Below are 72089 nucleotides of genomic sequence, written 5' to 3'. Positions count from 1 at the left end.
GAGCTGAGAAGAATCTCAAAGAGGAGGAGACACTTGAGCCCCACCAAGGAAGAAGAGGATTTCACCAGGAAGAAAAAGCTGTAGGATAAAGATATGAAGACACAAACATAAATGGAGTTTAAGGATTAGCAGGAAATCTAGTGAAAATGGAGCACAGAATTCATGATGAACAGAGATTGGAACAACTTTATAAGTTGCGGCATAAAGTTTATGATTTATACTAAAGTTATTGGGAAATTGTTGAAGCTTCCAGCTGAGGGAATGACATGATCACAGATAGGTTTCAGAAAGATTCTATTAATGACAAAAGAAGTTGAAAGACAATAATGGAAGCAGGAAAATCATTTAGAAGAGATGGATGAACTCTTGAACCAAGACAGCAAAGCAAGATGAGGGAGCAAATTGGGAAAAAAGACTCAAAAATGATTTCTTGAATTAAAACAGACATACATCGAATGATTTATAAGAAAATAAATTATTTTATTCAACAAACACATATTGAAAATCTACTATGTGTTTGGCTTTCCGACACAAATATTGGACTATAACAATAAATAAGAGAATATCAACAAACAATTCTAATGTGTGATAAATAAAATAATAGAAAAAAGCAAGACATGAACATGACAAAGAAGAGTCATGAGAACCAGACAGAAGATGCGATGCCCGCTGCACTGTGATAAATAACTAACAGTGTGAGAAAGACAATACTGGCAAGGGAATTCCAAGCAGAGAGGTAGGATTCAGAAAGGCACTTAGGTGTAGACAAAACCTTTGTTCAAGGATCAGAGGTAGTCAAGATTATAAAGTGTGCAGGAAGAGAATAAGAAAAGGATGTCAGGCTAGGTTGGGAAGAGCCTTGTTTGCATTTTATTGAAAGACAGTGATCAGAGACAGAGTATGATCTGAGTATTGCCAGAAGCACAGAGGATGGATTGATGGAGAAAACTGGTAGGGAGGTATATTGGTTTCCAAAACTGTCAAAACAAATTGCCACAAACCTTGTGACTTAAAGTAACAGAAATGTAATCCAGGTGTGAACAGGGCCATGCTCCTTTTGAAGGCTTTAGAAGAGACTCTTACTTGCTTCCTCCAGCTTCTGGTGGCCCCTGGTATCCCTTAGCTTGTGACAACATCACTCTGATCCCTGCCTCCATCTTCACACGGCCTCTTCCCTGTATGTGTCCATGTGCATCTTTTTCTGTCTCTTTTTCTATTTCTTATAGGACACCCTAATCCAGTATGACCTAACCTGGATCCTACTCTAAGTGCATCTACAAAGATTCTATTTCCAAATAAAGGCATATTCTGAGGTTCCAGGTAGGCACACATTTTTGTGAAACACTATTCAACCTACCAGAAGAGGCCATAGCAATAGCACAGGCAGGGGAATGTGGGGACATGAGGTAAAGCAGGGGAGAAAAAAAGAGATAGATAGGAAGGAGGTCACAGTGACAGGAAGTCATGGCTGAAATGGAGGAAGAGGTGAAGTCACGAACTGAGGACAACTCCAATATTTCTGGCTGGGGAAACCAGGTGGATTTGGGTACCACTGGTTGTGATATGCCTAAGAACAGATTTGAGAGGTGGGTTCTGAGGTGAGGAGGATGTAGAAAAGTTCAGTTTTACACAATGTAAAGTGCTTTGAGTGAGGATATCCTCAAGGGAAAAGAAAATGATTTAGAATGACTTAGATGGTCGGGTAGGTGGTAATGCCATTAACTGTGACTGAATGTGCAATGGAATAAAGATTTTTTTTTTTTAAGAAAATAGGGTTGGTTTTGAAAATCTTAAGTTTGAAGGGTGTATACTATATGCAAGAGAAGAGGAAGAGAACAGGGTAGGAAATATACCTTTGGTGCTCTGGAAAAGAACTGACAATGTTTAGCAGCTTAATGGCAGAAGGAATACATCTCATAGGAAACTCAGGTATGTGGAAAAGAACAATAAGAATAGTGTCAGTGAAGTTAAGAAAGGTGTATCAATAAGGGAAGGTCAGTAGTTAAAAGCTTCAACAAGGAGGAGAACTGGGGATGATCTCATTGCATACTATTAGAGATCATCAGTGTGCCTGGGACAAAGTGGCTGGTTTGTAGCATTGGTGCTCCGATGTGGCACTGGTGCTGTGCGCTGCAGTAAGACAAAGGGGAACAGACATTTAGGAAGTGGATAAAAACAATACAGTTAGATGGGAAATCAAGTTGTTAGACAATCTGTGCAGATCCCAAATAAAAATCTGCTAAAGTATATGTGCATTGAAAAGACCAGAAATACACACATCAACTACAAAAATAAATAGTAACATATTTATCACTTTTTTTTCTTTACTAGTGCCAATTATTATAAATGTTTCACATGCACTTACATTAACCTGTTTAATTTCACAGCAATTCCCTGAGAGGCTATTACATATTTTGTACAAGGGGAAACAAAGGCACAGAGCTGTGATGTTACTTGACCCTAGTCACACACCTGGTGTGCGACAGATTCAGGATTCAAACCATGAGTCGAACTCTAGAGGCTGCTCACTTAAGCCAATGGTAAACTGCTGTCCATTATCTCAGTATTTTCTTCTAAGTGGTGGGATTATGAGTGGTGTTTATTTCTCTTCTTATAACTCTTACACGTTTCCCCCCAATTTTCTATACTCATTTTATAATTTTACAAGATCTAAGTAATATATTTTTAAAGAAAGTATGGTTGGTGAGTGTACATCTTTCATAGATAAGGAGAGAGGATTGTAGTAATTTGATGAGTAACATTAAAAAAAACCTAAGTTTTGCCACTTTTTTTAGGAGAATCTACACATATTTGAAGGCTAAGGATACTGACTCAGCGGAGAAAGAGAAGTCAATGATACAAGAAAAAAAGAGGCAACGGTGTAAAAGGGAGCAGAAGATGGGTTATAATAGTTGAGTAATAGCGCCCCTGCAGGACAAATGTGGAAGAATGTTCTAGGCTGAGTGGCGGAGTTCAGACACCCTGTGGTGTGAAAGAGGCAGCTTTGTCCATGTATCACAAGGAGTCTGGAGCCTAAGTGTGAGGGAGGAAGTTTTAAAAATGAGTAATAGCCTTGCAAAGGGATAACAATGGTATCAAAAGAAAGGAACTGAGTGCAGTTAGTCTAAGACAAATTTTGAAGAAATCTCTGATTCTGCATGGCTATTTTTTTCCGTGGATAAAATAAGTTGTAAGATCTGATAAAACTGAGTGGGGGGGAGTTGGTTTGGTTGAAGGCAAACGAGTGTAAGACTTAGAAAACCTCCAGGTGGAAGGAGGAAGTGAAGTGCCTGGGGATGAATGAATGTGAATGAGTGGAAAGAGGGTCCATTCTTCCCACTGTGACAGTGATTTGTTCACTCCCATTAAAGCTCCCTCAAAGTAGGCATTCTGTCTTTTTCGTTTCCATAGTCCAACGCTTAAAACACAATCTAGAGCAAGGTAGTTACTATTGGTTACAAAAGCTTGGGGTGGAATTTCTCTCACCATTACCAGCTTATAGATAAAATGGAATACAAAAGTGGCAGTGACTCTGAATTCACTGGTTCTTGCTCCCACCTGCTAAAGAGAACTTCTCAGTCACTAAATTCTTATGTTATGGGAGTCATCAAGCACCCCCAAGAAATGGCACGATGCTTACAAAAGATGCAAACCAAACTTGTGAGATAGAATGAGCCCTGTCACTGTTCTCAGTGGAAGGCTGAGCTAGCATTTCTCGGTACTCTGACAACCAAACATGTCTGTGAAGTGTACTAAACAGGATGACTGGCCTAATTTGATTTTCCACTTCTTTTCCACTGAATGTAACATAACAAGTTTCAAAGAAACTTGCCCACCTCTATCTGATTCCACTACCACCAGCATATCTAGAAATTGTTGAGAGGGCCAAAATAATGTTTTGATGGCAAGGCTGATTTGACATGAAGTCAAAACAGATGACTTAAAATATTTCTATTGTTTTATCCACACAATGTCAAACAACCAATTCAACTGACTACGTCAGGAATTGAGTCAGGGCTGGGGGTGGGGGTAGAAGAGGAATCCATCAAATGCTTTCATTGTCCTTTTCTTTAAGTAGATGAAATTAATGATCAAATCACTACTGCATGTCCTGGAAGGTGAAGTTAAGTGAGGAAATGGAATTCTACGACCCCTGGACCAGGTACCTTAGTTTCTTTAAAAGACAATTGTGAGGTTAAAAACTATTTAAACTTTGTAGGACAGTTTTCTCAGGAATGTGCAATGCTAACTGTAGACTAAGGTTCTTCTTTTATTAGTAGTTGGCCATAACAGCCTTCTGCTAATGAAGATTTATTAATTTTGACTTATTTGAATTTGTAGCCGGGGCCCTGATCCTAAATTATAAGCCTTCAAGGAAAACACTGGAAAAGGTATTCTAACTAAATATACCACTACAAAAACTCATCACATCACACCTCCAGGAATGCACCCTTCTGGTGCTCACGAGGTCTCAGAGATAACAGGAGCTACTTGAACACGCCCCATCTCTAGACCCCTTATACATGATTCAGTCTCCAAAAACCAATTTAACTTTGAAAAAGTTACAATTTCCCTTAGAAAGAAAGATAAATGTTTTCCATAACAACGTACAGAGACCTTGGACACTGATTTATGCCTTTTTCCTCAAAAAATTTATGGGGGTGAGTGGGACTGAGGATGGAGGGTTTTATTTTGGAAATGTACCCAATTCCCATGCGTCACATCTGTTTCCTTCCCAGTCTGAATTTCTGTGACCAGTCATAAAGGGTACAGACAACCTTTCCTAAATAACTAATGCTAGGAACATTCATTATACCTAGTTCCTTATATTATGAAAATGACAAGTACATAAAATTTTCTATGCAAGAGCTTCTGTGATTTACCTAGCAAGCATCCTGAGCTAAGTAGGAGCTGAATGAGTTCTACTGCTGGGTTATACACATCAAAATTTAATTAAGCTTCTGACCTAATATCCCCCTTGTTTCATCGATTAGGGAAGTCATGGGTGGACCACGTCATTCTCAGGACTGTGAGATTGTGAAATCTGAGCAGTCTATATATATATTTTTTGCCTGAGTGTTCTTTTCAAATCTCATTAGATTATTATGAGTGTTACAGCTGTGCTAATCTTTTTCTAAGAAATGAACTTTTAAAATTGCACATTTTTAAAGTGACTTCTAGAGTTACCATGGCAGCTTCATTATAATGCACAGAGATGAACATTATCACAGCTATGCCTGATCTATCCAGGGTTGTCAGGAAATGAGAATTCCACATAAAGTGCATTCTCCAGTAGGGCTCATAAAACTTGCCAGATCAAGTGCCTAGACTTTCAGTTTAACAATTTTAAATGAAAAGCTTTCATCATATGCTGCGCACATCTCTGTTTCCTTCAATGTATTCTTGATGACTCAGGGTCTCTGTTATCAATAGCTTATTGTACTTAGAGCTACACACAGTGCTGTTTGATTTTTTTTTTTTCTTTTGGTCTTCTTTTTCATCTCAGTTTGCTAGCTGCTTATGATGACCAGAGACACTCAGGGTCATTTCAGACCCTGAGAAAGTTTTGTGTCCCTCACCTTCCAGCAAGAAGAGATTTACATAGATATGTTACCTAGACAAGCCAGGTCCTTTGCTGGGACTTGGCAGCCAGAAATGGCAGCATTGTACTGACATGCAATGTAGTTGGTTCTCGAGCCCTCTTTCTAGAAGTGGGATTGGTATTTTGTACTGGTTTCCTGGCTCTCAGAGTTCAAGATAAGTCACTCCTTACTCAGCCCTTAGACTTAACCACATTCTGATGGGCTATGATTTAACTTCCCTGCACCAAGCACCTTAAACTAGGCCACTTACACAGACGTTTTTAGAGCTCTGACAAGAGGCTAGGACACTACCATTCACCATGGAACCTAAGGACACAGGTCCTGCTTAAGCTCTCTAGAACTCTGTTTCTCAGCTCTAAAATAATGTTATTCTAATGAAATGCAATTATATATTAGAAATACATAGAGCAATACTTAACTCATATGAAAAACTCTGTGAATGGAAACAACTCTATGTGTGGAACACAACAGCAGTTATAGATAGAAAAGACTGGTAAAAAGTATTATTGTAAAGACTACTTTAGGACCTTCAAGTTTATTGGGTTTAAGTATTGAGCTGCCATGAAGTGATTATTTAGCTGTGTGTGTGCCAACTTTTTGTGTTTGTTGGTACTGTAGGAAGTCTGTAATAAGAAATTAGTGTAGTCCATCCTATAAGTAAACTTGTAATGAAATTAGAGATACAGGTATCTAACACAATGCACTGAGAACAAATTGTGGTGGTGGCTTAGTAAAAAATCATGACTTCAGCTCTGAGAGAACTAAGTTTAATTTTTGCCTGAATCACTAACACAGCTCTCTAACCTTGGGGCATGACTCATCAGACTCAGACGGTGCGTTATCTTGTCTGTAACATAAGGAAAATAATACCTTCTTCCAAGATCAGAAAAAAAAAAAATTGTACACAGTAAGCACATAATAAACTTAATGCATTGTATTTAATTTCTAGATGTAACTATATTTAAAATAAGAATGCCATTTTTGTGCATTCAGATGCAACTGAAAAATGAATTCTGGGTTCACTCCTGGCTGAATTTCTGGCTCACCAGAAAGAATTATATATAAAATTATAGAGTGGAGTTTTCCTCTATTGCAAAAGCAGTGGATCATTGATCATCATATAAGTTAGGGGAAGAAAGTGACCTACCCCTAACTTCTTTCTTCCCCTGTTCTTTCTTAAATGCCGAACAGTAAATATATAAAAGAGATTGACACTTACCACTGGCCAAAATAACTGGGCCTTCCTCTACTTTCTCCTGCTTTTCTCATTTCCTTCAAGTTTTGCTCAAATGGTACTTTTACAACTGATATTCCTATTTAAAATTGCAACCCTCTACCTACTCCTCTTGGTACTTATCACTTCCAATACACTACATAGTCTACTTTTTTTTTTTTTGTATTTATTGCCTATGTTTCCCCACAAGAATGTAAGCTCCACAAAGGTAGACATGTTTTTGTTTTTTGAGTTTTGCTTTTTGTTTTTCCCAGTGATGTATGTCAAATACCTAAAGCAGTATCTGGTATTGAATAGTATTTATTGAAAGTATGAATTAAAGTTTTAGTATTTCTTTTCAGAGACTGTATTTAGAAAGAAAAAAGAGAACAAAAAATAGTGTAATTATTTTGGGACAAAATTTATAAAAGTTATTAAAGACTAATTTTAATTGATAATAAGTTAAATTAGCAATATAAATATGCTAAACTAAAACAAAGTGAGCCTGTTTTTATTATTTTGAGTCCTTAACTTTTTTTGCAACTAAAACTTCTGGTTTTAGTTTATTCATACTCTTGTCTTCACTTGGTCATTCTGTAGTAACGTTTTCTGCATGTGGATCTTAACACGGCTACGAAGAACTTGGGTGTGTATTTGAATTTCCTTCTCTGATTAGATTTCCTCAAGGACATGCTCTTCCATACCTGACCTGCTCAGATATTTAATGTGGAGTGCTATATATACATGGTCACCCCCTTATCCTTGAGGGGACACTAAGACCCCCAGTGAATGCCTAAAACCTCAGATAGTATTATCTCTCTCAAAATACCTCTTTGTACTGTACTCACCCTTCTTCTCGTGATGATGAGATGATAAAGTGCCAAGGGGACAGATGAAATATGATGCATGACACAGGCCTTATGACGTAACCTTATACTGACGTATGACGCTGCATCAGAAGGATCATCTGCTTCCAGATCACAGTTACCAGTGGTAACTGATTCCACGGAAAGCAAAACTGCAGATAAGGTCAAAATGCTCCACCTGTGGTACTGGCGTTAGTCACACAATGGTGTATTTTAAGGGTAAATGTTTTTTCATTTCATCTAGTAGCTTTACAACAGTGGCCCAGATCAGTGTTTCTTAAACTTTAATGTGTATGCAAATTACCTCGGGATTTGTAAAAATGCCTATCAAGAATAGGCAGACCTAGGGTAGGACTCTAGGATCTGCATTTCTTAAGATTTAATTTATTTGAGACAGAGCATGCCTGCGTGCAGGGGAGGAACAGTGGGAGGGGGACAAGCAGACTCTGTGCTGAGCTCAGAGCCAAAGGAAGGGCTCCGTGAGGGGTTCCATCCCATGACCCATTAAATCATGACCTGAGCTTCCGAAATCAAGAGTCAGATGCTCAACGGACTGAGCCACCCAGGCATCCTTCTAGATTCTGCATTTCTTATCAGCTTGAAGGTGATGCTTATGCTATTGATGCAGAATGCACCCTTTATATAACAGGGTCTAGATTAAAATTTTGCATTGGCATTAACTTGTTCCTCCTAAATTGAACTTCGATTAGATTTCGTAAAGGGCAGTGAAGAGAGAATTTACACCTTTTTCTTTCATAGTTTAAAACTCAAGTCTGGTAACATTTTTATTCAGTGATATTAATTATGGATCTCAAGTTTGCATACAGTAGCATGTGCTATAAAATGGGAGAGTGCTAGTTTTTAGGAATGGTCTAAAGACAGGTGTAATTTTACTCTCTAATGAGGTTCAAATTTAGGACTATAATGAGCCTCACTAAAAAAGTGAAGCAGGAAATGGCAGATTTGTTTTGATGGAGACCAAGAATTTTAAGTGTGTGTTGGCTTTACACTGTCTTTGAAACTCTGTGCTATGAAAACACAGGAGCCAGGAAATGAGCCCAGCCAAGTGATTCCACTTTCTAAAGATGTCAAAGTCAGTTCTCTGCAATATCCAAATGTTCCTCTTTCAGAAGTAAAACGAGAAAAGGCTTCTCTATCATTTGTAGCTGAGTAAACCAAGAGTACTTTTTTCTCATGTAAATCAGTCACAGTCCCTTAAATAAAAAAACATCCTTCTTCTTGAGGGCAACTGAAACTTAACATTTCTTCCTCTAGCTCACACTTATTTTCCTCTGAAAATGGACAGGAGGATTAATTGATTTTGTTGCTGTTGTTGTTCCTTTAAAAAAAATGAACGAGCTTACAAAACTGAAGAATTGGGGTGTGTATTCGTGAAGGAGAGTTGGTGTCTCAGGTACCTAGAGTTTCTTCTTTTGATTTCGGCTCAGAATTATAAAACTAATTGCTTTCACCCAGCTGGCCTGTGTTGAGTAGGTATGAGCTGCTCTCTGGGAAGTCAGGTTCTGCGTGTCTGCTGACCAAGCATTCCCCCCACTATTAGTAACTGTCTTCTTTTATGACTCAGTGTGACTCTCATGTTTGGGCTGGGCAAAATTAAAGTTCTTACTTAATTCAACCTGATGTAATCTACCTGGAAACAGACTGTGTTCCCCTTTTTCTTAAACATTCCGGTAGCTTCACTGTGACTGGAACAGTTAAGGAACTTACAGCAGGAAATGAAATCACGGCTTAACCTAGAATTGTAATGTGACAGAGATCTTATAGTCACACTACTGCATTGACACTGAAGCATTTCCTTTGAAATGGGGTAAACTGAGCTTAAAATCTGTATGAGACAAATGAGATGTAATATCTCAAGATCTAATAAGTCTCTTCAGAGAACATCTGTTTTCTGAAGGAAAACTGGCAGACCACGTTGCAACGAAAAGCTGAGATCATTTATGACAAAATCAACCTCGGTAGTTAATGTAACACTCTGAAAGAAAGGTTCTTAACATAGGAGTTATGCCTAGACACTTCTGAAATTACATGAGACATTTGTATCATTTACTCAGAAAGGGTACATTGATTTTCATCAGACTGTCAACCAGTTCTGTGATTCTCCCAAAAAAGTAAAGAACCATTACACTTACGTCTATTAAAATTGATAACGTTCATGACTTTGAGCTAAACATTTCATTTCCAGGGTTGTGTTCTACATAAATATCCATCCTAGTGAACAAATATGATGCACAATTTTTTTTCTGATTTGTTTGTAACAGTGAAAGAATAGGAAGAACCTAAATACCCATCAATAGAAAATACTTTAAATTATTATAGCACATTTGCACTATGGAATACTATACCACCATTAAAAATAATAAGGCTTATGTGGAAAACTCTCTAAGATGCATTGTTAATTTGAGTCTTTCAAAAAAAAAGAAAGAAAAAGAAGAAGAAAAAATCTTTCATTCATTAGATGATCAACTAAGGATCTACGGTGTACAAAAATACTGTGTTTGGTACTAGGGATAAAACTGAGGAACTACCGACCCTCCTTTATTTTCATTTTACTTGAGGTCTAGATGAGATCAATATGTATTCATAATATGTGGATAAAAATAAGCGCTAGTTCTTGCTTATAGGGGTATATTTGCATATATATATATATATATATGTAACAAAACTTTAATATCCGGGATTTGGAAAGGAACAAGTGAGAAGAGATTTTCAATTTTTCCTTTTATTTTGTTTGAATTTTATTTAAAAGCATATATTACTTTTGTAATACTTATATATTTTTAACCATTTACTTAAAACTCTGAAGTGAAAACATACTGCTTTTAAGCTAAATGTGTAACTAGTTGTTATAGTCTGCATATAGTAACAAAACAACTGTAGGCTTCAGTTTCTTAAAAATCAATTTCTTGACTAATCTTAAACAGCCAGTTTACCTATTGGTTTGTATTTAAGACAATTTTTAAAACTGTTCACTGGCTTTCTATTCTATTCCCATGTAGCAATGATTCCACATGACCTTTCTTCCTCTCCCTCTTCTTTGGATATATCACAGATATATCAAATAGTTTCCCAATCCACAGTGTTATCAGACATACAAATTACAGATATCAATTCTGGAAGAATTAATAGTCATTTGAGTTAAATATACAAGTCTTTTTGTTCAGTATGTAAGCATCAACCATATGCTCTTTGGAGATTTTCTAATGTGTGTTCAGTTCACTAAGTATACCTTGTAACTCTAAAACTGTGGCCTTAGCACTCAAGTACTAGTTGAGTACAGTATTGAGTACTGTATCATGCTTTACTAATGTAAGTCTTTGTGGGGATGTCTGCAGAGATATTGTGCCTATTATGTGATCTTGTCACTCACTGACTCTTCCATAAAAGCAATGCATATGTATTGGTCGAGCTGTACTGGAGGCCATGATAGGGGGCTGGAGTAGAACAGTCCGTGAATGGTATTTGAGCATTACCTAAAAGTCATTTAAAAACCCATGAAAAAATGGCTCTTGTATGTTACTCCCTGAGATAGTGATCCCTAGTTTTCATCACTATCACTTCTCTTCTCCCAGGGCATGCAGGAGTGTCACCAATCCAGCCACCTTGCAGTTTTGTAGGGTCACATGCTAGTTCTGGCAAATGCACTGAGCATAAACTAGTGTGTGTTAATTCTAAGGCAAAAACCATCTGAGATGTATTAGGCCCTGTGCTGAGTACCAGGGATACAAAGGTGAACAGCTCGAAGCTGAAGAACACTTGCACTAGAACCACCTGAAATGCTGCTAAAAATAAAAAATTCCTGGAACCAAATTCAGACTTATTAGAACAGAACAGGCTTGTCAAATAAGTCTTGGACACTTTCATATTTGGGACTAATGTAATGGTAAATAGAGCACATAGATTATTTTTATTTATGCCTCTGGATTTAAAGACAGGGTGCTGTACCTGCCCTATGAGAATTATGAGACACTCACTGGAGTTCTGCTTAGCAGACTGGATTATAATGGCACCATGCAGCCATGTGTCCTGGGCAGGACTATGGCAATGACTGTACAAAGACAGCTTTTCTTAAAACAGAAGTCAGACTGCCATTTCTAAAATAAATGGAAGAACCAAACAGCTTTTCATTGTCATGGACCTTTGCTAATTTATATTTAAAGAAACACTGATTTTTAAATTACTATAAATTTCTAATCTTAATTTATAATTAATTTATACATTTTACACAACACCAATAATAGGGTTGTGATACAGTGGCTGAAGAGGTAATACATATTTTCAAAGAATTTCCTGAATCTGGATTTGGATATGAAAACAGACCACAGTTTTTAAACATTGGTGGGTTAAAAGGAATTGAAACAAAAGGAAATCTTACTTTTCCAGCAAGAGCTTTTGAGCTCTGACACATGCTAGGGAGATGCTCTTGTCCATGCTCTTTTCAATATTATTATTACGAGCTCTCAACATATTCATGCCTTTGTTCTAGTATCAGTCCAAATAGAATGCACTATGCAGATCAATAAATAATTATCATATACAGAATTTATTTGTACCATTCCCATCACTTAGCTGTCTGCGGTCTGTCAACTGCATTTGGGCAGAATTTAGATTTGAGTCAACATAATTGTCAATGGCTTGTCATGACCTATAAAGGGTTTTATGAGATGGGAAAGTGGGGAAGCTCTCTTTTTACCATCCTGATGACAGCAGAAACTGGAGTCATCTGGAAGGTAAACAAGAATTTAGCTCAACGGTCTCGATTTCCTGGCTCACTGTATATTGATTTTCTGTCAAGAAGATGTACAGCTCTTGGAACATGCTGCCTATATTCTTATTTATTTATATATTTATTTACTCATTCATTCATTCTGTGGCGGGGCTGCTGTGGCTGCCAAATAAAATAAGCTTCTGGAGAAGTAGAATATATCAAAGCCTTTAAAATGTGCACCCAATATAGGAAAACATTCCTTTAGGAATGAGGTAAAACTCATTATGGGGGGTAGATGGTTTCTATCTACTGTGAACTTTGTGTGGAGATTAATATGAATACCAATAACTCACTTTTTAAAAAATGAAGGTTTTGGAATGAATCAGGATTGCACAGTGGGTGAGATGCACTGTCCAGTGGAAATACAGCAAGAAATCATGGACTGCTACCTAAATTTCATTTGATCTCCTTCCTTACACCATTTTTTATTTCCTTCAGATAAAAGAGAAAGTGGGAGGTGGTCACAGGTGCTAAAAAAGTGAACAACAGTAAGACAGTAATTTATTTCAGGAGCTCTAAACGTTGGAGATTTGTGGTGCATATTAACACAGTAAAGGCTCTGAGAAGTCCTGTGGGGATGGCACATGTTTCCTCAATTTATTTGAGTATTTTTTATGCCACCTATTAACTTCCCACAGAATATATGGAAAATAAAGCCTGATTAGCTCTCCAGTCTCCTTACTGTTCTCTTTCTTAAAATATAGGGCACAGGCACACATCACTCAGTTCTCACGGCTTTTACGTATGCTGTTCTTTTCAGCTAGATTCGTTTTGTTTTGTTTGCTCCCCCTCTCATCTTGCTGTCCCAGCTTTAATGGGTTAAACCTTACCTGTAGTCTAGGTCGTAGCTTGGTTGTCACTTTGCCAGGGAAGATTTCCCTCACACCCCAATTATGCACACCTGTGCTCTGTTTCTCTACTTAATCCAGCACTTCTGTCATAGCGACAATCACCTTTCACTGTAATTGTATGTTTAATGATCTCACTTCGCTGTTGGAGGATAAGCTCCATAGACCTGTATGCTCTCTTGTCTTAGCTCCAGCATCTCGTATGATTCTTGGAACATCATAAGTACTAAATAGATATTAAATTGAAATGAATATTTTAAACCACGGGTTTAGAGAAATGCTCTTGAAGCTGTTAGACCACGAGAGCCACAGATTTTCAGTAAATTATTGTGTTTTTGACCTGAATGAGTTGTAGTAGGTCATATAAACTGCTTCATTTTATTTTACTTTATGTTTTTGTTTTATTACTTAATGTAGTTTTATTTTACTTTTGTGCCTATCTTTAGATCACAACATCGTTTACCAGTGAAAGACAAAGTTTTCCAGACTTTAGGAGCCGCAACACCCTGTCTTACTTGGTGTCATTCTGTGATATGCTTCATCTCTCCCTAAAAATACCACATGATGTTTGTTTCTCATTTACATTTAAATACATCTATATGGACATACGTATGCACTACAGCCATCCTTAAACTACTAAGATGTCCACTGGAATGCTGCCAAGCATCTAGTAAACTTGAGGCTGATTCCTGATTCCCACTCCGAGGGAAAGTAGGTTTCCTTATATCCTAGGTGACTCCCTGAAGACGTAGGATAACTCAATTAACTGATGTTTCCTAGATGTTTTAATGGCACTGCTATGAAGTGGGATCACGGCTGATGTCCTGTCTTTGCTTTTAGAATAGTTGAGTAACTCTGGCATCCTTGAACAGTCTGTCACCCTGCTTCAGTTTCTCTGGACAATTTTTAATACTAAACCTCTGTGATGGTTAATTTTATGTGTCACCTTGACTGGGCTAAGAGGTACTCAGAGAGCTGGTAAAACATTATTTCTAGTTTTGACTGTGAAGGTGTTTCCAGAAGAGATTACCATTTGAAGTGGTGGACTGAGTAAAGATCACTCTCCCCAATGTGGGTGGGCATTATCCAATCTGTTGAGGGCTTGAAGAGAACAGAAAGGTAGAGGAAAGATTTGCTCTCTCTCTCTACCAGAGCTGGGACATCGATCTTCTCTCATCTGACATTGGCTCTCTTAGTTCTTGGATTTTCTGACTCAGAGTGGGAACTACACCATAACCTCCCAAGTCCTTTGAGTTTGGAGTAAAACCACACCACCAGCTGTCTTGGGCCTCCAGCTTGCAGAGGGAAGACTCTAGGACTTTTCAGCCTCCATAATCACATGAGCCAATCCTTCATAATAAACCTTTTGCTTTCTCTTTCTCTCTCTCTCTCCCCCTCCTCCCTCCCATTGGTTCTCTTTCTATGGAGAACACTGACTAATACACCCTCCTTATAAATAAACTTATTTATTCAACCAATACATATTTTGACTGATCATGGTGTTAGGTGTTTACCCTATGGGGTAAAGATGGATAAAGTCTGAGAAGTATGGATGTAGATATCATGAAAAAAGAAAAGCTACAGCTCTAAATGAAAATGGCAGAGGTGAGAAGAGAGTTTATATTTAGCATCAAGAGTTCTTAGATTGCACTTATAAAACAATACCTGTCCTTCAGTAGGGAACAAAGCAGAGCATGTGTTTGGAAGTCAGTAGAAACCTTCTATCTTTGGAACTGTCTTTTTTAACTGCTTTCCAGTGGTTATATCTACATGTTTGCCTCCGCATAGTGAGAGGCATTTTCTAGAATATTTTTGTATGGTTTAAAAAAGATATGGCACTGTATGTGGGCTATTCAAAGCCCCTGTCTCATGACTGGATGTGAAAAACAAAATGACTTAAAAAGATAAAAACAACAACAACAAAAGAGAATTTAAAATAACTACAAGGTACAATTTAGAAAAAAATGAATAAAACAAAATTGAAAGTAAAATGCATTAAATTATCCAGAGGTCGTTCTTCCTCCTACTATTATGAATTTTCAAAATTTTATATAGTGGAAAGGACTAAAAGATTTAATAAAGTTCATTTTAGTCATTTTCAATTATAAAATTTGAATGTATACTTTATAGTTGTACACAATATATATATACATATATGTATTACCTATACATATGGGTGGGTGTGTGTGTGTGTGTGTGTGTGTGTGTATAAATACTGTGTTTTTTTAAAAAATCAGGATAAATTATTCAGACTAAGTATAGACTGTCACACACAATGGGAGGTCTTACCTCTGCACTAACCCTGGAAGCTGTTCCCTCATGAAAGACCATTAAAGAGTCTACCAATGCCAGCATAAAGGTCCTGAAAGTATTGTAGAACTGTTGCCCATCCCCCCCCCACTCACCCTGTCCCTACTCTCTCACACACACTCTGCACCTTATTATATCATAAAAACCTCCCTCTCTCAATTATCCTCTCCAGCATCTCCAAAGCCTTGCCCATAAAACTACCTTCCTCATCTTTGGAACCACTCTCTCGGCACATGTAAACACACTCAGAAACATATAATTTTCACCCATCATCATAAAGCACACTGCTGTTGGCAGTGGTACATGTATGCAAGCATGCTGTATCCTCTCACTACAAAACAACGTTCATTTAGACTCCATAATAATGAAAAATGGTTTACCCAGTTTATTCCCAATATTCATATTTTATTTATTATTGTAATTAGCTCAATGCATATCAGAAAGATGGAGTGCCATTTGCATTTTCTGTGGGTAGGTTTCTGTTTTTCCCCTTTATGTTTCAGCTACCGGTTAATAAACTTTAGTAAAAAATAAGAGGAGGGCTCAGCGGAAAGCGGAATTCCTGTTCTATCCACGTAACTCTTCCGTCAACCTAAAAGTATTCCAAAATGAAACGTTTTGAAAAACAAGAGAAGGAGGAGAAGGAAAACCAGTAGCAAGTATATGAGGAAGGGAAGAGCAAGGGAGAAGGTGAAGAAAAAGAATGTGTGGTTTTAGGAACCAAGAGACATCGGGTCTTCATATGTTAACGGTATAATCATTAAGCCTGCATTTGTGTGTGTCTCCTGATTTGTGGCAATCAGTTTTTAGTGTTGAGATATAGTGTTAATTAGGGCTTATGCACCTCCAAGTCAATTAAATTTGGTTTATTAATGCATAATTCAATATTGTTATGTATAGCAGAACACTTAAAAGGATTTTAAAATTCTATCTTCTGATGTGGCCTGAACTATTACAAGGAAACACCCACTGTCAAGTGAGTGAAAATGAATAATTATGGGAGCCCTAAAACCCCACAGTTGAGCAGACAAGACAGCTGCTATTATTAAGCACTCCAAATTGAAACTATGGATTCTATCATTATAAGAACAAAGCCAGTGCTGGGATAATTATGGAAACGCTATAGCTTCCATTTTTGCTAATGTTTTTAGTAGAATGTTTAAAGCCGCAAAGGTTAAGACAGAGAGCTCAATTTTGGTATCTCGTTACTCACTTAGATGAATGCATTTTTCTACCAGTTGTAGTCATAACAGAGCTTGCAATCCCTGCGACATCATGATAAGAAAGTGCCGATTTAGGCAAGAAATTAAATGATAATAAACATAGTGTAAGCTCAGTGGGGGTGATATTGTTTAACGTCAGTGGTGATGGAAACTACCTTCTAGATGACTGAAGCTTTGTTGGCCTCGTCTGTTTATATTAATTTCTCCTTTTCAAAGGCCATTATCTTAAATTGCATGTTATATAACTTGTGCCGCCTCGCTCCAGCCCGCAGCACCGCTTCTAAAGCAACTTGATGATGCATATTGTAGAAAAAAGTGTTTCCTAGGCTCAGCATCCAAGGAGATTACAATCTTGAGACTGTGATAGGAATGGATTAAACTTTGCACAATTTCCTTTTGCCACGTGAATTGAATCCTGTTGTGCTATTTTCTATTCTCCTTTCAATCTTTGTCACAGAAATGATCTATGGAAGTGTTAGCGCTGCTTAAGTAACCCTGGCCTGGCTTTAACCCAGTCAGGATCTTACAGTTTGATTGGCTCTGGATTTTCCTTCCCTGAGAAAACAAAGCAAGAAGACTGGGACAAACCCACCCCACAGATGATAGAACACGGGAAAGGTCACTGTCCTTTGGCTCAGGCAGGCTTAACGAGAACAATCAATGATCTTCATGTTGATCTCATACAAAAAAAATTGAAAGGGAAGGGGAAATGTCACCACATAAATTCAATGTGATGACAGCACTCGCATTCCTCTGCAAGAGGGAGGCTGAAATCTTACAAAGGTCCTTCGTTCTCAGCACAGCTTCAGGTTTTCAGATTCCAATCACAGACTCTTTCTCAGACGTCAGACTTGCCACAGTTTCATGAACTACCACTCCTTTTTCTAAGGTTAAGATGGAATCACTCTAATGTCAACGGTGTCCACAGATTTTTATATTGCCTTGAATTGACCCACACCCACGGAGAAAACAAAAACATGTATATTAAGAAGGAGAATAAGAGAATTCCTTCCTCAGAACTTGATTTTGTTTTGATCTCTAGAGTGTCTCTGATGTGGGCAAAGCTGCTGTATGCAATGCATGGTCTCCGGGACTTGGGTTGCATGCCAATTAAACTCATTTGGTGGAAGTTCAAACACAGAATATTTCTGCTATTTATTTTTGTGTCGACTTCGTATAATTCCATGACTGCCAATAAACACTAATTTCTCCAAAAAGAATCCATAAAATTCACCACTTGAGGTATGCAGTGATAAAGAATGATACACTTTAAGTTAGCTGCAACCTGAAGTTGTTCACCTTTTTTTATATGAACCTAGGTGAACTGCTTTGTCTGATCTCTGTCTTGTCTTAGAATAATTCATTTGCAGGCACATGTTTTTCAACTAGCTATATTTTCCAAGTAGCTCCATGGAAAATAAGATTATGGATCAGGAAACCAAGGCTATAGGTGATAAAATCTTGGATGAGCTCTTTTTACCACATGATCATAGATTTGGTCTGTTCTCGATTCTCAGGACTAACTTAGAAATAGTCCCACTAGTTTTTAGACCTATCACAAATCACTAGAGGGAATGCTGAATCTTTCTGAAAAGAGATTTACCAACAGAGGAACCACCCTTTAGACCCACTTTACCCTATTTCACACTTACGTGCCATGTCAATGCAAAAATCTTAAATAGACACAGGTCATACAATTATATGGTACCCCAACCAGAGTGGTTACAAACTGGCCTAAAGGTATTTCATTCAAACCATATCCTTTTTATCCTCCAGGATTTTATCTAAAAATAAAACTTGATGCAACTGAGGAACCAACTAATAATATTAATTAACATTTACTGAGTGCTAGAAAAAGACAGGGGTGTCCACTCACCACTTTTATTCAACATAGTACTGGAAGTCCAGCCACAGTAATGAGACAAAAAAAGAAATAATAGGCATCCAAATCAGCAAGGAAGAAGTAAAACTTTCACTATTTGCAGATGATATGATACTATATATAGAAAACCCAAAAGACTCCATTAAAAAACTGCTAAAACTGATAAACTGATATCCTGCTGTAAAGTTGCTGGGTATGAAATCAACATACAGAAATCTGTTGCATTTCTATACACCAATAATGAAGCAGCAGAAAGAGAAATTAAGGAATAGATTCCATTTACAAGTGCACCAAAACAATCAGATACTTAGGAATAATCCTAACCAAGGTGAAAGAGGTGAAACCCTGTACTCTGAAAACTATAGAATACTAATTTAAGAAACTGAAGATAACACAGAGAAATGGAAAGACATTCCATGCTCATGGGTTGGAAGAAAACATGTTGCTGAAATGTCTGTACTACCCAAAGCAATCTACACATTTAATGCAATCTCTATCAAATATCAACAGCATTTTTCACAGAGCTAGAATAAATGATCCTAAAATTTGTATGGAACCACAAAAGACCCTGAATAGCCAAAGCAACCTTGAAAAAGAAAAACAGGGGTGCCTTGGTGGCTCAGTTGGTTAAGCGTCTGCCTTCTGGGGTCATGATTCTGGGGTCCTGGGTTTGAGCCCCGTATCAGGCTCCCTGCTCAGTTGGGAATCTGCTTTTCCCTCTCCCTCTGACTCTTCCCCCTATTTGTGCTTGCTCTCTTTCTCTCTCACAAATAAAAACTCTTAAAAAAAGGGAGAGAAAGAAAAACAAAGCTGGAGGCATCGCCATTCTGGAGTTCAAGTTATATTACAAAGCTGTAGTAATCTAAAGAGTATGGTACTGGCACAAAAATAGACATACAGATCACTAGGACAGAATAGAAAACCCATAAGTGAACCCACAATTATACGGTCAATTAATCTTCAACAAAACAGGAAAGAATGTCCAATGGGAAAAAGACAGTCTCTTCAATAAAACTGAACAGCAGCATGAAAAAAATGAAACAGGACTACTTTCTTACACCATATACAAAAATAAATTCGAAATGGATGAAAGACCTAAATGTGAAACCTGAAACCATAAAAATCCCAGAAGAGAACACAGGCAGTAACTTCTTTGATATTGGCTGTAACAACTTCTTTCTAGATATGTCTCTTGAGGCAAGGGAAACAAAAGCAAAAGTAAACTATTGGAACTACATCAAAATAAAATGTTTCTGCACAGCAAAGGAAACAACAAAACTAAAAGGCAACATATGGAATGGGAGAAGATATTTGTAAATAACATATCTGATAAAGGGTTAGTATGCTAAATATATAGAGAACTTATAAAACTCAACACCCAAAATATGAATAATCCAATTAAAAATGGGCAGAAGATATGAATAGACATTTTTCTAAAGAAAACATACAGTTGGCCAACAGAAACATGAAAGGATGCTCAACATCACTTATCATCAGGGAAATGTAAATCAAAACTACAATGAGATATCACCTCACACCTATAAGAATGGCTAAAATCAACAACATAAGAAACAACAAATGTTGGTGAAGATATAGAGAAAGGGGAACCCTCTTATCTTATTGGTGGGAATGCAAACTGGTGCAGCCATTCTGGAAAACAGTATGGGGGGTTCCTCAAAGAGTTAAAAATAGAATTACCCTACGATCCAGCAATCACACTATTAGGTATTTGCCCAAAGAATAAAAAAAAAAAAAAACTAATTCAAAGGGATGAGTGCACCCTGGTGTTTATAGCAACAGCATCTACAATAGCCAAATTATGGAAACAGCCCAAGCATCCATCAACTGATGAATGGATACAGACGATATGGTATTTATACACAATTAAATATTAGTCATAAAAAAAGGAAATCTTTCCATTTTCAACAACATAAATAGATATAGAATTATGCTAAGCAAAGTAAGTCAGCCAGAGAAAGACAAGTACCATATGATTTCACTCATATGTGAAATTTAAGAAAGAAAACAAACGAGCAAAAGAAAAAAAAAAAGAGATTGAGAAGCAAACTAAGAAACAGACTCTAACTATAAAGAACAATCTGATGGTTACCAGAGGGGAGGGGGCTGGGGGAATGGGTGACACAGGTGATGTGGATTAAGGAGGTCACTTGTGATGAGCATCAGGTATTGTATGGACCTGTTGAATCACTGTATTGTACACAAGAAACTAATATTACACTGTATGTTAACTAACTGGAATTTTAAAACTTAAAAAAATATATTTACTGAGTGCTTATCCTGTACTAGTCATTAACTAAGCACTTTACATGCGTATCTCCTTACAGTTCTATGACATTTATGCAGGAGTTACTACTATTGCATCATTTTACACAAACAAACAAACTAACAAACAAACAAAACAAACAACTAAAGCTCAAAGCAGGTACATAATTCACCCATGTTAGAACAGCTAGGAAGTAAACAATGTAGGTCCAAAATTAAACAACAATTTTATTGCCTCACTACAGTGCATTCTTTTTATATTGAGTTATCTTATTAAGTGACTAACAGGAAGAGTTGTCCAGGGTCTGCTAAAACTTCAGTTGACTTCAACCAAACTTTAATTTAGAAACTATATTGTTGAAAGGATATGGAGGCTGCATAATTGAAGTTGGTTGTTTTTGTTCATTCCAGGCACTAAAATATCCCAGGTGCGGCCACAAGAAAATAAACAAACAGTTATAAATATAGGTAGAGATATGGATATAAACACAGACATTAGTTCAACTACCTAAACTAGAAGACAGAAAATTGCTTTTTTGCAATCATAACCAAATCAGAGTCTGAAAACAGTCTTAATTTCAATGTGCATCTCTCAACCTTACAGTTAGAACTGCTCATTATGCTCCATTATGTCAGGTTATAATGCAAAGCAACTGCTTGGACACCTGGAACAAGTCTCTTTTTACGATTCTTTTGATTCTACATTCCAACGGGATTGTTTTTCTTTGTGTGTGGACTTCTCTGGTGCTCTTACCATCAGGGTTATCTGGAAGCAGGACTAGGCCAATGCATGGAAACTCTCGGTAGACACCAATCTTTACACTTAAGAGTTCTTGCTCTTTAAAAATCTCTGTAATGGGGCACCTGGCTGGCTCCATCAGTGAAGCACACAATTCTTGATTTTGTGGTTGTGAGTTCAAGCCCCGCATTGGGTGTAGATTACAGAGATCATTTTATTAAAAATAAAATTTAAAAAAACACTGTAACTTGTAATGGTACATCAAGACTTATATAATCTCCCAAAGTCTTGCAATAGAGTTTAGCCACTTTCTAAAAAAAACAGTACTTGTATTACATTGTTCCTGTGCCTGAAACCACGATCAATTGTTCAGATAAAAAAATAACAAACAAGGAGCTTTTTAGAAATAATGTCTCTGTATTTTGGAAAGCTAGGATTTACTGATAGAATTTTTTAAAATGGTGCTATGATATTAACAAACAATAGAAGGACTATTGATAAATGGCTTTATTATAAACTAAACTGTTGTCAGTTGGAATCATGGTTTAATTTCCTTTTAGAAATGAGAAAGGTAATGGTTAGCAACGAGAGTAGTACCGGCTACTAGGGGGGAATTTCAGAATTTTTTGGAGGGCGTTTTTGGGTTATATAAAAAATGAGTGTGGTAAGGCATTTAGTGAGTGAAAATAATAAATGCTAAGTGTTCTGTAAATGCACAGAGTTGTCCCATACAACTTTTAAATATCTTCCCAGATATTCAGGTGCAGGTATCACATGGAATCATTTATGTTCTACTCTGGTTGTACACATTATCTTAATAAAATTACTTCCCTTGTGTTTCTTAAAATTTTCAAAGTTAGGATATTACATTGATTTTAAAAATTACATTGTTGGTAGTTTTGTCACCTATTAACTTCATTCCAGAAAGGTAATATTTATTATAAAACTATTTTTTTTTTTTACCTAATAAAGCTGAGATCTACAGGGTAAGAAAGGAAGAAAGCATGAGGGTAGAAAAGCGTAAGATTGAATCTTAGAAACTCCTGAACTAGAAAGTGTCCAAAAAGTGTCCTGATGGCAGCTTATGAGGTGTAAAGCTCCTGATATGAAATTGTAGTGCCCAAGTTTGTTTTAATAGCTTGACCTTCTCAGCACTCTCAGTGAACCAGGGAAGCAAATGTTGATTTCAGTGATATTTCCAATAGTTTCTAGGAGTACCATTTCAAACTATTCAGGGAAAATCTCAAAGATATTCGCTGTGCCAGGCTTTCATTGTGTGTTGTTGGTGATAATGGCGACTTTATATCCACTTCAGTCTCTGGAGAATTATTCACAACATTTCCAAATGGAATTCTTTAAAATTAAAATGACATCTGAGGAAATCAGTCCAGAAATCCTAGTATTAACAGCTCAAACTTTGACATATTTACATTCCTTTGTATTTTAGTCCATCTGGGCTATATGACTGAAGTCTTGCCCAAAAATGTGACCTTTTGAATAAGCTTTAAATACTCAGTGGGCCAGTTAAAACAAATGTTCATGGGCATCAAAGAACCCTCTTCTTAAAGAATGATCAGGATGAAGGTACAGGCAACCATTCTTAATGGGATTCTGTCCATCTTCTTAATAGTTCAATCACCTGCATAATCATAAAGCTTAAAATATACTCAACTGTGTATTCCTTTTATTTATTAAACAAACACAGACATCTAACTGTATAATACAGAATTATCTCCAAAGAACATCTTTTCTCAGTTCTTTTTTCTCTGAAGCTAAATGATGATTCATGAAGATAAGATGTAACTCAAGAGAACGCATCTTATTAATTAAAATCCTAAATTGAACAACATAAGAAGATTGTTTCTAACCAATAGCTTAATAGGGATTCTTCTATAAGCAAATATAGAACATATGAAGTGTCCAATAACTTGTTTCTTGAATGACTGAGTGTAGTAATTAATGAATCAATACATCTGTGGAGTGTTTGTAAGTACTAATTAAAACTCCATTTTGGATGGGGCGCCTGGGTGGCACAGCGGTTAAGCGTCTGCCTTCGGCTCAGGGCGTGATCCCGGCGATATGGGATCGAGCCCCACATCAGGCTCTTCTGCTATGAGCCTGCTTCTTCCTCTCCCACTCCCCCTGCTTGTGTTCCCTCTCTCACTGGCTGTCTCTATCTCTGTCGAATAAATAAATAAAATCTTTAAAAAAAAAATAAAAAAATAAAACTCCATTTTGGAAATATGCTAAGCTAAAACATAAAGAACATTCTTAACATGTTTTTCATATAGAAAGATCATAAAAAGAATATAGTTAATCATAGTAGAGAAAATAATTATAAAATTTAAATGTATTTGGTGCTTTCTATGTGTGCCACGTACTGTTATTCAAATCTTATAAATAAACTCACTTCATTCTTATGACAAATCTACTAAGTGTTGTATACCATTTAACATACTAAGAATCTTGTTAAGTGACTTGCCCTAGGACACATATGACTTGAGAGGCATTAAAATAAAAATGCCACTTGATCGCGATGGATAATCCTTTTAATGAACTGTTGGATTCTATTAGCAAGTATCTTGTTGAGGATTTTGGCGTCCATATTCATTAGGGAAATCGGTCTGTAATTCTCCTTTTTGATGGGGTCTTTGCCTGGTTTGGGGATCAAGGTAATATTGGCCTCATAGAATGAGTTTGGTAGCTTTCCTTCTGTTTCTATTTTTTGAAATAGCTTTAGGAGAATAGGTATTATTTCTTCTTTGAATGTTTGGTAGAATTCCCCAGGAAAACCGTCCGGGCCTGGACTTTTGTTATTTGGAAGGTTGTTTATCACTGACTCAATTTCTTCATAATTAATTGGCCTGTTTAAGAAATCAATTTCTTCCTGTTTCAATCTTGGTAGTTTATAGGTTTCCAGGAAGGATTCCATCTCTTCCAGATTGCTTAGTTTATTGGCATATAGCTGTTGATAAAAATTTCTAATAATCCTTCCAATTTCAATGGTGTTCGTCGTGACCTCTCCTTTTTCATTCATAATTTTAATAATCTGGGTCCTTTCTCTTTTCTTTTGGATAAGTCTTGCCAGTGGTCTGTCAATTTTATTGGTTCTCTCAAAGAACCAGCTTCTAGTCCTGTTGATCTGCTCTACTGTACTTCTGGTTTCTGCTTGATTGATTTCAGCTCTAATTTCGGTCAACTGCTTCCTCGTGTGTGGATTAGGCCTGTCCCTCTGTTGCTGTTCCAGCTTCTTGAGGTGAGAATATAAAAACTGCATTTTAGATTTTTCTATTCTTTTGAGTGAGGCTTGGATGGCTATGTATTTCCCCCTTAGGACTGCCTTTGCAGTATCCCATAGGTTTTGGACTGTTGTATTTTCATTCTCATTGGTCTCCATAAATTGTTTAATTTGATTTTTGATTTCCTGGTTTATCGAGTCATTCCTGAGCAGGATGGTTCTTAGTCTCCAAGTGTTTGAGTTTCTTCCAAATTTTTCCTTGTGGTTGAGTTCCAATTTCAGAGCGTTGTGGTCTGAGAATATGCAGGGGATAATTTCAATCTTTTGGTATCAGCTGAGACCTGTTTTGTGTCCCAGAACATGGTCTATTCTTGAAAATGTTCCATGGGCATTAGAATAGAATGAGTATTCTTTGGTTCTGGGGTGTAGTGTTCTATGTATATCTATGAGGTCCAACTCGTTGAGTATGGCATTCAAAGCCTTTGATTCTTTGCTTAGTTTTTGCCAGGGTGTTCTGTCTATTTCTGAGAGTGGAGTGTTGAGGTCCCCTACTATTAATGTATTTTTATTTATATGTCTCTTTATTCTGGTTAAGAGTTGGCTTGTGTATCTTGCCGCTCCCCTGTTGGGGGCATATATATTTATAATTGTCATATCCACTTGTTGAATACTTCCTTTAAGAATAATATAGTGCCCTTCTGCGTCTCTAACTATAGTCTGTAGTTTAAAATCCAATTTATCTGATATGAGAATTGCTACCCCAGCTTTCTTTTGAGGTCCATTTGCGTGAAAGATGGTACTCCATCCCCTTACTCTCAGTCTGAATGCATCTTTGGGTTCAAAATGAGTCTCTTGTAGACAGCAAATGGATGGGTCATTTCTTTTTATCCAATCTGCAACCCTGTGGCGTTTTAAGGGAGAATTTAAGCCATTAATATTAAGACTGAGTACTGAGAGATATGCTTTTAATGATGCCATGTTGTCAGTAAAGTCTTTGTTTGTATTGGCTGTGACTTTCTGTTCTGTATCACTCTTGGGGCCTTTTTACTTTTATAGAACCCCCCATAATATCTCCTGTAGGGCTGGTTTCGTGGTTACGAAATTGGTTAGTGACTGGCGATTCTGAAATGTCTTTATTTCTCCATCAATTCTGAATGACAGCCTTGCTGGATAAAGGATCCTTGGCTGCATGTTTTTCTCTGAAAGAGCTTTAAAAATGCTCCCCCAACCCTTTCTCTCATTCCAGGTCTGTGTAGACAGGTCTGACGTAATTCTGATGCCTTTGCCTTGGTACGTGAGAAATTTCTTTGCCCTGGCCGCTTTTGATACTGTATCCTTGGATCTAATATTTGCGAATTGCACTATGACGTGACGTGGCGTAGGTTTGTCGTGGTTGAGCTTGGGAGGGGTCCTCTCTGCCTCTTGGACACGAATGTTTGTTTCCCTTGCTATATTAGGGAAGTTTTCAGCTACAATTTGTTCAAATATCTCTTCTAGACCTCACGATCAAGTGGGATTCATACCTGGGATGCAAGCGTGGTTCAATATTCTCAAATCAATCAGCGTGATACATCATATCAACAAGAAAAGACTCAGGAACCATATGATCCTCTCAATCAATGCCGAAAAAGCATTTGACAAAATACAGCATCCTTTCCTGATTAAAACCCTTCAGAGTGTAGGAATAGAAGGTACATTTCTCAATCTCATAAAAGCCATCTATGAAAAGCCTACTGCAAATATTATTCTCAATGGGGAAAAGCTGGAAGCCCTTCCCTTAAGATCAGGAACACGACAAGGATGCCCACTCTCGCCACTATTATTCAACATAGTACTAGAAGTCCTTGCAACAGCAATCAGACAACAAAAAGGGATCAAAGGTATCCAAATTGGCAAAGAAGAAGTCAAAATGTCTCTCTTCACAGATGACATGATACTCTATATGGAAAACCCAAAAGAAGCCACTCCCAAGCTATTAGAAGTTATAGAGCAATTCAGTAACATGGCGGGATACAAAATCGCTCAGAAATCAGTTGCATTTCTGTACACGAATAACAAGACCGAAGAAAGAGAAATTAGGGAATCCATCCCATTTACAATAGCACCAAAAACCATATGTTACCTTGGAATTAACTTAACCAGAGATGTAAAGGACCTATATTCTAGAAACTATAAATCACTCTTGAAAGACATTGAGGAAGACATAAAAAGATGGAAAGATATTCCATGCTCATGGATCAGAAGAATTAACATAGTTAAAATGTCCATGCTACCCAGAGCAATCTACACTTTCAATGCTATCCCGATCAAAATACCGATGACATTTTTCAAAGAACTGGAACAAATAGTCCTTAAATTTGTATGGAACCAGAAAAGGCCCCGAATCGCCAAGGAACTGTTGAAAAGGAAAAACAATGCTGGGGGCATCACAATGCCAGATTTCGAGCTGTACTACAAAGCTGTGATCACAAAGACAGCATGGTACTGGCACAAAAACAGACACATAGACCAATGGAACAGAATAGAGAGCCCAGAAATGGACCCTCGGCTATTTGGGCAACTAATATTTGATAAAGCAGGAAAAAACATCCGGTGGGAAAAAGACAGTCTCTTCAATAAATGGTGCTGGGAAAATTGGACAGCTACATGCAAAAGAATGAAACTTGACCACTATCTCACACCATACACAAAAATAAACTCCAAATGGATGAAAGACCTCGATGTGAGACAGGAATCCATCAAAATTCTAGAGGAGAACATAGGCAGCAACCTCTACGACATCGGCCAAAGCAACCTTTTTCATGATACATCCCCAAAGGCAAGAGAAACAAAAGATAAAATGAATTTATGGGACTTCATCAAGATTAAAAGTTTCTGCACAGCCAAGGAAACAGTCAGAAAAACTAAGAGGCAGCCCACGGAATGGGAGAATATATTTGCAAATGACACTACAGATAAAGGACTGGTATCCAAGATCTACAAAGAACTTCTCAAACTCAATACACGAGAAACAAATAAACAAATCAAAAAATGGGCAGAAGATATGAACAGACACTTTTCCAATGAAGACATACAAATGGCTAACAGACACATGAAAAAATGTTCAAAATCATTAGCCATCAAGGAAATTCAAATCAAAACCACACTGAGATACCACCTTATGCCAGTTAGAATGGCAAAATAGACAAGGCAAGAAACAATAATTGTTGGAGAGGATGTGGAGAAAGGGGATCCCTCCTACATTGTTGGTGGGAATGCAAGTTGGTACAGCCACTCTGGAAAACAGTGTGGAGGTCCCTTAAAAAGTTAAAAATTGAGCTACCCTATGATCCAGCCATTGCACTACTGGGTGTTTACCCCAAAGATACAGACGTAGTAAAGAGAAGGGCCATATGCACACCAATGTTCATAGCAGCAATGTCCACAATAGCTAAATCGTGGAAGGAGCCGAGATGCCCTTCAACAGATGACTGGATTAAGAAGTTGTGGTCCATATATACAATGGAATATTACTCAGCTATCAGAAAGAACGAGTTCTCAACATTTGCTACAACATGGACGGCACTGGAGGAGATAATGCTAAGTGAAATAAGTCAAGCAGAGAAAGACAACTATCATATGATTTCTCTCATCTATGGAACATAAGAACTAGGATGATCAGTAGGGGAAGAAAGGGATAAAGAAAGGGGGGGTAATCAGAAGGGGGAATGAAACATGAGAGACTATGGACTATGAGAAACAAACTGAGGGCCACAGAGGGGAGGGGGGTGGGGGAATGGGATAGGCCGGTGATGGGTAGTAAGGAGGGCACGTATTGCATGGTGCACTGGGTGTTATACACAACTAATGAATCATCGAGCCTTACATCGGAAACCGGGGATGTACTGTATGGTGACTAACATAATATAATAAAAAATAATTATAAAAAAAAAAAAAAGAAAAAAAGAAAGTTAAAGAACGTTGACCTGTGAGCACAGTAAGCCAGGGTGGTCCAGGCAGTAAGAGTTCCACTCCAACTAGAAGGGCAAACGAGAGAACAATGTGATCGCTGTGGCTATCTTTATGGATACCATAAATTCTGTTTTGTTTAGTAGCAATTGTGTTAAAGTCAATACTGACTTGCTTAGTATAGTTTATAATTTTTTATATTCAAATGTGATATACACAAAACAGATTCCTGTCCAGGTGACTGCTTAAAAAAAAAAACCCCAAAAAACTGTGGCAAATAACCTGGAATGTGCAGCAGCAGCAGCTGAGAGACCAAGGACTCAGAGATTAGAAGCCCATCTTCTCTCTTTCTATCAGAGATGTGATTGATAATTTATTAGGAAATAGCAAAGCAGTATGCAAATGAAGTGATTTTTTACTGTCATTTATGGGTGTTATTATTTTAAATTAAAAATATCTGAATTAATTCTCCAAATAAAATAAAATAAAATAAAATAAAAATGCCACTGCTTGGGCTAATGAGTAAGAAGATCAGGTGTATTGGTGAAAATTCAATATTATAGACTTGTAGGAATTAAGACTTTTGTAAGTACTTTTGTACTTAGTTTTGTACTTCTGTAGTTAAGACTTTTGTAGTAAGTACTAGGAACATGAATTAACTTAAGCAAAAACAAAATGTCTGTTAGCCATTTGTACGTCATCATTGGAAAAGTGTCTGTTCATATCTTCTGCCCATTTTATGATTTGTTTGTTTCTCGCATATTGAGTTTGAGAAGTTCTTTGTAGATCTTGGATATTAGTCTTTTATCTGTAGCATCATTTGCAAATATATTCTCCCATTCTATGGGCTGCCTCTTAGTTTTTTTGACTGTTTCCTTGCCTGTGCAGAAGCTTTTTATCCTGATGAAGTCCCACAAGTTCATTTTATCTTTTGTTTCTCTTGCCTTTGGAGATGTGTCATAAAAAAGGTTGCTTTGGCTGATGTCGTAGAGGTTGCTGCCTATGTTCTCCTCTAGGATTTTGATGGATTCCTGTCTCACATCAAGGTCTTTCGTCCATTTGGAGTTTATCTTTGTGTATGGTGTGAGAGAGTGGTCAAGTTTCATTCTTTTGCATGTAGCTGTCCAATTTTCCCAGCACCATTTATTGAAGAGACTGTCTTTTTCCCACCGGATGTTTTTTCCTGCTTTATCAAATATTAGTTGCCCAAAGAGCCGAGGGTCCATTTCTGGGCTCTCTATTCTGTTCCATTGGTCTATGTGTCTGTTTTTGTGCCAGTACTATGCTGTCTTTGTGATCACAGCTTTGTAGTACAGCTCGAAATCCGGCATTGTGATGCCCCCAGCTTTGTTTTTCCTTTTCAACAGTTCCTTGGAGATTCGGGGCCTTTTCTGGTTCCATACAAATTTAAGGACTATTTGTTCCAGTTCTTTGAAAAATGTCATCGGTATTTTGATCGGGATAGCATTGAAAGTGTAGATTGCTCTGGGTAGCATGGACATTTTAACTATGTTAATTCTTCTGATCCATGAGCATGGAATATTTTTCCATCTTCTTGTGTCTTCTTCAATGTCTTTCAAGAGTGATTTGTAGTTTTAATTCCAAGGTAACATATGGTTTTTGGTGCTATTGTAAATGGGATGGATTCCCTAATTTCTCTTTCTTCGGTCTCATTATTTGTGTATAGAAATGCAACTGATTTCTGAGCACTGATTTTGTATCCCGCCACATTACTGAATTGCTCTATAACTTCTAATAGTTTGGGCGTGGATTCTTTTGGGTTTTCCACATAGAGTATCATGTCATCTGCGAAGAGAGACATTTTGACTTCTTCTTTGCCAATTTGGATACCTTTTATCCCTTTTTGTTGTCTGATTGCTGTTGCAAGGACTTCTAGTACTATGTTGAATAATAGTGGCGAGAGTGGGCATCCTTGTCGTGTTCCTGATCTTAAGGGAAAGGCTTCCAGCTTTTCCCCATTGAGAATGATATTTGCTGCAGGCTTTTCATAGATGGTTTTTATGAGATTGAGGAATGTACCCTCTATCCCTACACTCATTTTTCTCACTTTTTATGCAGTCTGCCTTCTCTGAGTAACAACTGCTTTAGTTACATTCCAGACCTAAGGACACCATTTTGATCCTATTGGAGTATTCCCTAGGCTTCTTCAATAAAATATTTGCAAATATCTCTTGACATATATCATTTTTCAGAGGGATACTTTCATCTTCTTTATTCTGATTTTTATTAGTTTTCCATCGGAGAGTGACCTTTCATGTATGTGTGTGTGATAAGAAATACAGCTTGATTACTATCAAGAGCATTCTGTAAATAAAGACCTAAATAAGAGGTATAGTCAAGAATCAGGAAGCGGATGGGATCAGAACCAAAGTGTGACTCTAAGAATAAATGGAGCAGGCCCGGGAAGTCTGCCACAAACTTTGCTAGCATAAGAATCATCTAACGGGCAAACTAGTATGTCTGGTTATGTCAGGCTGGATAGAAATACAAGACCAAGATGTGCCTAGGCAAATACAGCATAGTACAAGAACCCATCAGCTGAAATTATGGGGAAGCAATCATATATAACCTGCCAAAATAGTTGTGTTTGGTTGTATGGATGGTGTGCTGCACAGATCTAGAGGGCACTTTACATGTTAGTCATTTATATTTGTATATTGATTACAAATTTATGGCAGATAATAAGAACATATCTTGAGGACGGGGTGTCTTTTTAAATTCACATAAAGTTGATATATAAGCTACAGTGGTACCAATTACCATTTTTGTATATGTAGAATGCAAATGCTACTAAAGATTGTAAAGGAAACCAGTTATCTCAACCTCTGATCAATGTTAACAACTCCACTTTTCAAGAATGGACAATATATTACGTGCTAGGCATGAAATCGGACATTTCATCTTTTGTCTGTAATCAACGCAAACCACTAAGTTACCCACCTCACTATAGTAACCAGCACTTGATGGCTTATAGATTCTGAACCTACAATCTGATTCACAATAGCTAGAATTTCTATTCTCATAATTTAAAAAATATTTGTCTTAGAATTTTATTCAAAATTCTAAAGAATCCTTCCCCCCATTTTTCCTCCCCTCCCCTTCTCCTTGAGGTAAATTTTGAGTTTTTAAAACTTCTTTGAATCACCTTAAAATACATGATTTGTGTGGTAGAGAGAGAGAGGAAAGAGAGAAAGAGATGCCGAGAAAGTAGGCTTTAGTAGTTGAATTTGAGATGCTGAGAAAAGAAGGCAGAGGATGCCTCTATTAACAGTGCTTGAACAGCGCGGCTTCTATCATCTCTATTGTAGGACTGACTAACCAGTGGTTTATTTTATAGTTTGAAAGCCAAACTAAAGGTGAAAGAAAACTCCTATCTTGCCAATAATTCCAGGCTTGGAGATGTACATATTCCCATGGGAGGCACGCAGCAGGTGTGAGAGTATGGGGCTATTGCTGTTGGCTGTTGATTACTCTCTGTGTAATTTGAAAAGCTTTCTATTCCCACAGCTTTATGTAATATATCAACAGTAATAGATTCATAATCATTATCCAGCCTACTGGAGGTTTGGCCACTGTGACAGATGTCTTCTCAATTTCATGTTGTGAGCTCTCATTTATTTTCCCCTCCCTCTGAAAAAGATCTTACATAAAAATCTAGTATTAATGTATCTGATGTGATGTTTACATTCAGTAGTGACATTAGTTATCAATTTCTAATTTCCAATGAATAATTACCCATAATGAGCCAAACACACCAACACTGATTCAGTATACTTTATCCTTACTAGAGTTCATGGTAAAGATTACTAGATGATAAACAATTAAACTTTGAATTATGCTTGTGTTTTTAATATTTGGAATGATCCATATTTTGGCTAAACATTTAAAGGCATTATTTTCTTTTAGAATCTCAGAGATATGTCTTAGATTTCTTTGTGTGTCTTAGATTTTTATTTTAGAGATATTCCATCACAGTGGAAATGTAGAGTAATCCTCAAACATCTCTACCAGGTCCAGCAGTAACCCCAAGACAGAAAATGTCTGCACCACCTAAACTAATATCTCTTTGTAAGGGAAATTGCATGCATTCTCACTACATTCTATTTTTTCTTTCTCATCTCTAACCCAATGGACTTTTGTTGAATATGTAAGAAAGGAACAAATATATTTCCCTCTATTTATTGTTTAGTTTCTTAGCAAGCACTTGAGTTTAAGACACATATATATTTTCTTTATTTTTTTAAAGATTTACTTATTCACTTGAGAGAGAGAGAGAGAAAGAGACAGTCAGGGCAGAAGGGCAGAGGGAGACAAAGAGGGAGAGAAAGTCTTAAACAGGCTCTGCACTGAGCACAGAGCTCAACACGGGGCTCGGCTCGATCTGAGGACCCTGAGATCACAACCTGAGCCTAAACCAAGAGTCTGGTGCTTAACTGACTGTGCTACCCAGGCACCCCAAGACCCACATATATTTACTTTAAATATTCATAAAACTAACTGGGCTTGAAAAAATATTTTCAGGGTTCTGATATTACTTTTATTATTGTGATTCCTTTAGCTTTGAACAAAAATTATTATTTTTATTGTTTTTAAATATTTACTGCCTGGTTTATCTCATCTGATTGCTGCCTCTGTTTTCATTTTTTACTGAATTTTTAAATATATTTTACTAATTACTTCTTTTAAATAATTTTCAGAATCTTAGAAACAGTCATAGATAATAACAATGAGTTACAGCCCTTACAGAGAGAATGAGAAAGAAAGTACTAGCTCTATGCAGAAAGCAAGTCCTCCACATATTAAATTCTTTTGGTCTTTTTAGTTTATCATTAGATCACCCAGAAAGCACAGGTTAAAAGCTTTAAAGAAAAAAAAAATCTGTCTCTCTCAGTTGGGTTTGAATGAATGCTTTTTGAAGAGCTTACAACATTTATTCTCCATTTACATGTTTTCTTATTGCTCTGACAGTAAGTGGGAGGCCAGCTGGAAAGAACTGTGAAAAATACATGCTTGGTATGGATGAGTCTGAGATTTCCATAACCAGTTCCATTTTCTAGCATCTGAGATCAATTTCTTATAATGACATTGCATAAAAACCTGTTAATGCATCACTTGTAAGCTCTAAAGCTGCCTATTCTACAAAGTATATCTCCCATTGACTTCCATTTATGCTCTACCTCATTAGGAAGAGTATTTAGTTGTACTAAAATTAATTTACTGAATGACATGAAGAAATATGCCTAAATACTAAAATTGCCTTTTTGGTTCTTCCAATCCATGACCATGAAATATATTTCCATTTGTTTGTATCATCTTCAATTTCTTTCATCAACATTTTATAGTTTTCAGAGTATAGGTATTTCACCTCCTTGGTTAAGTTTATTCATAGGTATTTTACTATTTTTGGTACAATTGTAAATAGGATTGTTTTCTTAGTTTCTCTTTCTGCTACTTCATTATTAGTATATATAAATGCAATAGATTTCTATATATTCATTTTGTATCCTGGGAATTTACTAAATTTATTTATTGCTTCTAGTAGTTTAATGAAATCCCTATCAAAACACCAACAACATTTTTCACAGAACTAGAACAAATAATCCTAAAATAAATGGAACCGCAAATCACCCTGAATAGTCAAAGCAATCTTGAGAAAAAAGAACAAACTAGAGGTTATCGCCATCCCAGATTTCAAGATATACTACAAAACTATAGTAATCAAAACACTATGGTACTGGCACAAAAAACTGACACATAGATCAGTGAAACAGAATAGAGAGTCCAGAAATAAACTCATTTTTATATAGTCTATTAATCTATGACAAAGAGGGCAAGAATATACAATGGGGAAAAGACAGTCTCTTCAACAAATGATGCTGAGAAAACCAAACAGATATTACAAAAGAATGAAACTGGACCACTTTCTTACACCATACACAAAAATAAACTCAAAATGGATTAAAGACTTAAATGTGAAACCTGAAACCCTAAAAATCCTAAAAGAAAACATAGGCAGTCAATTTCTTTGACATTAAGTATAGAAACATTTTTCCACATATGTCTCCTGAGGGAAAGGAAACAAAAGCAAAATTAACTAGTGGGATTAATAAAAAGCTTTTGCACAGCAAAGGAAACCATCAACAAAAGAAAAAGACAACCTACTGAATGGCAGAAGGCATTTGCAAATGACATATCCAATTAGAGATTAATATCCAAAATACAAAAACAACTTACACAACTCAACATCAAAAAACCCCAAATAATCCAATTTAAAAATGTTAAGAAGACATGAACAGACATTTATCCAAAGTATAAATACAAATACAAAACAGACACATAAAAGATACTCAACATCACTCATTTTCAGGGAAACTAAATCAAAACCACAATGAGATGGTACCTCACACCTGTCAGAATGGCTAAAACCAAAAGCTCAAGAAACAACAAGCGTTGGTAAGGATGTGGAGAAAAAGGAACCTGTTGGTGGGAATACAAGCTAGTGCAGCCACTGTGGAAAACAGTATGGAGGCTCCTCAAAAAACTAAAAATAGAACTACCCTGTAATTCAGTAATCCCACTATGGGATATTATCCAAAGAGTACAAAATACTAATTTGAAGGGATATATGCACCTCTATGTTTATAGCAGCATTATGACAATAGCCAAATTACAGAAGCAGCCCAAGTATCCATCAATAGATGAATGGATACAGAAGATGCTGTATTTTTATACAATGGAATATTATTCAGCCATCAAAAAGAATGAAATCTTTCCATTTGCAACAACATGGATGGAACTAGAGAATCTAATGCTAAGCAAAACAAGCCAGACAGAGAAAGACAAGTACCATGTGATTTCATTCATATGTGGAATTTAACAAACAAAACAAACAGAAGAAAAGAGACATACCAAAAAAACAGACTTTTAATTCTAGAGAACAAATAGATGATTACCAGAGAGAGGTGAGTGGGGAGATGAGTGAAACAGGTAAAGGAGATTAGGAGTACTTCTCTTGATGAGCACTGAGTAATATATGGAATTGATGAATCACTATATAGTACCCCTGAAACTTGTATGACATTGTATGTTAACTATACTGGAATTAAAATTTTTAAAAAATACACAAAATGATCTGGTAGTTACCAGAGGTGAGGTGGACGAGGTGATGGGTTAAACAGATAAAGGAGATCAAGAGTACACTTATCTTGATAAGCACTGAGTAATGGATAGAATTGTAGATCATTATATTGTACACCTAAAACTAATGCAACACTCTATGTTAATTATACTTCAATTAGAAAAAAGAGAGAAAGAAAGAAAAGATTATCTTTTTGTATTATCGAAGTTCCTGGGTCTTATCGAAAAGCCAGTGACACTTTTCTATTAGAAGAGCAGAAACATCCAGAGGATAGAGAGAATGCAGAAAAGCATTTTCCATCAGCATATCCAAGGTTGTTTGTTAATTGGTTAAGGTCATGGGCTCTGGCAATAAGACCACTTGGTTGCAAAAAAGACTCTCCGTTGCAACAGTGAGGATGCAAGCATAGGCAAGAAAGAAACATGCCCTGCCATAATTTGAGACAGAATTAGAAGGAGAGCTTCTCTATGATCATGTTTGACCCAGACATTTCATGATTCTATAATTACTTTCACCTACACAGAGAAATACAGCCTTGTTTCTGCTAAACCCAATATAATAGGACTCAATATAACAAAACACAGTTTGTCCAAAAATCGGTTGGTAAATAAGGGATCACTATTCCAGTGAATTTTAAGGAGACTTTTGGGTGATCTAAGTCTAGATTTTAAAGGAATAGTGGTAAAAAAAAAAAAAAAAAAAAAAAAAAAAACAGAGTTGGAAAGGAAAATAAAGACAAAGAAAAGGAAACTAAAATAAAATCTATGGGCTGAATAAATACAACCTACTTAAAAGTGCAGAGAACTACCTTTGCTATTTTAATGTAATTTCTGTTTCACATGCTGTAGGTACGCTGCCTGGCACTATTTGTTTTTTTCTAAATTGTATGTTAGTGATTTAAAAAAAAAAAAAAAGAAAGAACCCTCTTTAGTTTTTCCATTTTAGATTAAATAATTCGATGCAATGCTTCAAAAGTGAAATCTAATCTCACATGACCTCTAAGGTCTTTTTGATCTCTGCTCTTCAAGATGCTAGGAGTCTATAACATGCTAAACACGCAACCCAAATCTGCCATGACCAAGTCGATTTCAGATTTCCATTGTTACCAAGCTTGTGGACTAGATGGATACAGGCTTCGTAGAGTGGTTTATAATTTATCTGGTTGTCTTTCTGTGCTTAATCCATCTGTGGGAGTGACAGCTTGACATAATCACTAGCTTCAAATAAGTAATTCCATTCACTATCAGTTTTTAATTTTATTTCCTCATTCCTTTATTGATGCAGTAAAATGCTGGTTAATCTGCAGAGCCCAGGCAAGCCTGGTGTTGTCAGTATTAATTTCACACTACTGCATCTTCATGTTTGGTCTTATACAGTAATTAAAGGAAATCATTATAAAGTTGAAATTAAGCTGGATGTATAATCTTTGGTTTTAGTTTGCATGAGACCAATAGATGATTCATAGCAATCTTTATTATTTTCTTCACATAGTCAAGATTTTCCTTCTCAAATAAAATATTGAGTCATATGCATTTCTTTGCCAATGTCTCTTTTATTTTATAGTATGCAACCTTCCCCAAAATACCTATCCTCTAGGCAGATGGAAGTAATTCCTTTAACTCTGCTACGATTTACATTTTCTCAGAGCTGTGGTTCTCAAAGTATGGTACCCAGAGGAGCAGCATTAAAATCACATGTGGTCTTAGTCTACTCAGGCTGCTATAACAGAGTTTCATAGATTGGTGGCTTATAAACAACAGAAAATTTATTTGTTACAGTTCTGATAGCAGAAGACTGAGATCAGGGTGCTAGAATGGTCAAAATAATCAGGTGAGGACCCTCTTCCAGCTTGCAGACTAAGGACTTCTCACTGTATTCTCACAAGGTGGAAAGAGGGCTAGGGAGCTCCCTGGGATTCCTTTTATAAGGGCACTAATCCCATTCATGAGGGCTCCACCCTGTCACCTAATTACCTCCCACAGGTTCCACCTCCTAATACCATCACTTTAGGATTGCAACATCTGAATTTTAGGGGGACACACAAACATTCAGTCCATAAACATGGACATTTGCTATAATGCAGATTCTACCAAATCAGAAACTCTGGAGGCCAGGGCCCAGCAATCTGTTTTAACAAGCCTTCTAAGTGATTCTAATGCATGCTAAAGTTTGAGAATCACTGACGTAGCGTTTTTATTTTATTATTATTTTTTTTTGAGTTAGAGTTTTTTAAGCATTTCACACACTGTATCTACTTTACCATTATAACAGCCTAGGGAGCAGCATCATTAACCCCATTTTATAAATGAAAGAAGAAAGGCTTGGAAAACTTCAAGGACTTGCTTTAATTCACAGAACTGGTAAATTGTAGGGCTGGGATTTAAATCTGAAATTTCACAATGTCTTTTTCTTCCACATTTATGGATGCAAAAATATCTCAAAGGAAATATCATGTAGATACCCAGTAAATAGATAAAAATCAGGTATTTCTTTTATTGAAATGAAATTATATGGGAGTATAACTTCCATAAAATCACACCCACTTACTCCGTGCCCCTCTCCCCATATACACACATCATCACTTACTCCCATAGTGAATACTCAGCTAACTATTGGTAGATTCTTCAAACCATAATACACAGGCTCCACTTCAGATCCTGCCCATACTGGTAAATGCCTTGAATGTCATGCTAAATAATTTGAACTTTAATGCTACAAATCAGTGAGTCTGCCCCTCAGGGCCACGGATGGATACTCTGATACGGAGGGAGGACTGGAATTTTGCAAGACGTCCACCAGTCTAGAGGCGCAGGAAGCAGTGACTTTAGACAGGATGAATACTATCTCCTTTAAACATGACATACAAATATTCAAATGTCTAGTGATTAATAAAATACCTATTTATCTAAGACTACACTAGATTCAGAGTAATATTATATCATCATGGATTTTCTTAAGCAACAATTACCAAAAGTTGAACTACTAGCACATAGGCATTTGCAGAATTTATTGATGTTAAAAGGGAAATTCAGTCTCAAAGTTTGGTTATTCTTGCCATTTATGCTTCTTTTTGGTCCACACCTCCTGTCTCCATTCAAAGTCAGGGCTTAATTTATTTACCTTGACTATCAAAATAACTTGGGTGACCATATAATTTATCATCTAAGCTAGGAAACTTTTGAGAGTGAAAGAGGGCACTATTAATATTTACACTGGGATAGCTGCCATAAACCAGGGCAGGCCTAAGCAAACAGAGAAGTATGGTAATCCCAGCAAAAGCCACTTCCTTCCCCACCTCTGGCGTCTCTCTTTTGCTACCCAACATGCATACGGCTTGCATGGTTAATACATAATCCTGGTCATGTCACTCCCTTGCTCAAAGCTCTCCTCATTCTCTGACAGAAGAAAATTTGGGTTATTTATGCTGACATTTCAGATCCTGCAGGATTTCAGGATTCTTATTTTAATCATTTTCTCTAGTCAAGACTGGCTGCATAACTTTTGAGAGCCACTGATAAATGAAAACGTCAGATCCCCTGGTCAAAATTTACTGTGAATTTCAAAATGGCGACCACAGGGCAATAAACCAAGTGTAGGGCCCTCTGGAGCTCCACAAGGCACATGGCCATGGAACCTGGCCTGGCCTCCAACCAAACTAGCCCATCCACTAGCCTCCTGCATATCTGGAACTCTCCTCCCTTTCTCAGGTTCTCCTTGGAATGCCTCATTCCTCATTTCTGTCCTTCAAAACTCAATCTGTACTTAAAAGTTCAGCTGAGAAACTATTTCTTCCCCCATAAGGTTTATCTTAATTCTGCTGTAATTTCTTCTTCCTTAAAACTCCCAATTCTGTTTTGTCTGCATACTTCTCTTAAGTCATGTTGTATTACCTTAATCATCTTCTTCTACTACCTTAATCATCCGCACCAACTAGTTTCCAGTTCAGTTTAGTTACAGAAACATAGTAAGAATTCCAGGAATATTTGCTAAATGAATGCATCAGTAAATTTTTAAATTTCACTTCCTTTCTAAAAATGCAGATATTATTATTTGCTGACAATAATCCCAATTTCATTATACATTTTTCAACATTGCCTAAGTGTATGTTGGTTTATCTTCATTTGGAGGAAATTCTTCATTTTTTACTTCAATGTATACATATACTACCTAAGATTTCCTTTGTTCTTATACAGTATGGAAAAGGGAAATGACACTAGGCACATATCAAGAAACATTCATAAATGTATCTAATATCCTGCTTACAAAACCCATGTATTAATATGCCCAAATTACAAATGAAGACATGAAGATCCAAGTGATAATGTCACCTGCCCAAAATCACACGACCAGTGAGTCAGAAGTCAGAATGACATCTGACTCTCTCCTGTCTGTGCCTCCCACCATAAACATTACTTTCAGAAGACTGCTCATTAAGTAATAGGTGGTGACAATCTGTCAATTTAACATTCAGTTTATGAAAAGATGACAACAAAGTGTTAAGGCCTATGATTGGGCATTTCCACAGTGGCATCCACCTGCTGGAATCTTTTCCCTATGTTTCAGGTAAGGGATGAGCCATCTTCAGAATGTGGTCAGTTCTGAGGCCACTCTAGGTGACCTGGCAGCAGATCCAAGGGTCCCCACACAGTCCTGATCTCCTCTCCCTTCTGAATATATACATTACAACTTTATGCTGTCCTTAGTTCTGCAGCCTGTAAATATTTGTTGGCTAAAAATGAATAAGTGGAGACATTATAAAACTCCAGAACTCCCACAGTTGACTCTAATTAGAAACACATCTCAGCTACTAATTCCAGATGGAAATAAACACTCAGGATCCCACAAGGGTCCCAGACCACGTCCACAAGGCAAGGCCAGCCTCCAATAGGCAAGGATGGTTTCTTTTCAGAGTTCCCAAATCTTGATTACAACATGTCCTTAGTTGTTGCATCCTTGGTTATGTTAAAGATCTTGCCTTTGGAGATGAATTCATAATTCTGATTTGCCTAATAACTGTGCAGCCCCAACAACTGCCCTCAGAATTAACACATTTCATTTGCATTTGACAATTATGAAATAGCTGATGCTCCAGAGTGGGGGGGGGGGACCTGAGAGTTATGAGAAGCTCACTTTAGGACAATTACCCTGGGTGGAAGTGAAGGTCTAAGGTCCCTAGGAAGTGGGAACAGGTCAGAACAATCAGACAAAGGGTTAATGTTTAACTCACTAATTAGAAACTTCAGTCTCTAACATAAGGAGGCCCTTGTGAGCTCAACAGTGCCCCTGGGGTGAATGGGGCTTTTAACCCATACTTCAGAGACTGCTTGCCCCCCATTTTCTCTTCAGATCCTGTGTTATCTCTAAGCTTTTCACTTCATTTCTGAGATAGATCAGAGAGACAGCATGATAGTCAATGAGACTATTCCCCTCTAACACTGGCAATGATTCATTGTTTGAGATTCAGCTCCAAAGTCAAATTTCTCTGACATTTCCCTCAATTCCCAAAGAAAAGGATATAAAATGTCATAGTAGAAAAGATTATGGATTTTGGATTCAGTTCAAATTCTGATTCTTTGATCTACTTGCTGGTGACCCTGGGCACACAACTTAACTTCTCTGAGCCTCAGATAGCTTAGATGATGATCCTTACACAATCAGATTTTTATGTGATGGCACCTGGTTAGTAAATGTCGGCTCCCATCTCCTCACCCTATCCCCACTATAACGAGTACCATCATTAACACATTTTAGACTTTGCCTTATAGTCAGGTTTGAATATACATGACTTATTTTTTCTTTCTGTGCATCCTTGTTGGCTCAGTACATCTTTTACAACATATGTTCAGTGTATGCTCTTTATAAGAAATTAAATTATTTTTTTTAAGATTTTATTTATTTATTTTACAGAGATAGAGACAGCCAGCGAGAGAGGGAACACAAGCAGGGGGAGTGGGAGAGGAAGAAGCAGGCTCATAGCGGAGGAGCCTGATGTGGGGCTCGATCCCATAACACCAGGATCACGCCCTGAGCCGAAGGCAGACGCTTAACCGCTGTGCCACCCAGGCGCCCCAGAAATTAAATTATTTTTTATTCATGGAAAAGGAATGAACTTTGCTTCAAAAAGCTAAGCAAATAATTATTAATATAGACATTTATCCAAAGAAGTTATACAAAAAGATACTCAACATCACTAACCATCAGGGAACTGCAAATCACAACCATAATGAGGTCACCTGTTAGGATGGAAAGAAAGAGAAGAGAGGAGAGGAGAGGAGAGGAGAGGAGAGGAGAGGAGAGGAGAGGAGAGGAGAGGAGAGGAGAGGAGAAGAAGAGAAGAGAAGGGAAGGGAAGGGAAGGGAAGGGAAGGGAAGGGAAGGGAAGGGAAGAGATGAAAGAAAGAAAAAGAAAGAAAGAAAGAAAGAAAAAGAAAGAAAGAAAGAAAGAAAGAAAGAAAGAAAGAAAGAAAGAAAGAAAGAAAGAAAGAAAGAAAAAGAAAAGGAGGGAGGGAGAAAGGGAGAGAGGAAGGAAGGAAGAAAAAGATAAGACAAAAGACAAGAAAAAGAAAGAAACAAAATAACAAGTCTTGGCAAGGACATGGAGAAATTGGGACCCTTGTGCACCACTTGGGAGAATACAAAATGGTGCAGCCACTATGGAAAAATGGTATGGGCATCCCTTAAAAATTCAAAATAGAACTATCATATGATCCAGCAATTCCATTCCTGGGTATTTATCCACAAGAACTGGAAACAAGATCGCCAAGAGGTATTTGCACTTTGACATTCATTGCAGCATGCTATAAACTAGTCAAGAAATGGAAACAGTCTTAATGTCCATTGACAGATGAATGGATAAAGAAATATAGTATATACACACACTAGAGTACTATTCAGCCTTTAAAAAGAAGGAAATCCTGTCGCATGCTACAACATGATGAACCTTGAGAACAATATGTAAAGTGAAATAAGTCAGTCACAGAAGGACGAATACTACATGGTTCCATTTATTTGAGACCTAAAGTGATCAAACTCACAGATACAGAAAGTAGATTGATGGTTGCCAGGGTCCAGGAAGGGGAAAATGGAGAGTTGCTGTTCAAATGGCATAGAGTTTCAGTCATGCAAGATGGAAAACAGATCTAAAGATCTGCTGTACAACAACGTGGATTTGGTTAACACTACTAAACTGTACACTTAAAAATTTGGTAAGAAGGTAGATTGCATATTATATATTCTTACTACACACAAAAATAATTATTAATAATCTACTGTTCGTCCTGCTTGCTTATAAACTTCTCATATTTAGTACTTCCTTAAAAAAATCTTGAAAGAATGAAATATTTTTAGTGCCTTGTATTTTAGTACACTGGGACCAAAGAAAGTCAAAATGTAGTCTTTTCTGACCAGCACTTGCCTCTAAAGAGTGATTCTTGATCTGAGTATCATGACAGTCAAACCAAGAGGTATCCCCAAAGTAAACTAGCTCAGTCAATATAACTAACAGTATTAATTTGTACTCACGATAGGTAAAGAGTTCAGATTGCACATGAGGATGAATGCATGTATGTGCACTCAATTATCTTGTTTTAAACAGGTTAACCCTGTGAAAGCATGACCCTCATATTTCTGTTATAGTTCAAAAATAATTTCTCCATGATGTATTTATTTTGTCAAATTCAATTTTTTTTTCAAAGTGGGTCACTTTAATCTTTTCATCTACAAATTAGGAATCTTTGAAGACAGATTACGTGCACTTTTTTCTCTTCTGGTCTCCTCTTCTCATCTCTACTCCAATATCCAGCAGAGTAGCTAGTCTATTGTAGGCTGTAGTAACATTTTTTTGAATGAAAAAATATTTATAAATTTAATTTTTTAAAAAAGTACCTCAAGTATTTCATAGAGGAGAACAGAACTTGCTCGTTTCTTCTCCAAGCATTTCAAGTTCAGAATACTTTAAGGAATATTTATGTAAACATTTGCCTTCTGAGGGAGTTATTAATGGAAGAGTTTCTATTTTATAGAACTGTACAGTCAGGAAGATTATAAGGAGCCTGACAGTTCATTTATTATGATTTCTAGGCTTATAAAATAGGAAATTAAAACCCAAACTGACCTAGAGAATTGACTATCAAAGACTCAGGCCAGGGTCTTCTGGTTCCGGCTGCATTTAACTAAAACCCCTGACTTCACTACAGCAGAGACAGTAACTAATGTAAGAACTTTCAGTGGATCTCAGAGTATTTCTGTGAGGAAAGAAATACATTAGCATTTACTACATTGTATCCTCTTAAAGTCTCTTCTCTCCTCTCCTTTCAAAATCACACACACACACACACACACACCTTTTTTACACACTCAGCCAAGGAACATTTGCCAAGTGTTTCTGACCACCAGGGGGCCACCACGAGAACGGACAAGCCTGGAACAAACTCCTAAGATACCTGCCTCATTCTGTCAAGGAAACAATTGTGTGGATTACTAGAATACAAAAAAATATTGCCTTTCAGAAACCAGAAGTTTTCTTTAAACGACAGTACTATAGCTGCATAAAGTCATTCTGTCAGTAAAATATAGTGTAGCACAAAAATTTAGATTCAATACATTTTCAATCACTCACTGAATTCAAATTGTCATTTCCCTTCAGAGTGACTGGATCGTTTACAATTTTAAGGAATTATTATTTTTTGCATTTGCATGATTTATAAGGTACAAAATTGACTGATATAATGGTACATGTATATAATTTATCATTGTATGTTTGCACATACATTGGAATAGAAATTATTAATTTCTGATGAGATAAATGGTATTGTGGATTTTTTTTTAAGTCCTTAGCCTTTAGAAATATATTTTAACTATTTATGGGTGAAAATGAAACAGTATCCAGGATTCGCTTCAAAATATTTCGAAAAGGAAGAAGTATATGGGAAAATAGATTAAAGAAATGTGGCCATGTGCATTATATAATGATCCAAACAATGCAAAATATTTTACACACTATATGTATAGGTATGTAATATAATTTTTATAACTTAATTTTTAAAGATTTATTTTTATTATTATTTATTTGAGAGAGAGAGAGTGAAGGGAGAGAGGGGCAAAGGGCAAGAGAGAATCCTGAAGCCCACTCCCCACTAAGCACAGAGCTCGATCCCAGGACTCTGAACTCATGACCTGGGCCAAAATCAAGAGTCAGCCACTTGACTGAGTCACCCAGGAGCTCCTATAATTTTATATCTAAATGATACAGGCAGATGGATAGAGAGAAAAAGCTCATGATAAACCTCAACTGTAAATAAAAGCTAGATTTTTAAGGTAGGATTACAAATAATTTTTATCTTCTTTGACTTTTTTTCTGTGTTTTACATAATATATATGAGTAATATAATCAGGAAGACACTATAAACACAAAGTGTCCAAAAATTACAAGTATTTGGAGACATTGAAAATTGCATAAAGATGGTATTTATACACATAGCTGTATCTACTCCCCTCTGGTATATTATAGAATGTGGCCATGTTAAACCACTGCTGGGATTTAGCAGGGGATGGATTTGATGTTTTATATGCAAACCACAGGCAGATTCCTTCTTTTCCCCAATGATATTTATGTCTTAAGAACTTCTTAGAATAGTAGTTTTCAATCGAGAAAGATCACTTCCACCCAGGAGATACTTGGCCACGTTTGGCAACATACGTAGTTGTCACAACAGACATCTGGCGGGTGGAGACCAGGAAGCCTGCAAAACAATCCTACAATATACAGGACAGCTCCCACAACACAGAACCAGCCAGCCCAAATTATCAGAAGCACCAAAGTTGAGAAACCCTGTCATAGAGTCATGTTATTACAGTCCTGGAAAAGTCTTAGTTCTTTTTTTTTTTTTTTTAAGATTTTATTTATTTATTTGACAGAGAAAGAGACAGCCAGCGAGAGAGGGAACACAAGCAGCGGGAGTGGGAGAGGAGAAGCAGGCTCCCAGCGGAGGAGCCTGATGTGGGGCTCGATCCCAGAACACCGGGATCACGCCCTGAGCCGAAGGCAGACGCTTAACCGCTGTGCCACCCAGGCGCCCCAAAAGTCTTAGTTCTACATAATACTTTCATATTTGAGATCAGAAAACTAAAATAATTCATTTTTCCCTCAGTAAGTACAAAGCAGAATACTATCTGCTAGTGAATCAGACCTGAATCAATGAAAATCCTGTAGAAAATAGCTCACGATAAACATTTCTCCTGACATTTGTATTGGTTGTATCTAGAGCCTTCAACTGAGAAGATTTTCAACTCAAAAATACTAGCGTAGTTAATTTTGGCCTTTCCCTTGCACAAAGTAAATGCTCATTAAATTTGTTGGCTCTAATCCAGACCACACCCATTACAATAAGAAATTTGATCTTTGCTTCAGAACTTGGCTCAAATTTCAATTGCCCCAGTTAGACTCCTTGAAAGAGATTTTGTTAGGAAGACTTGTTATGAATGACTCTAGCCATTAATAAATATGGGAGGTCAATTCAGAGACCAATTTTTCAGCAGTTTTAAATTGAGCTCTCTCAGTACATTTGTGATAACACAGAGCCCTTATGGAGTTACACAGAGGAGTGGATATAACAAGGGTAACTAACCCACCATACTTAATGTTAGAGAAATAATGTTTCCAAACCGCAGTAATACCAACATAATAGCATAACAAGAACCAAGAGTCAATACATTAATGGTTTATGAATGCATTTTAAATAATCCCTCACATAGGAAATCAAGCTCAAAACACCCCTCTCATAGATTCGTGGATCTGAGCAGGGAGCTTCAATGGTTGGCAACGTCGCAAAAATAGAGATATTCAGGCATGGTATGCCTCCAATTGGAGAACACATCACCACCTGTATTTGGTCCTCTCTCTCAAAATAAAAAAGAACTTAAGTCTAATAAAGTCTCTATCCAACTACCAATTTACCTGAAATCCAGACAATGACAAATGACCCATATTTAGAAAACATTTTCAAAGGGAATAAAGATGAAGAACAAACATTTAGATGAAAAAGACTTATACAGCATATTAATAAAAAGCAGGCAAAATACATTGTTTAGGAATGCATACTTGGGTGGAAAAACTGTGAAACAATGAAAGAAAGTGATTAAAGTACAGGGAAGAAATTTCTCTTAGGTAGGAAGAGGACACCTGGAGTATCACTTGAGTAACTATCCAATGTCTGTTTCTTAGTCTGAGTGATAGATGCATGATGGGAATCTATGAAGCTCTACATGTGTTTCATTCCGTTTCCTGTATATTTTATAATAAATATTTTATTAGAATTTTGTTTTATAATAATTATTTCATAAAAGCACACCACTTACAGTCTGACATAAATAACTCAGGTTATCTCACACACAGAATTGAGGCCGTGACATACAAAAGCCATGTGCAGTGGCTGTGGTACGGAAGGTAGGTGTTGCCCATTCAGATGACACAATACAAGCAGAGTTTGAGATAAATGCTCTTAAGCCATACTTTCAACACACATCCTTTTCCTCACATTCACAGTCTCTAACCACTTTAACTGACACAAGCTGGGGAAAAAATGACTTTTTAATATAAAAGGTAGGTGTTCCCATAATTGTAGTGCTTAATCACTATTTCTATGACAGTTTACTACCATTGGAAACTCCTATCTTCAATCCATCATTTGTAATGATAAGTACTGCATGTTTAGCAAAATTACATTAGCATTTCATTAAATATACACAGTACAATGGGTGACATTTCAAAGGCCCTAATGACCTGTCATTTGCTGGAATTGTTTAGGTCAGTAACTGTGATGGCATTGCCCATTTGTAGCCAAGTCTCAATTATCCATCAGTAGATGATCCACGAGACATTGCATTAAACTTCAGACCAACAGTCATTGCTTCTTGCTATGGATCTGAATCCACAGGGACACTTTAAAGAGAATTACACAATGAGGAAAATAATGTGGATCTGAATCCACAGGGACACTTTAAAGAGAATTACACAATGAGGAAAATAAGACTCAAACAGATTAAACGACTTGTCCAAGGTCAATCATCACACCTGATAAGTGGTGAAAAAGGTGCAACTAGAATTCAGGTTTGTTTGATGTCAGGACCAGTGTTCTTGCACCAGAACCCTTGGAATAATTTACATACTGTGTGTTCTTTCTCAGACTTTTCAGGATTTACTTGTGTTCAGTGATGTTTACATTGCACATGTTACTTGTGACCCAGAAATACTACCATTACTGCTACCATGTAGGGGAAAACTGTACTTCAGTGGAAAAGTATATACTGCCTAGCACATCTCTCTCCATTTTAAAAATTTTGATTCCATGGAAGCTGTTTTATAATTCCATAAGCTATAGATAACTGACAGTAATGCCAGAAGATCTTGTCTGTAGACATGTAAGCTCTATCCAGTGGGAATCCAATTATTCTCCCTCCTCCACTGGAAGAGGAAATGGAAGAGGCCAGTATTGCTCCCTTTTCACATTCATTTTGATATTCCTAATTAATAAATGTGTATATTCTTTGGGCTCCCTTTTGAACTGGGTAGAGCGTGCTTGTTTCCTTCACCAATTAATAAATTAAATAAAACATAACACATATTCCTTTTTATATCTGTATAAAAGTCATGATTTACTTGTTTTTCGAAAATTATCTTTTTTTTTTTTTTAAAGATTTTATTTATTTATTTGACAGAGATAGAGACAGCCAGCGAGAGAGGGAACACAAGCAGGGGGAGTGGGAGAGGAAGAAGCAGGCTCATAGTGGAGGAGCCCGATGTGGGACTCGATCCCAGAATGCCGGGATCACGCCCTGAGCTGAAGGCAGATGCTTAACCGCTGTGCCACCCAGGCGCCCCCAAAAATTATCTTTTCAAACTGTTACTACTACTGCTTTGCTATTACTATTGCGATTTCTACTACCAGAAATATTAATACTACTGAATTAACTAGAGGTTTTATGTTAGCAGAAGGTCACCGTACTCTTCAAATTAGGCCAATATTTTACTTACATTTGCTCATTAATCTTCACAAAAATTGTAAGAAGTAGGTAATCCTATTATTAATTCTCGTTTACAAAGGAAGAACTTGAGGCACAGAAAGGTTAATCCACTCGTATCTGGTAATATAGTGGGTATCTTGCCTAGACCTTAATACCCAGTTGCATCGAACTCCAGAACTCATGCCCTTACTTATAATATCATGCTGATTGTCAGCACAGCACCACTTCAGCAAAATTATTCTCTCCACTGGAGAATGAAGTAGAAATATCAACTATCTAGAAAGAAGCTGGAGAACTCAAGTTAAGTTGAGGTTTGTATCAGTTTATTATATGACTATCTTCATTTCTAGACTGAAATATGAATCTGAACCCTGGTAGAGATGTGGGGGAAATTGCCACAAGGTCATTACAATAAAGTTGAATCTATTTGACCATCCTAAGTTTATTATGTTTTGATTATTATATTAAAAATGTTTGAATACCTAAGATGGCACAACTCTAAATAATGTGTGAATATGCAAGAAAAAATATTCTCCACATGACAGTAGGAAAAAAGTGTTAGAATTTTATTATGAAAAAAATTGTGATTAGACAATATCACCAGGTAACTATACTATCTAGTTAAATACAGATGTACTTTTCTTTATCCAATAGAGACACTTTCAAAAGGGTATCTCTAAATATTTTCATTCAATAAAATAATCTGTAACTTTCTGACATTACTGTCCTTATAAGCTTTTATGCATTGTCCATCTTTTGGCCTTTCATCTGTGCATTTCTGAATCTTACCAATTTCTCCATTTTCTAGATTTTCATGGCATTCTTTTATATTTTTCTTTTTGGAACTAATCACATTCCAGTTTTATTCATCATCAGGGTCATTTTCCCCCAAATTTCTGCCTGCAGGGGCACTAGCAAGAGGACTCTAAAGTGACTTGGTAGCTTCAAGTTCAGTAGATTCTTTATATGTCCACCGATGGAAATATTCCACCATTGAGAATTTGGACTTCTAATTTGGCAGAATCTAAGGCTAAGGTGATGAGAAACATAAATCCGCAAGTGGGTTAGTCATTAAGAATGATGATGAGAGGTTAGTGATACTTCCACACTTTAGTTCCCAGACTCCTGTGTTCTAGCTACTGGGTCAACGTGTATTAGTCACAGGTTCAACCTACATCTACACTCTGTAAGGTGCTGTCCCTGCGTACCACTGTAGTAGCATTTTCCATATCTACCTTCTCAATGCCATGTTCCACTGTTTATCAAGTGTGACGTATTTTGTCTCCTAAATTTTCTCACAATTGACCTCAGTATCACTGCCTCATTTTAAGTCCTTACTATCCACTTCGATTTTGTAATGCTTTCTAACTGGTCCTTTTCCTTCTTATCTCTCTTCCATTTTCAATAGTGTGCCAATAAACATGATACAAATGAAATCTGCCCCTCCCCAAACTATTTCTAGATCTGCATTTGGACCTGCTTCCAATTCCTACTGACTTTTTACTACATTACTCATTATCCCACCCACAGCTTCAGCTGGTTCTTCAAACTTCACCACAAGCACTGATTTCTGGCTTCATTATCTTACTGTGTTTCAAATCCTCCCTCTGGCTACACTGCCAATGCTATCCTGGTCTGGACTAGACCTGGGCAAGGACAACAAGGCCTAGGATGACTACTATGGGCAATTCTCCTACCAAATGTGTCCTAGCCTACCAAGAAGGATTGGGACACTTCTTACCACTGAACTGGGTAAGTTATTTTATGCCCTGGATGCTTTGTACATGCCATACCCTCTGTCTCAATACTCTTTGCTGCTTTCTACTGGCAAGATCACTATTCAAGAATAAGCTCACATATTGTTTCTTAAATAGGCCTTTCTTAGGGATAATGAAAATATTCAGGCCTTTCTATAATACTTGACACATATCAATAATATAATACTTTGTCAGGTTAATAATAATAACACAGTACAGTAATAACATGATGGCACAGGAGGTATTAAATGCTTATTACAAGCTGGTCTCTGTGTCAATCATTGGTCTGTGCAAATCAGTCAACCTCCAAATTTTGGGCTTCTTAAGGAGAGGAATCACATTCAGTATCTAACATATAGTCCATTTCAAGCCTTGATGATCGGTGTTTATAAATCATTACTGAACCGAATTAAACTAAATTGTTTGAGATACACTATGCTTACCACCTTTCCTTCTACATGGTTAACAAAATAGTAATTCTTTTGCATTAAGTCACTTGACACTGAAATTTCAAACTTAATTCTTGCCTAAGATTCATTTCTCCAAACAACTGGCTTCAGTCTTGTGTAACAATTGCATGTACTCTGATCATAGTTTTTTAGTCTCAACAGTAACAGCTTCCAGGGAAACAGAAAGAACTTTTAAAAAAACTCATTATTCCAGTAGAGATTGGTGAAGGTGAGGCCAAGGAGAACAGGCAAAAGCCCCATCATGTTGGCACATGGAGTGTTTGCTGGGTTTTGTTATGTATGCCAGGGCCTCCGTTTAACTGAGTTGAAGATTAAAGTATTGAGCAAGCAAAGAATTGCTCAACTCCCTGAATAGGTGGGTCTCATTCAATATTTGACAGGTAACTCTGTCATGTGAGTACAGTCTGTACTTGGAAAATCTCTGTACAGCCTGTGCAGTGTTTGCTGCTTACCAAGGTTGATAGCATTTAGTAGCCCTGCTCATGGGAAAGAGAGTCTGCCATGCCTCCAGGCAATGAAGCCTGAAACAAATTAAGTTTCCATCTTTCCTCTGGCTGTGTGGGTCTGAACAATCTCTAAAGCAGTCTAGTAAACAGGCAGACAAGACTCCACTTGAGTTGCAACCCTGTTTATAATCTAAAGCTAAGGAGTTATGAACTCACACACCAGGCTGGAGCATGTTAGATCTATAGTAAAGAATCAAAGATTTGCGATTTAGACAGAAAGGTAGGGGAAGGCAGTGCTGTTAAATTAAAAGGGATGCATTTTTTAACGTGTCTCAATGTAAGGAGTTCAGAAAAGCTACAGAGCACTCAGAAAGTGATCTGTGTCACAGCAGAAGGGCAGTGGGCCTATGTAAATTAAAGTTCTAAGCCAACGTAGAAAGCATGTTTTCAGCAAGTAAATAATGCCATTTAAGGAGACTGATTGCTAAAGCAGCCTCACTGCCTAATGGGGGCCAAGTCATTCATTCAACAAATATTTACTCTTGACTTCGGAGCTGACATGGCAATATATGCAGTACAATGGTAAGAAATAACCCCACCCTGGGGTCCCACTATTTTTATATAGTACACTAACGAAAAAAAAAAAAAAAGAGAGAGAGAGAGAGATTTTTTTTAAAACCCTATAATTTGTAATAAGAGCCTGAAGAAAACAAAAAACTGCTGTTCTGTTTCTAATAATATAGTTACTTGGGCAAAGTGTGTACAGATATTCTGATCTATATCTGTACAGTGCTGCTCCCACCTGACCCGCAAAAACATACACACACAGACCAGACCCTAATCTTCGTGACCCTTCACTTGAGGTTTGTTCCAACTGTAAGTTTTGACTGCCCTGGTCTTTCTCACCATTCCAGATGGGAGACTAGAAGATCTGAATTCTATTTAAGAAGGATACAAATACTTATGAAATATGGCTTTAAGCTTCAGTTTAGAAGTTTAAGTTGTCTAGATCAAGATGACATAAATTACATAAGTGAATGACTGACCAGTTTTTTGTTTCATGGAGTTCAGGTAGCCACGGATCTTAATTGCTTAATGTCGGTAATAATTATAATGTCACCTTCACGCAGACTGTGGCAATTCTGTTAACAGGCTGAAAGAAAAATATACAGAGAAGAAAAGAATTGTAGTGGAGCTGATGTGAAGTTATAAGAAACAAAATCATCATTAAGAAATACAAACCTAAGAGTACCACATGGCAGAACCAATCCCTGTTGACAGAATGATCCCTATATTATGTTCATGAAATGTCATTTCTCAGAGGGGACATTCCTATCTTCTCATCCCAAACAAAATCCTAATAAAATCTGGCTTTAGAAAAGTCAGGTGCCTAGCTGTGTGCCACATACTCTGTGTCTGCTTAATGCCATTAGGTTATAAATCCTCCAAACACAAATATCCATTCAAATATCATTTTCATGTATCATAAACATATATTAGATGCATTGTACCTTTTGTTTCTTCAGCTAGAAAATATTTAAAAAATAAACAGTAAAAATCAACAATGGGTTTTGTTTTGTTTTGTTTTTCTTTTCCTTTGTTGTTTGCTTGGCTTTTAAATGAACTTGTTGTAAAGAGATTTGAATTAATTCATGGGTCATGATACACGATCAACAGTGATCCAGGCATGACCCTCTTCTACTTTAGTTATTTATTCATTCAACTCAATAACTGATAAGCATCTGTGAACCCAACATCCAGGCCAAGAACTAGAACACTGACAAGTGTTTACCCATTATCTCTGCACTCGTCCCATCCTGCCTTCCTGCCTACAGTTTAAACCCAGGTTACCCATCATACTGCTTTTTGTATTTTATGCCCCTGTTTTTCAGTAATAGTCTTATTATATATAACATATGCTGAAGCAATGTGTTCTATGCTGAGCTGTTTTTCCACTTTTTTTTTTAAAAAGGCTATTATGTTATATATGTAACGTCTAAGGTTTTCTTGTTACCCCAAACTAGGTATGATTCATCCATGCTGTACATTGTTGTGGTTCGCTCATTTCCACTAGTGTGTAATGTCATAGTTTTAACGATTCTTTTTATCTGTTCTCCACTTGATGGTTATTTGCATTTTACACAGATTTTTTACTTTCTTTTTGTTCTTATCCCAGTGCTTCTATAAACATTCTTATACGTGTCTCTTGGTGCATGTAAGCAAGTATGCCACTTGAATTTTTATACAGGGGAGGAACTTATAGGTCACAGGATATGTGAATGTTCATTTTCAAAAGACAATGCAAAACTATTTTCCAAACTGGTTACCAAAAATATAGGAGAATAAAATGGTACAACCACTTCGATCTACATCAGGCTTCACTGACCTATATCTCTCCAACAATTAGTATTATCAAAGTTTTGTTTCAATTAAATGGATGTAAAATGGCATTTCCTTGCAGTCATGATTTTTAGTAATCTGATTACTAATTAAGTTAGTTAAATCTTTACATGCTTGTTGTCTAATCGCTTTCCAATAGGTTTGTTAGACAACTGTACTAAGCAGACTAATAGGGAGTAATTGATTCTGGGTAGGGAGGTGTTTCTAGCCAAACATTCTCTTAGTTTCTAGAATATTGGCTTTTTCATAATCAATAAATTTTCAGACATTCTATCCATATTGTTCAACCTGTGTAGCTAATCTATTTGCCTCTGCTGTGTACTTATAGTTTTACTACCTAACAATGCCAAAAAAAAAAAAAAAAAAAAAACCTTTCAGAATGAAAGCTGATGAATCCCAAAGGCAAACGATGTTTTCCGAATGTTGCTCATCTTTTTGTTTATATATGGAAATTAGTTCCAACTTGTTGGAGGTTTATGTGAATTATGGAATTGAATCATGTTAGATCTAAGGCCTGTTCTTTGGTGGATGTAGATTTTTCTTCTATGTCTTCAAATATCTCTGGATTCCTTTGGGGACTGAAATATACACATCAACATTAAAGATCACAGAAAAACAATTTTCATGTTCTTTCCTATTACATAGGAATTTATTTAATTCCTAGAAGATACAAATATAAAATAATGCAAGCAGTTTCTCCTTAGGAAGCTATATATCACTGCTCTACTAATTGTCATATGTAGGAGTATCAGGAAACAACTACAATCCATTTCATGCACTCTATTATGGAAATATCAATTATTTCTCACCCTGTCCAAAGGGTTGCAGGGAACGGTCTGATATGTTGTAGCTTTCTTTCCTCCCTGGATATCCAATATCAACAAACCTTTTCATCCTTGCTATTTGGAAAAGGAAGAACAAGAAGTTGAGAAGAGAACTGAAAAGCCAGAATCACAGAATCATGGGAGACAAGCTCTCTTCAGTCCAAAGTCTAGGGCTGCTCCCTCGCCTGAGGGTTTGTGGCATTTCTCCAGGTAAAATGATGATATATTCATAACATGGGTGATGATATGGCCTCACTGGGAGAAAATGTAGAAATTGTGTAGTCAAAAGTCAGTTACTAGTCTCTCAAAGTAAAGATCTTTTCCTTTTCATAATTAGAACCTGCTATTATTTTTGGCAAAAATTAAAGATCAATTTGGTTTTGGAACTCATTTTGAATGTATTTGTTACATACTAACCAGCACAGTATAAAAAATTGTATCCCAGTTGTAAATGATACCTCCTCACAAATTTACTGTAAACAAGTTTGATAAATAATTCTTAGGTTTCTTACATCTTTCATTGTAGGGTTTTATAACAGCCAAACAAAAATAAGTCAATCTGAATCATTTAGTTGAATATCTTAATTTCTCAATTTTAACCAAAGTAGGCTTTTTGTGATTATTTCTCACGTAAGTATATTGCCAGTCATAAATAGAAACTAGCCCTTTGGTAAATTAAATAATTTCCACAGATTGATTATAGAATATGTTTTTATTTAAAATATCCACTATTTTAAAGTATCTTTTATATAAATAACAAGTTGTCTTCAGTGGATGCAAAAAATACCCAAGATGGTGCCGGAGTGATAAATGACTAGAACAGAAGAGAAACAGATTGGAGCTAAGTAGTTGGTTATAGCTACAAATGGAACTTCACAATGGAGTAGTACCCTGCAATCATTCTTCAAATCACCTATAATAAAATCACATCGGAAGAATCAAAGTCCTGACACATAGAATGTGGGGAAGTATGAAACATGTACTCAGTGAATTCTGACTCTGAGTTAGAGGCTATATCCCTCAGCTTTCCTGTCTCCAGGATAAAACAGTGCTCTGGCAGGCTTTCACCAACCAACTAATAAATATTTACTGAGTATCTACCATGTGCTTCACTTTGAGGGAAACAAACAAACAAATGCTATCCTCAAAAAAACCCCACAATTTACATTTTTTAAAAGATTTGTAAGCATATAATTAATAGTTTTTCTCTCTCTTTCTGGTTTTGTGCATTCTTTTTCATTTAGTCATTCAACAAATGTATTTATTACATACTTAATGCAGAAAGCACCAAGAAGCCCTGTAGAGAATAAAAACATAAATGATATAATTTCCCTCTTCTTAAAAGAGTTTATAGTCTATTAGGGAAGGTAAATATATGTATACAGGTAATGGCAAGGACGGCACTGAGTTTGGGGCTGGATAAAATGGAGTCGATATACTTAACTCAGAACACTGAGTTGGGAATGAAGGGAGGAGAAATTGAATGAAAATGGTCAAAAGATACAAACTTCCAGTTACAAGATAAATAAGTACTAGGGATGTCATATATAACATGGTAACTGTAGTTATTACTGCCTGTATGGTATACTGGAAAGTTGTTAAGAGAGTAGAACCTAAGAATTATCATAAGGGGGGAAAAAAACCCTTTTTTTTTAAATTTTTTATTTTTTTTATTTTAATGTTTTTTTATTATATTATGTTAGTCGCCATACAGTACATCCCTGGTTTCTGATGTAAAGTTCGATGATTCATTAGTTGCGTATAACACCTAGTGCACCATGCAATACGTGCCCTCCTTACTACCCATCACCAGTCTATCCCATTCCCCCACCCCCCTTCCCCTCTGAAGCCCTCACTTTGTTTCTCAGAGTCCATAGTCTCTCATGCTTCATTCCCCCTTCTGATTATCCCCCCTTTCTTTATCCCTTTTTAAAAATGTTTTCTTTCTTTTGTGTATCTATATGGTATGATGGGTATTATTAAACTTAATGTGGTATCCTTTTATAATATATGTAAGTCAAATCATTATGCTGTACACCTTAAGCTTATATAGTGCTATATGTCAATTATATCTTAATATAACTATATAAAAAATAGAAAATAATGCATTTTAACATGAAATAAAAAATAAAAAGATAAACAATGTTTGACATATAGAAAAACTCATTAATCACTTATTATCATTTTACTAGTATCATTAGAGCTGGATCAATATGGTTGTGCAGGAGTCTGTCAGTAAACAGAGAGAAGGGCAAAGCTTACCTATACATTAATGTCCTTAACTCCATGTGTCCTTATAGCCTTCAACTTTCTCCTAAACTTCAGATCTATATTCTCAACTTTTGATGGCTCCTCACTCTGGTTGACAGCATACAAAAACAATAGTTGAGGGGAAGGCAAGAGACAGATTAGTACAGAAAGAAAAGATCAAGGTTATATCTTCGGAGATCCTCTAAATTTCAGCGATAGTAGAAGAAAAACAACCAAAGAAGAAAACAGAGCTAGAGTATTCAGAGATAATAAAGTATCATTGATGCTAAAGTGAAGACAGGCTTTAGGGCAAAATGGAGACATTTATACAGTCAGACTGACTCTTATATGTTACAGAAGGAGCTTTTTCCCCCTACTTTAAAGCACACCTAAACACCAGTGTTAGAGTTTCTATTTTCTGAAAGTCTCTGCAGCTCAAATATGCACAATGGACCTATTTACCCCAACCTCTCCTAAAGCTAGGACATTTCATCATTCATGGAACTTGTGAGATTATTTTAGACACACTTCTCATCAGCACCAGCGGTGATTTAAATTTTGCAAACAAAATCAACAGCTGGTGAGGGCATTGCTGCTTATATTGCAGAGCTGTGCCATCTGTTTGGCAGCGCGATTTGCAAGATTTCTTAGATGACATATTTCATGATCATTTAAATGTGGGGTTCATAATAAACCCTTCTAGCAGTGTCCTTGCTGAAATTAAAATTGGCATTTATTATGGTTCTGAAAAAGGCCCTATCTAATGACATAATATGGCCATATATTACTGAAATTAAAAGAACAATGTCATACAAATATCTATAACACAAAGGTGGAATTCTTGATGCTGAGAGCTGCTGGAGTAAAATCACATAATCAGAGATACTTCAGATTTGTGGTCTCCATCCTCAGCTATCACCAGGCTATGTTTCCTTGTCTTTACCAGCAGTTCCCTTTCATTTTTCCCTCAGAGGCTGTACTATAAAAGTTTGCTTCTCCTCAAAACCCAGACTTGATGCCTCCTCCCTCATCCTTACTTATGGACACTATGTTCTACTTGATCAAGAAGGTAAGACCATAAAACAGCAAGTCCTTTTAGCTTTGTCCCTTCCTGCCTAGGGCTTATTTCTTCTGCCTAATCCCCTTAGATTCTCCTCCTTTCTCAGTGAAAGAGTATTTCCTTTTCCTATTTAAAGCTCTCTATCCTGTGAATTCCAATGTAAAGGTCCTCAGGACCTGTTTCACCAGTTACCCTTTCTCTTCCTTGTCCCACCTCCGTGCCCCACCGCTTCTTCCTCTTCTTCCTCTCTCTCTCTCTTCCCCCTATCGTCCTCTCCCTCACCCCTCTTTCTTTCCATCTTTTCCTCTCTCCCGGGCCTTTCCCTAAAATTGATACACATTTTTGTGTATATAGAGTTAAGTCTCTTCAACCCTGAATTTAAAAAATGCCTCTGTGACCCCATACTCCCCCTACCTCTACTTTTTTAGTGCCAAACTCCTTGAAGAATTTCCTGCTACTTACCATCTCTACTTCCTAATGAGCAATTTATTCCTCACCCTGCTGTGATCTGACTTTTCTTCCCTGTCTCTAATGGAACTGCTCCTCCACAGGTCACCAAGGACTTTTGTATTTCCAAAGACAATGGATAATTCTCAGTTCTTATCAGACATGACTGTCTCGAAGCATTTGACCTACTTGATTAGTCTCTCCCCATTCTGAAAACTTCTGTCCTCTCTGTATCTCTGAAAGACCATGCCTCTTGGTGCTTTGTACCTTCGTAGATGTCAGGCCCTTTTTGGCTTTTATTTGGCTTGATTTTCTTCTCCTGCCCTGGTTTGACTAGTGCCCTCATTCCAGAATATATAGAACAGATTCATTAATTCTGTTTTGTACTTGTACCAGAACTGCCAATATATTCAAGGCTCTTCTATCACAAGTGTTATGTTCTGAATTCCTGCCTTCCACAAAGACATCTAAACAATGCAGGCCAGACCCCTAGCCAAGGAGGGATGCAGAAAAGAATGTAGGAATGGATCTGTGCTTTGTAACTACTAATGTAGAATTAACCTCTATGATAAGATGTGGTACTTGTTGGTTCTCCATTCAAGGTTAGTAGTGGTAAATGATGAGAAAGTATGATGCAATCAGGGGCCCTCGTAACAGGTATTTTTTTTATGATTGGCATATGGGGTTCAAAACAAGGAGTAGTGGGAGGTGAAGCTGGATAGGTAGAAAGAACCTTAATCATGAAGATCCTTGTATGTGATTCCTGTGATTCCGTGAATTATAAACAAAGAAAAAACATGTGAAAGTTGTTAGAAGACTTATGGCAGGCCTCACAGAAATTCTGAATCATTAGGTCTGAGTTAAGGGTCAGGAAAGAGTTTTCATGTAATTTGGAAGAAAACCTCCAGTTAAAAACCATTATGCTAAGGTGTCTGATTTTAGCAGAAAATTTAGATAACTAAGATCGTTACTATCATTTAAAATTCATGATTACCAATTTCAGCAGTGCTTTCAGCACCATTTAGCAATATATCCATATCTCCCCAATTAGCTTGTACCCACATTCTTTACAAGTTGTAGCCTTCAGATACAGATTCTCATTTTCTCTCAACCAAATTCACAAACTATCATGTTTGCATGACGGTGTCCTTCTCTTTATAAGACTCATTTCTCCACCTGTGTTGGGGATGCCATTCCCCTCTCACTCTTTCAGGGACTTCTTTTCTTTGGTAATAACCTCTTATGCTTGACTCTTCAAACCATTTCTCTTTTTCTTACTAGATATTTCTTATTAGCAGTCAAACGTGCTACAACTCTGGTAACCTTAAAGAAAGAAGAGGAAAGGGTGGAGAAAGAGAAAGAGGGTGAAGAAGGGAGAAGGAGGAGGGGAAGTCCCATGTCCTAATAACTCCCTCCAATTATCATCCTCTCTCTTACCAATCTTTCATACCCACGTAACTGTAAAGGTTGTCTTCTTCCTATCTCCCATTCTGACTTCTCTCAGAACACTACTAAAACTTCTCTTTCCAAGGTCACAATGACAAATCTGTGGCTAAACGTAATAGGTAATTCTCAGATCATTTAGAGCTCTCAGGTAATTCTCAGATCATTTAGAGTTCAACACAACTGATCATCCTTGCTCTTTAAATCTTTCCTCCTGGCATTTAGGATTCTACCTTCTTACAGTTTTTCTCCCATTTCTTTACTCCCTTCTTCTCAAGATCCTTTTTTGCTCCTTGTTCCACATACTTAACCTCCAGTTATTGGAAATCTCCACAGCTCCACCCTAGGGATTCTTTCTTCTCATTCTTTATTTGCTAACTTCTTTACCAGTTCTACTCTCATAATTTTAAAATAATGTCTCAATATCAACAGATCCCAAATGTATGTCTTTTGTAGACTTCTATTCTAAGTCTAGACCTATATATACAATTGTAATCTCAAACATAACTGTATCCTTGCTCTTCTTTGTAATATGCTTCTCAATTCTGTTTCATGACCCAGTATGTCACCTTAAAAACACTTCATCTGACAGTTTATGTTTATTTTACACACAAATATATCGCAAATATGTCCACTTCTCTGGGATACTACAGTCACCTTGGTGTCTAAGCCACTATCTTGTCCTGGTTGGAATACTAAATAATAAAGTCCCCTCCACTTCTAATTTTGACTATCCAAATTCACTATTTTAGAATGCAGCTAGAATGATTTTTATAAACCACAATCATATTCCGTCATTTCCCTGCTTAAAACTCAATGATAACTTCCCACTGCACTGGAGACAAAATCCTACATCTTTCATATGGCCTATTATACTGTATCATCTAGACATCCCTCTCTAGTCTCATTGTGTTTCATTTTTCCCCTCCTTTGCTATTCAACAGTCATACAGGTCTTTTCTCCATTGCTAAAACATGCCAAGCTCTTTAACTACCTTAGGATGTTCACATAGGGCCCACTCATTCTACCTGGGAAGTTCCTCCTACCTCTCTTATTTCTCTGTTATGCCCCCCAACCCTCTGTTCATATTTTGCATGATTAACTCTAGTCCTTTAAGGCACAGTTGAAATGTCACTACCTCTGAAAAGTTTTTTCTTGACTCTCCTCACTATATGAGGGCCTAAGTATAATCTCTCATCACGCACTTTTCTTTTCCTTTTTGCTTATTATTACAGCTACCTGCTAAACACTGATTTCTGTAGTTACTACTAGATGAGGATTAAAAGAGGGATATTCCTACCAATCTTACAGAAATAAATAGGATTACAAGGTAATAGATTATCTAGAAGAAATAGACAAAACCTCAGAAACACCCAACTTAAAAGTAAAACCAACTTAAAAAGACACAGAGAATATAAATAGACATATAACAAATAAAGAAAGTAAATTAGTAATCAACTTCTCACAAATAAAAGCTCAGGTCTAGATGGCTTCACAGGTAAATTAAATCAAACATTAAAGAATTAACACCAAAAACTCTTCTAAAAAAAAAAAGGAGAGGAAACATCCCACCTCTTTCTAATTTTTTTTTCTAAAGATTTATATTTATATTAGAGCGCTAGAGAGACACACACAAGCAGGGCAAGGGGAAGAATGAGAGGGAGAGAGAATCCCAAGCAGACTCCAAACTGAGTGCAGAGTCGCATGAGGGGCTCAACCCAAGGACCCTGAGATCATGACCTGAGAAGAAATCGAGAGTTGGCTGCTTAACCGACTGAGCCACCCAGGTGCCCTCAACTTGTTCTATCAGTATTACACTGATATCAAGACTGCATAAAGACATTACAGAAAACCAGGATCTCTATGAATTCCAAAACCCTCAATAGGGGTGCCTGGGTGACTCAGTCAGTTAAGCGTCCAATTCTTGATTTCAGCTCAGGCATGATCTCAGGGTTTTGAGATTGAGCCCAAGTGGGCTCAATGGGGAATCTGTTTCTTTCCCTCTCCCTTTGCCTCTCCTACCACTTGTGTTTTCTCTCTCTAAAATAAATAAATAAATCTTTAAAAAAAGAAACCTCAATAAAATATTAGCAAACCAAATCCAGCAACGTATAAAAAGGATTATAGTCCATAACGAAAAGGAATTCATTCCAGGGGTGTAAGGCTGATTTAACATCTGAAAATCAGGCAGTGTAATACACCATGCTAATAGCATAAAGGACAAAAATCACATGACCATCTCAATAAAGGCAGAAAAAAACATTTGACAAAATCTAACACCCATTTTTCAAAAAACAATAAAAAATTACGACTACAAACAGCTTCCTTAACCTCATAAAAGGCATCTATGAAAAACTCACAGTTAATATACCTGAAGAAAAAACACTGAATCCTTTCCCCCTAAGATAAGAAACAAAACAAGAATGTCCATTCTTACCATTTTAATTCAACATTGTACTAGAATTTATGAACAGAGTAATTAGGCAAGAAAAATAAAAGCATACCGATTGGAAAGGAAAAAGTAAAACTATTCCCACTTGCAGGTGACATGGTCATGTAATTGAAAATCCAAAGTAATCCATTAACAAACTATTAGAATTAATAAGTTCAGATCCGTAGCAGAAGAAAGGGATAAAGAAAGGGGGGGGGTAATCAGAAGGGGGAATGAAGCATGAGAGACTATGGACTCTGAGAAACAAACCGAGGGCTTCAGAGGGGAGGGGGTGGGGGAATGGGATAGACCAGTGATGGGTAGTAAGGAGGGCACGTATCGCATGGTGCAGTAGGTGTTATACGCAACTAATGAATCATCGAACTTTACATCAAAAACCAGGGATGTACTGTATGGTGACTAACATAATATAATAAAAAATATTATTATAAAAAAAAGAACTAATGAGTTCAATATTGTGCCTGGATACAAACTTAAATACAAAAATCCATTTTATTTCTAAATATAATACATGAATAATCCAAAAATTAAATTAAGAAAATGATCTCACTTATAATAATAGCAAAATATATAAGATACCTAGGAATAAAATTTTAAAGTGCTATACTTGTACACTGAAAAATATAAACCATTATTGGAAGAAATTAAATATTTAAATAAATAAAACAACATCTAACATTTATGGATAAGACTTAACACTGCTAAGAAGTATTACCATGCAAGTTGGTCTACAAATTCAATGCAATCCTTACCAGATTTCAGCTGGTTTTCTTGCAGTAACTGACAAAATGTTCTAAAATTCATATAGAAATTTAAGGAGTGAGAAATAGCCAAAACAAACTTGGGGGGAGAAAAGGATTAAGTTGGAGGACTAGCACTTCCCATTTTCAAAGTTTACTACAAATTTACAGTAATCAAGAAAATGCAATACTGGCATAATATTAGACATATAGATCAAAGGAATTGAACTGACAGTCCAGAAAAAAAATCTTTCCATTTATGCCCAATTTGCAACATGGGGGCCAAGACAATTCAGTGGACAAAAAATAGTCTTTCCAACAAATGGTGTTGGGAAAACTCGACATCTACATGCAAAAGAATGAAGTTGTACCCTTTCCTTATACTACATTAAAAAATTAACACAAAATGGATCACAGATCTAAATAGAACTAAAACTATCAAACTAGATGAAAACTTGGGTGTGAATCTCAGTGACCTTAGGTAAGGCAGTGGTTTCTTAGATATGACATAAAAAGCACAAGCAACAAAAGAAATATAGATAAATTGGACTTCATCAAGTTTAAAAGGAACACCATCCAGAATGTGAAAAGATAACCCACAGAATGAAAGAAAATACTTTCAAAGTACATGTGATGAAAGGCTTGTAATACAAATTATATAAAGAACCCTTTCTAACTCAGTACTTAAAAGACAACCAGCTATAGACTTAATGTTTGTGCCACTCCCCTCAAATTCATATGTTAAATCCTAATGTCCAATGTGATGGTATTAGGAGGAGGGACTTTTAAAGGGTGACTAGTTCATAAGGTCAGAGCCCTCCTGAATGGAATCAGTGCCTTCATAAAAAAAGACTCCAGAGAACTCCCTCATCCCTCCCACCATGTGATGCACAGCAAGAAGGCAGCTTTCCCTGAACCAGCAAGTGGGTTCTCATGAGGCACTGAATCTACCAGCATTTTGATCTTTGACTTCCCAGTCTCCAAAACTGGGAGAAACAAATTTCTATTGTTTATAAGCCATTGTCTATGGTATTTTTGTTGAAGCAGCCTGAACGGAGGCAGAAATTAGTACTGAGAAGTGGGGTGCTGATGTAACAAATGCCAAAACAAACAAACAAACAAAAAAACCCCACCACCACCAAAATATGGAAGTGGGTTTCGATCTGAGGCTGCAAGAGTTTCAAGGTGCATGCTAGCAAAAGCCACATTGCCATGAATGGACTGTTAAAGATGATTCTAGTGACAGCTCAGAAAGAAAAGAGCAGAGCTGAAGAGAAGACTTCAATCTTCTTAGAGAATACCTAAGTAATTCTAAAAAGATGGTTGGTAGAAAAATGGACAGTAAAGGTCATTTTGATGAGTTTCAGATGGAAAAGAGGAACATGTAATTGCAAAGTGGAAGAATGACCCTAAAGGCAATTCAGATATCACCAAGGCTGCCCCTCCCATCACAGGTTCACAGCTGGAGAAATATTGGCCCCAGGATGAATTATACCTTGAGTCTCATCCATATCTGACTTAGATGATATTTATATGAGACCCTTTGTGGCTGTTGGAATTTAATGGATGTATTTCACATACAATAAAACCATGAATTTTGGGGGTCTAAAGACAATATTCTATAGACTGAATGTTTGTATATCCTCCCCCAATTCATATGTTAAATCCTCATGTCCAATGTGATGGTATTTGGAGATGGGGGTCTTTGGAGTGATTGGATCATGAGGGTAGAGCTCTAATGAATGGGATTAGTGTTCTTATAAAAAGACCCCAGAAAGCACCCTCACGCATTCCACCATATGATGCATAGCAAGAAGACAGCTTTCTGTGAACCAGGAGAGGGCCCTCACCAGACATGGAATCTACCAGAACCTTGATCTTTGACTTCCCAGTCACCAAAACTGGGAGAAATAAATTTCTGTTGTGTATAAGCCACCCAGTCTATGGTATTTTTGTTATAGCAGCCTTAACTGAATGAGATATAACCCAATTTGAAAATGAGCAGTGGATTTAAATAGACCTTTCTCCAGATAAGATATATTAATGGCCAACAATCACACGAAAAGATGTTCTACATCATTATAAATATAAATCAAACTATGAGATATCATTTTACAAAACTCATTAAGATGGCTAAAAAATACAGATAATAACAAGTGTTGATGAGGACGGGAAGAAAATATAAACCTCATACATTGCTCATGAAGATGTAAATAGTACAAACATTTTGGAAAACTCTTTGGAGATTCCTCAAATTACTAACCATACAGTTACCATAAAACCTAGCAATGGCAGTACTAGATATACCCAAGAGAAATGAAAACATATGTCAACACAAAAACTCATTCAAAAATGTTCACAGTAGCATTATTTATAATAGCTAAAAAATGGAAACAACCTAGATGTCCATCAACTATGAATCAATAAACAAAATTTGGGGTATCCATGTTGGAATATTATTTAGCAATAAAAAAAGAATGAAGTACTGACACATGCTACGTGAATGAGTCTTGAAAACATTATGCTAAAGGAAAAAAAAAGTCACAAAAGATGATGTATTATTTAACTCCATTTATTTGAAATGACCTGAATAAGCAAATCCACAGAGACAGAAAATAGAATAGCAGAAGTTACCCAGTTGGTGGACTGGGAAACAAGAATGCGCTGGGGTTTCTTTTTGGAATTTTGTAAATGTTCTAAAATTAGAATGTAGTGATAGTTGTAAAAGTCCAAGTATACTAAAAACCACTGAACTGTGAGACAAGCAGACCAACAAACCCAGTCTGTACAATAAATAAATAATAACTTAATAATTCTGTTTGATAATGAGACAATAACAAGAGCTCTCAAAAATTCAGGTAAATACCACAATATTTGAAATAGCAGAGAAAAGTACAGAAACTGGATTTCAGGGCATGAAAGGGTGAAATCCTCTAACACAGCTCCAGGCACCCCAGGGAGTGTCCAGTAAATGTAAATTGATGATTCTAAGTTCCTTGATCTGGCAAGGTACTCCTGAGATCACAACATTCACCCTTCTGCCCCATAAAATCAAACCCAGATAAGTGGGCCATTTTCAGTGCTGCTTTTATAGCCAAACAGCAACAATAACAAAAAAAAACCCACACCTTCACAACTTCTTTTGGTTATGATTACTTTACCTGGGTGGGATGCTGAGTAATAGGCGTGAGAGTTTCTTCTCTGATCCTTTATGATCATGACATTGAGCACTCTGATAAGCACCTCTTGGTAAGAGATGGTAGGGTGCCAACAGAAGAAAAAGAGAACAGCTAAATGCTTCAGAGGAGAGTGTTCAAGACAGTGAGTGAGATTTAGAAGGAGCAGGGAAAAAAGAATAAAGCCAACAGCAGGCAGAAAGATTACTGGGGCAGGAGTCAATGAGGATAGAATAGTGACAGAAAAATAAAAGAATATGTCATAGACACTTTGATAAGCCTGAAAAGTTTAGAGAAAAGAAAGGAAGGTAAGAATAATACAGAGTTGTGTCCTTTTTTTTTTTTTTACCATGCCTACTTCTTATTTCTCCCAAATATTGATAAATATGGAGCAAAACAAGACATTTGGCCCTGCCATTTGCTATTTGCCCCACCAGCAGAAAGGGTATTTTAAAAACCAATACTCAAAGTGATGAAAAAATATTCAGAAGAATTGGGTTAGCAATATAGTAGTCCAAACCTCCATAATACAGCTCTCCTGGAACAGCAGAGGTTAACTGCTTACTGTATTCTCATTAACTGGTTAAGAAATAAATATGAACTGTTTTCTTCTATCCATTTTATAATGAATATTAATGGTAAAAATAATTATACAAAATAAGATTAAAACTGCACATAGCTAAGTTTGTTACTGACTAAAAACTGACAGAAGCAAAACTTTTTGATAATATTTTTATCTGCAAACTTTGATTTAGAATAAATGGACTTGGTAGATATAATGTCCATAAAACAAAACTTCCAATCTAGTAGATGTAATTGTTGATACAAATAAAAAAATTGATTAGAAAGACTTAATTTTCATTGAAAATTTTACATGGAAAATGATTCTGATGAGAATAATTTCAGCAAAATAAAAATGAGCATTAAGAAATTGGGTGTGATTTGAGTGCTAGGTAGGAAATTGATTAAGGAATTAAATTATCTCAATGGGAAAAAAATCTCAGTACAGATTTCTTTTGTCCAAGTACATTCCTCCCCATGTGCCCTGGAGGTACTCCTGAGAGTATGTATGCTGGCACATAATGAGCCCCTCTCTATCTATTTCAGAGGAAGCTTGATTTAGTTGCCCTTCTGATAAACAGTGTTAATTCAAGAGAATAAGCGGTCCATATTCCCTGGGTTTGGCATGGGGAGGGAACAGATGAGCTGATAAGTTTTGTTGCCTCTAAGTTTTGTGACTAATATAGAGGCTCTGTCTGAAAGCACCCAGATCTGGCTCCACTCTGGTTTAGCTAAAAACAAATTTGGAACAAAATGTACTCTTTCCATGGGGCGCCTGGGTGGCGCAGTCATTAAGTGTCTGCCTTCAGCTCAGGGCGTGATCCCAGCGTTCTGGGATCAAGCCCCACATCAGCCTCCTCCACTAGGAGCCTGCTTCTTCCTCTCCCACTCCCCCTGCTTGTGTTCCCTCTCTCGCTGGCTGTCTCTCTCTCTCTGTCAGGTAGATAAATAAAATCTTTAAAAACAAAAAACAAAAAACAAACAAACAAACAAAAAACCAAAATGTACTCTTTCCCAAAAGCCAAGCCCTCAGAACTATCTTAAGGATAGTTGTGAAAGGCAAAACAAACCAAGTATAGTTCAGAGTGGTCATGAAACTTATCAAAGGTCTAAAGAAAGTCAAAGTGGCCTAATTAAATTCAGACAGTGGGGGTCTAAGAGAAGTCCTTAAATGCTAAGAACTCTTCCTACTCCCTGGCTTAAGGTTCCCCTATGGAGGAAACACCTCTAGAGAAAGGTCTATCCTGCCCATGCCTTCCTTACCCCTCTTTATGTGACTGGTAAAGTGAAAGAAGGAACTAGGAATGTTCTTCTCAGCTCCCTCCTCTGATTCTCTTTGGAAGCCAGTTTTCCCTCAAGGAAGATGCAATCTGAGATTCTTTTTCCTATAAAATTTACAGGAGCACACACCTACCTGCCATTATTTCTGTATCAAAGACACTGATTTTTCTACCTCTGCCTGGTGAACACAATGATGAATCTGTCCCATTCTGGGCTGTAGAATGAGTAAATCCATTTGCCACATATGTAAGTGATGCCTTCTCATGGACCTTTGCCTAAAATAAAGTTGATATTTTGATGACCATCCTGACCCCCACTTCTTAGATGGTTCCAAACTCGGGCAAGGAAGAGAAGAATTTTGTACATTAACTGCTAAAGTTCCAACATAAACCCCAATCTGCTTTCTTTTCCCACTAGCTATTTCCTTCCATGGAAACTTGTGGAATTTTTGTTTATGGTGTGTGTGTGTGTGTGTGTGTGTGTGTGTGTGTTTGTGTGTGTGTGTACTCTTTATTCTTAGGCAAAGGAAATAGAAGTAAGAATTTGGGATGCAGTTAGTATTCTGAAAATCTTGCAGAAATTAAAACCATAGGCTTCTTTAAGTTTTTAGAACATAAAATTCTAAGGAAAAAATGAGAGTAGTGACAAGAAGTGGAAGTAGGTAGGGCAGGAAGACATATGTTCAACAGGAAGAGGCTTATTTCATGTAGGAAAGACATTTGAAACAAGTAGGACATATTTTAACATGTAGTCTCTGGGTGATGTAAAATAAACAATATTCTCTTGAATAAATATCTTCTTAATATCTTAGAACACACCCATATATTTTTCATGAAATTGATCTCAGATTTGAAAAATTGGTTTGAATCTCATGAGACTTAACTTTTAAACAAAATGGGCATTATTAGTAGTAGTATTACTTCACAAACAGATTGGTAGGTTTTCCTGTATTCCCAGACCATATTGGATTTATTCAGTAATGTAATAGAAAATACTCTACAAGGGAAATGCTTATACCCCAGGGATTACATTTCTACTTATGCTTGTATTTGCCATCAACATCAAATAAATACCAGAACAGTGTACTGCAATTAAATGCAGGGGAAAAAAATCAGAAATCTTTGAGAAACAAAGGAGAAAAGATCTGGAACATGAAAATAAATACTGCTTCTCTAGGTACATGGAGGGCCCCAGAGGACACTGTAAGGCAGGTGAAGTTTGTCTTTCAGTTTTTTTCTTTCTTTGATTCTTTTTAGGCACCTTATAATTTCATGCCACCTTTTTAAGACTTTGAACTTATCCTATCTTGGCTAAAACAAGAGGAAGAAAGCATCCTTACTCAGTTTTCCCCAACCACCTCAGTCCATTTGGCTTATCTGTATACATCCTTCATGAATTAGCTGAAACACACAATAGAATATTACTCAGCTATAAAAGAGAATAAAATCTTTCTTTTTTTAAAAAAAAAAGATTTCATTTATTTATTTGACAGAGAGAGACAGCCAGTGAGAGAGGGAACACAAGCAGGGAGAGTGGGAGAGGAAGAAGCAGGCTCCCAGCAGAAGAGCCTGATGTGGGGCTTGATCCCATAACGCCGGGATCACGCCCTGAGCTGAAGGCAGACGCTTAACGACTGAGCCACCCAGGCGCCCCGAGAATAAAATCTTTCTATTTGCAACAATATGGATGGATCTAGAAGGTATAATGCTAACTGAAATAAATCAGAGAAAGACAAATACCATATTATTTCACTCATATGTGGAATTTAAGAAACAAGACAAGTGAACAAAGAAAAAAAGAGACAAAAAACCTGACTCAAACACAGAGAACAAACTGAGGAGAGGCGGGTGGGGGGATGGGTGAAATAAGGTTATAGGGATTAAGAGTACACTTATCATGATGAGCACTGAGTAATGGATAGAAGTGTTGAATCACTATATTGCACACCTGAAACTAATATAACACTGTATGTTAATTCTACTTGAATTTAAAAAAATGAGAAAAAAACCATAAAATTAAAAAAAAAAAGAATTAGCTGAAATGTTCCCTTCTCTGAGTTAGAGACTCTTCTCTCTGTTTCTATAGTTTCCTATGCATACTCAAACAGGGAAGAAGAGAAGGCATGTCTTAAGCCAAAGAATAAACTGTAGGTTTAGCCTTTCGGGACATAGGGAAAGTCTGAGCAGATAATGCCTACTTATAACCCAACAGTCACCACAGACCCATCTGTCTATCCTGCCTTCACTTAGTCCAGCCTTGCTCTATTATTCCATTTCAAGCTGAGAGAACTTGAGAGATAGAAGCCCTCTACCTGGGTATTTCTATCCATAAGAGGAGTGTCTCTCTTCACAGAAAATTCTCCAATTGTTTTAACCTATATCCAATGCAAAATTTCATTGAGATTACTAACAGGTGCAGAACCAATTAACTGATTTGAGTTGTACCATCATCTTCAGCATTGTCAACACACTTAATGAGTATCCCTAGAGCACTACACATTGCACTTGATGCTAACAGTTCATCTTCTTTCCCCCAAAGGACATTTTAATGAACAGTGAAATAGCTAAAATATAAACATGAAAATGAAAAGGCTAGAAAAATAAAAAGAATTAATAATTGGTCCCTGAGTAAAGAGCTGCCTAGACTTTCCTCATTTCTTCTTAATATCAATAGCCATAAGTCATTCAAATATATAAAGAGATTTATTTATACACAAACTGAATAGAGAGAAAAAGATGTTATAGATTGAATGTTTGTCCCCCCATTCATATGTTAACCTAATGCCCAAGATGACAATATTAGGAGGTGGAAGCCTTTGGGAGGTGATTAGTTCATGAAGGCTCCACCCACATGAATGGGATTAGAGCCCATAAAAAAAAGACCCCAGAGAGATCTCTGTGAGAACACAGCAAAAGTGGCTGTCTATGAACCAAAAATCAGACCCTCATCAGACACTGAGTCCGCTGGCACCATAATCTTGGATTTCCCAGCCTCTAAAACCATAAGAAATAAATGTTGTTCATAAGCCACCCAGTATGGTTTTTTTTTTTTTTTAATCTATTCGACAGAGATAGAGACAGCGAGCGAGAGAGGGAACACAAGCAGGGGGAGTGGGAGAGGAAGAAGCAGGCTCATAGCGGAGGAGCCTGATGTGGGGCTCGATCCCAGATCGCCGGGATCACGCCCTGAGCCGAAGGCAGACACTTAACCGCTGTGCCACCCAGGCGCCCCCAGTATGGTATTTTTATTATAGTAGCCTAAATGGACTAAGACAGATGATGATGATGATGATGGTGATAATCATGGTGATGATACAGATAGATGTAAACAACATGCAAATGTACATAAAGATCTGTAGTCTAGACAAAGATATATATGATACACCTATGTTCATATCTTTATCTAGATATCTATCTATAAATATAGATAGATACAAAGAGAGAAAGATACAAATGTCTAAAAAATCTTGTTTGCAGCTCTTAATATATTTAATATAAGTGAATAATACCTTTGATTTTACTGATTAAAACTGATTGGCATTAAGAACTTTACTCAAACATCACTTAAGATTCCTAATTCAAATGTGAACTCTAACTCTATGGTTAGAAAGAGTACAGCAGGGGCGCCTGGGTGATGTAGTCATTAAGCGTCTGCCTTCGGCT

This window comes from Ursus arctos, unplaced genomic scaffold (assembly GCF_023065955.2).
Source record: "Ursus arctos isolate Adak ecotype North America unplaced genomic scaffold, UrsArc2.0 scaffold_21, whole genome shotgun sequence".
Lineage (NCBI taxonomy): Eukaryota > Metazoa > Chordata > Mammalia > Carnivora > Ursidae > Ursus > Ursus arctos.
The sequence above is the reverse complement of the archived record's forward strand: the minus strand, read 5'-3'. Positions refer to the sequence as shown.